The sequence below is a fragment of the Lepidochelys kempii genome, chromosome 5 (genome assembly GCF_965140285.1).
Source record: "Lepidochelys kempii isolate rLepKem1 chromosome 5, rLepKem1.hap1, whole genome shotgun sequence".
In the NCBI taxonomy this organism is placed as follows: Eukaryota; Metazoa; Chordata; order Testudines; family Cheloniidae; genus Lepidochelys; species Lepidochelys kempii.
The window spans coordinates 59560017-59632105 of NC_136384.1; positions in this window are offsets into that span (position 1 = coordinate 59560017).

A 72089-nucleotide genomic window follows, 5' to 3' on the forward strand; every position below is an offset into this window, starting at 1 on the left:
AATATATATTTTAAATCTCTATGTTACTTATGTTCTTACCTCACCCACTTTGTACTCTAATCTAGCCATGGAGCAAAGGTACTTGAGTTCAGTTTGTGTCAGTCTCAGTAGGAAACCCCTTAAAACTTATTTGACAGGTCCTCATCAGGGAATGTAGAAGACAAAGTGTAGTTTATAATATGCTGCCAGAAAAAAAAAATCACCTATTCGTTCCAGGTAGAAGTGCAGTGCTGAATGAACAGTTCCATTTTTACCTGGAGATTTCAGTTTCTGTTTGATCTTTTGTTGGCACTTTACTGAGTAACTTCAAGCAGTTTGGAATCTATTTCAGCATGAACCAAGCTACAGATCATGTGTACACAGTGAATGATGGTAATTACAGTGACGGGTCTAGGACAGTATTTATTTCTCACTAATAGACAGCACCTGACAGTCTTTGTATATCAAGTTGTTATTAAAATCCTGTGTCTGGATGCTAAGCTGACTTATTTTATAACTAATCTTCTTTTACAACTAATCATGAACTATGTATAAAGTTTGGTAAGTAAATTCATCTAATTTGACAAGGGACATATTAAAATGAAAGAATTTGTGTCATAAAATATACTGTTGCAGCTTGTTTTTGTGATTGTCAAATGTAATTTTATTAATATGTTGCTGTAAACATCTTTTCAGTAACTTTAATCTTGTACTGAGACTGGATTTGCATGAAAAAACATAATTTTATTACTTCTAAATGTATTTTGTGAGGATATTTCTTTTAAATCTTCTTGGAAACATCATGCCACATTGAGAATAAGGGCATACAGAAATAATCACAAATGACTGTCATTCAGATCATGTCACCAGTCTAACCTAAGCAAGCATATCTTCCTCCTCCTCCTGATAAGACTAGAGCCCAAGTTGAGTTGGAAGTGGGATCTGGGGAAGAAAGCCACATGGTTTCCTCCATGGAGCAATTCTTCATGAAGTGGTTTATTATTTTCCCACTTGCGTTTCTGACAAATTTAAAATAGAAAGTTGATTTTCTTAAGTACAGTGCTTGACATAGTATGACTCATGACAAAGTCTCACAGCTGCCATATGTCCTTGCTAAAACTATGAGATCTGAATTTCATTATTGCAAAAGCCAGATAACTTTAGTTGACCCCTAACACTGGGTTTTATCTAACTGACAATAGGCAAGAACAAGAGAGAGGGAGAGAGAGTGGCTCAGGCTTACAAATAGGCTACACCAACATGAAAATTGCTAAGCGCACTTAACTCAAATTTATAACAATGAGGGTGCTCAATATGTGCAAGAGCTCCTCAGCAGCTCCCAAGATCAAACTCCATATGAGGAAAGGGGAGAGTTTTGAGGTGGAATTTCATGTTCTTTGTGTGCCTAGATACTGCCCTTTTACTTCAGACGTTGCTTCCCTTCGTTCTAAACCCAGAACTCTTTACATGTTTTTATTTATAGATTCATATATGGCATACCAATGCCGTCTTTTCCCATGCTCTGATATCAACCATTGAAATTAAACGGCCCAATCCTATATCCCTTAGGGTATGTCTACACTATGAAATTAGGTCTAATTTATAGAAGTCGGGTTTTTAGAAATCGTTTTTTATATATTCGAGTGTGTGTGTCCCCACAGAAAATGCTCTAAGTACATTAAGTGCATTAACTCGGCGGAGTGCTTCCACAGTACCGAAGCTAGAGTCGACTTCCGGAGCGTTGCACTGTGGGTAGCTATCCCACAGTTCCCGCAGTCTCCACGGCCCATTGGAATTCTGGGTTGAGATCCCAATGCCTGATGGGGCTAAAACATTGTCGCGGGTGGTTCTGGGTACATATCGTCAGGCCCCCGTTCCCTCCCTCCCTCCGTGAAAGCAAGGGCAGACAATTGTTTCGCGCCTTTTTTCCTGAGTTACCTGTGCAGACGCCATACCACGGCAACCATGGAGCCCGCTCAGCTCACTGTCACCGTATGACTCCTGGGTGCTGGCAGACGCGGTACTGCATTGCTACACAGCAACAGCAACCCATTGCCTTGTGGCAGCAGACGGTGCAATAGGACTGGTAGCCGTCATCGTCATGTCCGAGGTGCTCCTAGTCGCCTGTGTGAGGTCGATCAGGAGCGTATGGGCAGACATGAGCGCAGGGACTAAATTTGGAGTGACTTGATCAGGTCATTCTCTTTAGTCCTGCAGTCAGTCCTATTGAACCATCTTATGGTGAGCAGTCAGGTGATATGGATTGCTAGCAGTCCTATTGCATCATCTTCTGCCGGGCAGGCAAGAGATGAGGATGGCTAGCAGTTCTATTGTTCCATCTTCTGGCGAGCAGCCATGAGATGTGGATGGCATGCAGTCCTTCTGCACCATCTGCTGCCAGCCAAAGAAGTAAAAGATAGATGGAGTGTATCAAAACAAGAAATAGAGCAGATTTGTTTTGTACTCATTTGCAAACCACCACCCCACCCCACCCCACCACCCGGCTAGGGGACTCATTCCTCTAGGTGACATTGCAGTCACTCACAGAGAAGGTGCAGTGAGGTAAATCTAGCCATGTATCAATCAGAGGCCAGACTAACCTCCTTGTTCCAATAAGAACAATAACTTAGGTGCACCATATCTTATTGGAACCCTCCGTGAAGTCCTGCTTGAAATACTCCTTGATGTAAAGCCACCCCCTTTGTTGATTTTAACTCCCTGTAAGCCAACCCTGTAAGCTGTGTCGTCAGTCGCCCCTCCTTGCATCAGAGCAACGGCAAACAATTGTGCATCTGAGTTGAGAGTGCTGTCCAGAGCAGTCACAATGGAGCACTCTGGGATAGCTCCCGGAGGCCAACACCGTCGAATTGTGTCCACAGTACCCCAAATTCGACCTGGCAAGGCCTATTTAAGCGCTAATCCACTTGTCAGGGGTGGAGTAAGGAAATCGATTTTAAGAGCCCTTTAAGTCGAAATAAAGGGCTTCATCGTGTGGACGGGTCCAAGTTTACATCGATTTAACGCTGCTAAATTCGATCTAAAGTCCTAGTGTAGACCAGGGCTTATTCACAGTAGTTCTTACTCACACAATCAACCTAAGATTTCAATGAGAACATTTGCCTAAGGACTGTTTACATGAGTGAGTGTTGCAGGATCTAGAGCACCATCAGCCAGTGTGCATGTTTGTTTACAGTTTATTCATTTTCTTACCCTTGGATACAGTCTATTTGTCCCTAGGTACATTCATGCAGATACATGAGTGGTGAACATGTTTACCATGCGTTAGAGTACTTAGCCTGTGAAAGCATTATTGATATGTTCGTCAAAAAACCCTTCTTTGGGCCTCTGTTTCGAGCTTCTAAAATCACAAACTGTAAAAGTTTAAACAGTTCTCAAACATATCCACTCATCCTTAATTTGGAATCCTCTAGAAAGCAACGAGGATGGGGGCTTCTTAATGCAAGAAGTGTAAATAGCATTGAGGGGTCAGAGAGAATTTGGGTGCCTCAGCTCAGACTATATTAATTCACTCCATTCAATAAAATATTTCAGGTAATGGAAATAAAATGGATCATTTTAAAATACATCACTCCATTTAAAGAGATGCATTTTTAAAATATGGTAACACGTTATAGTCTTATGAGAGTGCTGACTGTTAAAGCAAAATCACAAACTGACATATGTACTCTACAATAGTATTTCACTATAAAAGCATGGACCCCTGCTGGCATATGTAATTTAATGTGTAGCATGCCTCTCCTAATTCAATCAGGTCTCTACATCCCTTCTTTTATATTCCAATTGGATTCCATGTGCTAAAGCCATCAAGATTTTCAGGATGAAATGAATGCTTGTATTAATCCAGCAATTTCCATTTAAAACACAGCATCGATTTGATTAATAAGGTTTGATGCTGAATAATTATATGGCAAATATGTAGGATATAGGAAAATCACAGATGTGACCACCAACAAAAGCCTTGTGGGAGAAGAGGGTCAAAGGGAAGCAATGGCCATGACTGAGGTGATGAATTCTTTGGCTTTTCTCTTATGCAATTAACAAGCAGTGCTTCTATTAATTTGCCACCCCAAGAGTCTTCACTGGTCAGATGTGTCAGGGTCATGGGTCACAGGGGCAGAGCAGGGGTCAGCATCACAGCAGCACTGAAACGAAATGGGAAAATGAAAGAAATCCAAATTAAATAGTAGAATATACATTCAGCAGTATGTAGGAGGAAAAGTATCTTGTTAACGTTAAGAATGCTCTTTTAGAATAATAAAAATGTTCCCTGCACATTTAATTCAAAGTAATCAATCTGAGGTGCAGCGCTTGAGCATCCAATAAAAGAAAATCAATGTGGTCTCTTCAAGGGAAGACAAACAATGCTAGCTTTTACTAAAGGGATTATAGGTTAACATTTATTCAGTGTATTGTAATCTGATGTCAAGTGGTATAAAATCAAGCCAACAATCCATTACCACCAGTTATAGGCGAGGTGCTGATCTCATGCAAATTGACTTTCCATAGAACTTATGAAATCATTTCTGTGTTCTAGCTATGAAACATTTTTCTACTTCAATAAATAGTGTTTCATACTTATATTAAGAAATATCAAAAAGACAAATATTTGTCATTTCAAAGCACAGTTTAACTTTCCTCTTGCTCTCCTTGTGCTTCGTATCATTAATTAATCAAATGGAATGTGTGTTGTTTTAACGTTGTAACAAGGAAAAATAGCATTAATTCAAGAACCAACATAATGCAATAGTTCTGTCTCTCTTCAAATTTGTCCTGCCTACCTCCCAGGAACATTATTAATTTTTAAAGTGTTAAATATAATAAACTGAAAAGAAATGCCATTTTAAAAATCCCTATGCCATTTAGGAAGAATCATAACAATTGATAATAAAATGCAATAGAAAGAAAAAGAAAGTCAATGCAAATGTTCAACATTAATTGAATCCACTGCCAATGAAAAGCTTGATCCTGCTTCCCAACAAAATCAATGGGGAATTTTGTCATTGACATTGGTGGGAGCAGAATCAGGCACTTTAATGAACTATGCTAAAAAGGAGCAAAGGTTTTAAATGATAGAACATAAAAAAGGATTTGTATTAATCAAAGAATTTTTTTCTGGGTGCTGATTCATAGCAATATAGGTATTTCTAACGTGTAGCCTAAAAACACAGAGATAGATACATTTGTCCCGTTGACCACTTGTTTACTAATAGCTATTTATTCTGATCAGCTGGAGGGGGGAAAAGATATGGGGCTCTTCTGAAATATCCAAAGAAGTTAATGATCTCAAGTTTAACATCATGAAAAAGCTAGAGGAATTCTCAGTGTTAGCATTATTTTTGAAACAGCCTGGTTTCTTGTTAGGGTTGGGTCACTTTTATGTTTGAGGGAAAACATTACCACATGTTTGAAAATACTGCTGATATTTTGCAGATTGTAATACACTGCAGCCCTCTGCTACTTCAAAACATTTCAGCATTCTGTGGTGGTAGGAAGGGAAATTGAACTTGACACTATTTTTATGATAAAAGCTTAGTTTAGTTTTACCACCCTGAATACAACAGAACATTTTAATTGTGAAGGGTTTTTGTTTGTTTGTTTGTTTTCATTTTGGCAGTTGTGTATTTTACCTCTGGTCCTTAAAGGAAACCTAAACACAGATAGTCTCAGTGCAGTATACAGGAAAAATATCTATTGCGGAGCCCAAACTTTCATTCTGCATGCACCCAAAGCTTCTGATTAAGTCAGTGGGAGCTTTGATTGTGTAAGGAACTGAGGGTGGGAGACAAAATGATCCAGTGGAAAGGGGACTGGTGAGCAATCGGGAGACTTGAGTTCTGTTCCTGGCTCTCCTTATGACCAGCTCACATTATATGGTGCTGGGCAAGTCAGTTCCCCTCTGTTTCTCTCTGTAAAATTGGATAACTAAGCTTATTCTCCTTTGCAATGTGCTTTGAGATCTCTGGATGAAAAAGTCTATATTAGTGGCAATATTATAAGAACAAGCCCTGTACTGGAAATAAATTTTAGAAGTGTGCCTGTACCTCAAAAATTATTTACTGGTTAGGGAGAAAGCAACTGGATCCAGGATTTTGGCTTGGCCCATAGTAGAAATTGGAGATGACCACAAAGTTTGGATACAGATATAAATCCTGAATCTGGAAGTTTTCTTCAGGCCTCTCCCTGTTTAAGTGTATTTTTTTCCTCCTTCTTTACTTTTTATAATGGACAGGTCTGCTTTCAGACCAATGGATTTTTTTAAGTGCAGGACTTTTTCAACACTTTCTAGCAACCAAAGCACTATTGCAAGAGTGAATGCTTCGTGCCAAAGTAATGATCTCCCCAATTCAACAGTCACTTTTGTGATGCCATCAGCATTGCTGCTGAAGCTGCCCTGCATTTAAAAGGCTAATGTTTATAATTTAAAATTAAAATGTCTAACCTATTTTTAAAATCCTCTGAAATATAGGGTTTATATTTTTTGTCTCTTCCAAAGAGAATTTCAGGCTTTACGTTTTTTTACATTTTTATTTGCAAAAGATTATCTTGCTATATAAGTCCAAAACACAGGAAATAAGCTTTCAAATGGAAAGACCGTGATACACAAATGACTGGAATGGTAATGGTAAAAAAAAAAAAAAAAAAAAAAGTGAAGCTGAAAATAACACTCTCTATTTTACAGAGTTTCTATATGCCTCATGCTAGGCTTTAAACAAAAAATAGGAAACATTTTAGCATATATAAGAAGGAAATTGTAGAAAAGTATATGGCACTGAAAGACATTTTTGATGGTTTTGCATTTTTGCGCAGCGAGGGCCATAAAAGGTTGCCAGTCAGGTATTGTAAAACTCCAGTTAATAGTGGGTTTTAAATAGATATAACCAGTTAAAGGTGATTGAATATCAAGGGTTGAGTAGTGCTTATTATACCTGCTGTTGTGAGACTTCTATTCATTATTGTAACAAAATGAAACAACATTGCTGGTGTACGGGACATGGTTGTAGTATTGATTGGGTTTCTCAAAAGTCTTCTCTTAGGATGCAGAGTGCAGTCAAACATGCACAAACATCATTCAGTTCCCCTGATTCTGTCATGTGTTCCGTGTACCTCAAACTAAAGCAGCCTTAAGATACAGAAAAATGCCTCTTTAGTTGCAGAGAGACAGGGCTCTAAGCCTGACTCAAGGGGGTTATGCAGATGTGGTGACCTTTCTTCCAGAGACCAGATTTTACACTCAAATTGCCATTAAAGCTCTATTTTCCCTAGAGGTCCACAGTCAACTTGTGTGTTTTCTCCATTAGGGTTAAAAGTCAGTGTGGCACCATGCCCACACTGCATACTAAATTGAATGAAACATAAATAAACTGTAGAATGGTTTTCCATCCAAGAGAAATTGAATCATTTTTAACATAAGCCATTTCCTAGTGTGATAGACAAAATGTGTATCTAGGATAATGTATAATCTTCTGCTACTTACACACCCAGGGTCAATATACAGGAAATGCTGCACTTTTCTCTTTCTAAATTAACTATAAAATACAGCCTTAGCAATAGCAATAACTATCTGCACACTTTAATAGTAATTTACCCTCTAAAATGCATAAATTAGTTGTATTATCTGTTCCTTTGGGGTAAATTGCATCCCTGTCTCCCAGCCTCCCAAGAGAGCTGAAGTAAGCAGGGTTTGTGTGGGGAACCTTCCTTCATACAGTGCCTGGAGTTGGTAGACTCCAACCCTCTAAACCTTTGATCAGGGTGCAAAGCAGCTCTGTGTTCCTTCCACAGCCCCTTCTCCAAACCCTGGACTGAAATAAGGACCTAGATCCTTGCATATCCACTGTGCAGGAGTGTGTAGACACAGGGGCTGAAATTCTGGCCCCACTAACTTCAATACGAGTTTGGCAGTTGACTTCAATGGAGGCAGGATTTCACCCTGGATCTTTCGAATCATTGACTCACTGGCCAAACCACGGCTCTTCCTCCTTACCTTCCTGACCCATCATATGTACATGCCCAAATATAGACACAACTTCATCCTCCAACTGCCCTATATGAAACTGTTGCAGAGATCTAATCCACTACACACAGGAGTTGCAGAATTCTTATCCCATCACTCAGTAAAACCAGTCATACTCACTCTGCCATATTCACAGTCCTATGCTGCTGGGTTGATCTCATGTGTTCTGCAGAAGTGGTATTGTACAAACCTAGTTGTAGAAGCATGTGTATATGCAGAAAGCTATATCTTGTTTCACAAGGACTCAAGTCCTTGAGAAGTTTCTATTACTATTATGGGTATGTCTACAGTGCAATATAAGCCCAGGATTAGTAGGACTCGAGTTAGTGTCGACCCAGGGTTTGTTAACCTCGGGCTTGAGCATCTACACTTATTAGTAATGTCAGGTTAGGAATTGTTGAAACCTGGGTCCCAGCCTTGGGCTCCAGCATCTATATTATGCAGGCCTCAGTCCAACCACTGATATTCCACACTTCCTAGCACTCTCCAAAATGTGGCTGTTCTAACCCTTTATTCATGGTGCAGTGTGGAAAAATTTTATTGTTCACCAAACTTGACTGTCCAGAGGACAAAGAACATCAGCTCACAGCATTGTAGGATACTTTTGGCAGACCCCCAGAGCATGAGTCTAGTGGGTCTGTGTCTACAGTACAAAACAATGGGGCTTGAAGCCTAGATCCTTGCTTGACTCAGACTTGGACCCTCCACCTCCATGGGTTCCAGGGACGCAGTGTCTGAGCCCTGGGTTAGTGCAATTTGTGTGTAAACAAAGGAGGGGGAGGGTGGGGGGATGTAGGCTTGTGCCTGAGTTCAAACCCTGGGCTTGCAGTGTAGACATACCCTATGTAAGCACAACAGGAACAAGCAATGCATCATATTTCAAATGCAGCATTTAAGAAAAAGTTTCACATAATTCAGATAATGGAGTTTGCAGAAGATTTAACACCCTATTTATGTATCTATAGGTAAACTCATATTGCTATAGATATGTGGGGACATACTAGAATATTGTGAACTCTTTTTAAATCAGAAACAGTTTATTAAATCAGAAACAAAAAAGAAGTTGATTCACAATCGTACAGTGAGTTCCCAATATTCTAAGCATAGGACATTGTAGGTACTTCTCAGAAATACAGCTGCCAGCAGCAGTAGATTGACAGGTATTTTAATCAAAAATATTAATTTCAAATGCATGTGACAGTTTTCTCTTGAGGAGAGGGGTTTCTTATCATGTAAACCTTCAGAACATGGCTGCAAGCAAACTGAATTCAGCTTCTTTTTGAAGGACATCTGTCATAAAAGACAAAAATTAGTTTAGTAGTCTGATTTTTTGTCACGGGTTGTATAGTAGCTGGGCACTTAATTGAAAACCAGATTAAAGTTTTTTTTAAAAAATTGCTTCATTACAGGGCACCATGGTTGCTGGATAACAAGACTGGGAAAAACATGGAACTCTAACTGGAATTAGTATTGTAAAGGAAAAATCATATATATTCTCAGTTGGCACTTGAGTTAAAGTATTAACTCCAACTTCTTTATTAACCTGTGTTACAAACTGCTATTTGATATAAGGCTGTATGATCTTAGCTCAAAGCTAAATTAAACTCCATTCTAATTTTCCTTGTAGCACTTGAAATGTTTGGATCTCAAGGAAGGTGTTATACAGAAAAGATTGTGAAGTTGGATTCCCCAAATAAACTCTATGGGGCAGCACAAAAGAGAAAAACTAACAACATCCAGCTCAAGTTTAATCCAAGTTGTTCCTGGACTACTTTATGTCAAAAATAGAAAAGATCTTTTAAAATACAAAATATAAAATATTTGACTATAACCAAATCCCAAGAAATGTGTGTTGAACTTAGCTCGTTTTTCCAAATTACCTTTAAACTGTTTCATACCAACATTTCCCAATGGACTGTAGAAACTATGGACCAACCTTCCCTCCTTGGGAAAAGCCTGAATAAATTTGCTTTGCCCTGACCTTCTCCCACAAAAGCCACATCAGCCGTGCTACTCTGAAGCTTGCTGTAGACTTTGAAGTTGCTGAACTGCCCCATCAGAAAATTGTTAGCCCTTGGATCCACATAGGCAGAGGTATATTGTCTATAATTCTATTTACCCCTTTTATTAGTCTCTAAGGTGCCACAAGTACTCCTTTTCTATTTACCCCTTGGTCCTCCTTACCTTCAACCTCACTGATTTACTTTGTAAAGTTGAATTATCACATTTGTGGACCTAGGAGGATTGTTTTCCTTTTTCTGCATTATACAATATAGCTCAGTGAACTTTCTCTATAGCCCATTGCCAAAGACCAAATTCATCTTGGTGAAACACCATTAATTTCAAGGGATCTGCTGGCTATTGAGCTCTCTTAAATATCTGGCCCATTCTGTCCAATTCTTCTATCAATGGTGGGGGGTGCAGCAGTTGTTTGGTTTCCTCTCTATCTCACTCTGCCACAAAAGGAACAGGAAGATGCATGAGATCAGCCAAAACCACAGATGTCTTTAGAGCTGCATGCATGACCCACAGAACTCAGAACATCCTTGGAAACCTAGCACCTACACACTGTTCCCTGGACACCCGCCTTCTCCATACATAAACTTTCTGTGGCAGAGCAGGTCCACCAGAGCTATGTTGCCATTGCCTCCTCAAACCACATTCCCCTTCCTTGGCCCCACGGAATTTTCCAGGTGCACAAGGAGATGATACTAAAATTGTCATATTAAAAAGGCACTAAGATGTTATTTAAAGTCAAAGTGGATCGTTAGTCTTAACTGTGACATTATTTGTGCTTGTCAATTTGTTTCAAAATCCTAAAGTCTTCAGATGTAGGAGTGCTTTTTAAATGTAATTCATGCATGTTGCATATGAGTTTGTTTGTTTGTTCAAAAAGAAAATCCTTCATGGAACATTTTAAAATTAGTATTTATTTACCTGGCAAAAAATGATGGAGACAGAGCAATGGACTCATGCTCTAGGGGTCTGCCAAAAGTATCCTACAATGCCATAGGCTGACTTTCTTTGTCCTCTGGACAGTCAAGTTTGGTCAACAATAAAGTCATGTGTCTTCCAAGTAAAAGTTCTTTACTAGAAAGACCCTTTACAGCTTCCACAAAATATATTATTTACTTGATGGACTGTGGAAAAGTTCCAAAGAGCATATTCTGGCCTACCAGGTAGTTATTGTAAATATTATGATGCATTTCATTTACCTAACAGACCAGAACTTAAGAGGTCAATTGGCTCAATGCTAACTGGCAGATTGTCCCCTCAAATGCTGTGGCGGTGGAGACAAAAGCCCATCTAAGAGTCCAGTTTATACTTAAAGTGCACTGTTTTTCCTATGTAGGTTCAACTGAGAGAGCAAAACTGAGGATAGACTTTTACAATATCCTCACTTGTGAACACTGGGAATATTTGTCAATTTGTTTTTCCAAAGTTAATAGAAAAAATATATAGAGAATAGGAGGGGAAACATTAATTCAGTATCATGGATGAGATTTGAAAATCCTCAAAGGGAAGACAATTCCAGCAACCATAACTCAACTCTCTTGCATACCCATAATCCCAGGACATCACAGGACAAAACTGATATAGGTGGAAAGAAGTGGCGGCACTACCTCTCCTAACTCCGCCCAGACATGATGGATGCTACCCTCGGTATTCACCTTCCTTTGGCAGTAAAACTAATCAAAGAAAAATGTTAGTTCACACTAAAGGAAACATTCCAGCTACTCCCAACTAGATTGCCCAACCACCACCAATAAAATTAGAGAAACACTACTTCACCATCAAGTTTGTTATGAGGCTATGGCATCTCAACTACTTCTACACCTTGTAGATGTGTTCATGCACGGCAGAGTGACTTACTGGGATCTGATTGGTTTTCTGTTCAAAACCAATGATTGTCAGGATTCAGGCCAAATCGCTAGCTGGTCAGCCATCAAAACATAGCACCACCTTGTGGTGCTTGACTTGCCCAGCCATTTTTGCGGCTATGGCACTAATGAAGATTATTTAATTCAGTGAGTAAAAAGCAAAATCTTAACATGAAAATTGAATAATCTTTGGGTGATAGAGCTTAACATTTAAATATTATTAAAAGCAATCATTATTGACTCGGTATATCATAATTGCTCAGTCTGAGCACTTTCAGTTTAGCATGTAAATTCCTGTTTAGTTTAATATTGATCTGATATATAATATTGGATGTTGTTATGTCAATATAAATAGCTATATTAAAAATGAGTGCTCATGCTTTGTGATGATCTTTGAATGCTTAATAAATCAGCAATTTTAAAATGTAAAAGAAAGATCATGGTACAAGAGGATGTAAAACATGACATAGGATAACTCTGACATTTTGCTTTTAATAGGTTTTTTAATTTGTAACATGTAAAAAATACAAGAGGTTTTTGTGGGGGGGGGGGCAGTTGTAACATAAAAACCAGCCAACCTGATGTTTTAAAAATATTATAAAATAATAATAAAATTGCTCCTTTGTGTGCTTGACCCGCTATGGCAAGTTTCCACCGTACATTTTCATAGCTGAGTTATAAACCTATGAGAAATAGGGGCTTATAATTTACAGAGGTACAAGTACACTCTGTGTATGCCATTGTATTCAATGTAGGTAGCATGAAAGAAAAAATACAGCTGATAAGACATGCTATCTTTTTAACCCCTACCAGAAGATAACAAGGGATGAAGAGGCTGAGTTAAACAACACTTCATGGCTGTGTTATAATTAAGCAATTGTAAGCAGTAATAAATGTGCTTGTAGATGAAACAACACCTTTAACCCACCTAAGAACAGCTCAGAAAATAGAATGACATCACATGTACCTGGAGCATATTATATCTGTTACTGCTGTGAAGCTTTTTTAGGACTAGTTGGTTCATTTTGGCAACCTTAAATCCATAAGAAATACCAGTTTTATTATACCTTTTACAAACATTAGACTTCAGCTATCAGAGCTTTGAAAGCTTATTTATAACTGTCCCACCTACAGCCACTAACCCTCATTCCTCACTTTGGACGTAATTAAACTTCACCAGATCCCCATTAACCTGTTCCTTTGATCTCTGCTGTGATGATATGCAAAGCCATTCTATAAGGCCTCATCTCTTGCTATTGGTTAGGATTTCTGATAACTGTACACAGAGTTCTGAAGAAGAAAAACCTATTGAAGATTTTCTCAAGCTATGGACAAATCCAGCTCAAAAGACCAATTTAAAAAAATTCACGTATCAAGTGAAGTGTCTTCATTAGGGTCTAAGGCCTCAAAGAAAATACCAGTTCAGGGAAATTCTGAAGGTCTGTGGCTGACCTTTCTTTGGTTTTAATCACTGAAACTCCCGACAGCTTAATAAGTTGAAGGTGCTGGATCACAGTCTAACTTAATAAGGCCCACAGCAGAGCCTTGGTCACCTCTGATTGCTCCCATAAGTCTTAGCACATCTGGTACTCTGTCCTTGGGTGAGAAATGTTTTCCATAACTTTCCTCATACTCACTACCCTGCATATAAATTGTTTTTATTAAACCACAAATGATACAGCACTGTATATTTGTGTGAGCTTTTGCAGTTTTCAGCCTTCATCCTACTGAGAGAGATGGTTGTTTTCTCCAAAATAGAATTAAACATGGTTTGTCACAAGAATCTTCTTTGCTTTCCCCCCTCCCACTACTTGTTTTGCTGTGAATCACATGGGTCAGCCTAACCTTCAGCTATGACACAAGATTAAAGAACTAAAGAATGCAACAAGTCTGGTAGGGATGATCTGCAATGTATCGTACTTGTTCTTTTAAAATATATATAAAGGGACTAGGTAAGGAAATGGGCAGGAAGAGCATAGCATTTTAAAAAAAACAAGCAAAAACTAAGTATGACCAATGGAAGTGGTATTTTTTGTGTATGTGGCTACTGTATGAAAAGAAGTAGATGTTAACATACACACAGATAGAGTGGTTGTTAATTAAAAGTCCACATTTCAGAATGTTTACCCCATATTGTTTTTTTTAAGATTTTTTTTCTCCTATTCTCAATGTAGGAGAAACTGCAGTACCTCAGAAACTATTGTTTTGTAAGCAGTGACATTTTAATAGCAGCAACTTTATGATTGTGTGTGTGTGTGTGTGCACATACATCTATGTCTCTGTGTGCAATGCATATTTATAATATATATGTATTGATAAATGTGGGAAGTGTGTATATGTATAGATAGGTAATTTGTGACAATAGGATAACAAACATTTTTGAGAAAAATAAAAAGTCTCAGCCAGCTCCAGTGATTCTAAAAAATTTAATTGAATCCAATCTCCCAGGGTTTTTTCTTGTTGTTTTTGTATTTTTTATTTTATTCTAATCTATATAGGTTCTTATACTGCACTTATTACCAAGGTAACTAAGCACCTTCCATTAATGCATTAAGCAATGTGACTAACATCTTATTATGGGTTCTGTTCTCTCTCATCCTCTGTCTAGGGATGAACCTGTGTGTGTGTGCTCTGTGTTTTGTTTTGTTAGGTTTAAGATTCAGATGGTGCTGTTTTTTAAATGTATGTTCTGCTCTGTGTTTATGTCAAAGAAGGCGAGGTCAAGGAGGTGCGCCTTGCATTTGGAGCAGAAGATGATGAGGTTTGTGATGGTACATAATTCCTGTTGGAGCTGCACCTGAGAAAGCTTTGTCTTCTTCACAGGCAAGCTTTACCAGTTGTCTTGTGGGTTTCCAAACTGGCAAGCAAAAAGCATATCCGCTTGGAGGAATGGTCATTTAATAACATTTTCTAACACTGTGAATTTAAATTCTTTATTCCAGCTGTGTGCTACAACACTAGCCTTCACCAACTGGATGTGAAATAATAGTCTTGGAGGTGTGTGGGTCTAATTAGATCAATTATAAGGAAGCCTGGGGCAGCTGAATAGCTTTTGCAAGGACTGTTCCAAACCCCACACCTTTACTTTGCAGTTCATATTGCTTCTGAGAGGCTAGAACTCCTTAACAAGTTGATGGCACAAATCATGGACAAATTATTTATCTGAGACTGGTCAAAAAAAGTTTGATGAATTAAATATAGAGATCATGAAATCATGTATCTGTGAACAGTTTAGTTGTAAAGAAAGGCATAAATTATTCACAGTGGCCAATTCAACCAGCGGGGTTGTATGTGTTGTTATTTATTGTTTGAATTACAATAACACCTAGAATTCTCAATAAGGACCAGACCCAAATGGTGCTAAGTCATATTCAAACACTGCATAAAAGGACACTCTCTGTCCCAAAAAGTTTGAAGAGCCTTTGTGTAAACTGAGGTTGATACCAGAGACGTCTGCTAATTGAGGCCTAAATGCTGCAAGAATTTAGGCACACTCTTAACTTTAAATACGGAGAATAGTGCCATTGACTTAGATTTAGAGGGTAAAATCCTGGTTCCATTTAAGTCAATGGCAAAACTTCAATTGATATCAGTAGGGTCAGGATTCCAACCACAGTATGTAATGTTAAATATGTGCATAAGTCTTAGCAGTATCAGCCCATCCTTCTTGCTCCAGGCCACAGCCCAGCATGTCCTCTATGCTAGGGTTTGCAAAGGGCTCCTCGGAGGGCACCCTGTCTTCTTCAGTGCTCGTGCTGAGGGAATCCTCCCATCGTCACATCCAGGGCTTTCAGGGCCCATTTATGCCACTTCAGCTCTTTTAGGTGGCCAAAAGGGGCCAGAGAAGAGATGAAGATATCACCTGGGAATTTTGCTCTTCTGAGAACAAGTTTTTGAACTTCATCCTGGTTTGCTGTTCCCTGACCTACTCCCCTAAACTGGCCAATTGATGCTCAGCCACCACTACCCCCCACAATTGCTTTAGCAGGATCCTCTTTCTTTCGTGTACACTGCAATCTTTTCTTTTTTGTAACATGCTGCATTTAGTGGGAAGGGTAACAGACAGTTACTATCAGACTGAGAAAAGCATTCCACTGGTTTCAAGGTCTCAGAGATCTTTTTGCTGGGTCCAGGCATAAGACAATTACAGGTAAACCCTGCTTTGGCTGACACAGCAGTTCTTACAAGGAAAAATAATCCCATCCTTTTGTGATATTGGACATTATTCTGCCTGATATAAGCCTTCTATGAGATTTTCTTCTTGCCAGTTCAATGTTACTAATAACCTCGACATTATCATTTTCCATATAGGTTTTTTTCTTTACTCTAAAACATGATCAAGCTGAAAGCCCAATAAATAAAATTAATAATTATAAACCAAACAATGAAGTTATCTTCCAAAAAGGTTATTCTCAGACCTGCTTTTCAATTTTATTAATGCCTGTCACCAGCAGAAAATTCAAATCTCCAGAGAAAAGCGTTTGAATTTTATATCAACAATAAAAGTGTTTAATATCAACAGCAACAAATGACTCAGTTTGGTTTGACTGAATATTTTCCTGTGCCAGTATCACAGAAGTGGCATAACAGCCTTGTGCCCTTGTATCTTATTCAGCAACAGATTCATAGGGATGAAAAAGGAAAGGATGTTTTTTGTGGTTAAGGTGGTAGATTAGAACTCAGAAATCATGGGTTCAGTTCCTCACACTTCTTGTATGACTTTGGACAACTCATTTAATTTCCTGGGCCTAGATCCTCAATGGGAGTTAGGTGCCTTTGGAGTCTGAGGTTCTGGTCCTTTGTTCTTTAATATCTGTTCTGTAAAATGGGGATAATACTTCCTTTCTGCCACTTTTTCTGTCTTGTTTACTTAGGGCTTGTCTAAATAGTGGGTTAATGCACACTATGGGGGTATGATTTCTAAAGCACACTAACATGCTGCTCATTAATTCTTCCATGTAGACCCTGCTAGTGTGCACTGAAAGTTCCCTAGAGTACACTTTAAAACACTGTTGTTGTGACCCTTTAATGCACGCCAGCAGGGTCTATATAGATCAGTTAACGGGCAGCTTGTTAGTGCACTTTAGAAATGTCACCTTCATAATGTGCATTACCCCAATATGTAGCAAGACCACTGATGTCAATTCCTCAGAGCAGGGACTGTTTCATACACTGTGTATGTACACCACCTACTACACTTTAAGGGTATGTCTACATGGCAACTAGACACCCATGGCTGGCCCGTGCCAGCTGACTTGGAGTCGCAGGGCTTGTTTCATTGCTGTGTAGACTTCTGGGCTCAGCCCAAGCCTGGAAGTCTACACAGCAATGAAACATCCCTACAGCCTGAACCGAAGTTGGTTGGCACGGGCCAGCCATGGGTGTCTAGTTGCTGTGAGGACATACCCTAAGTACTCCTGACTACAAATAGTAGCAGTAATAAAAAATAACTGGTTCTGCTAAAATGAAAACCAATCTGAACCTCTACCTAATATGATTTGAAAATGTTTTAATAATTTTATTTAATTAATTTCCTTTTCACTTGTACCCACTTATAGCTTGTTGTTTCTGGCCAGGATGGGAAGCAAAATTGCCAAAATAGCATAGGAAAGGCCATCCTCATGATATTTTGAAACCATCCAGAAGTACCAGAAATCTCAAATATCTGGCCTCACATGATTTCCACCTCAATTGTGCAGAATTGTAGATATGAAATTAAGCATTAACGCTTATGGGTGCTTACCCAGTCCAAACCTCTTGAGGGTCATCCATCAAGATAAATTAACCAGATCACCAATGCCTTTTTTTTTAAGAAAAAAGGATTTTATTCTGATGATAATTGTTTATGTGGCACTAAACCATAGGGAAGACTTGAAAGCAGCAGAGAGCTCATGCTAATCACCTCTCTGGATTCTGTATACTGCACTGTTTAATCCAGCAAAACCTTTAACTCACATCCTCCCCCTTCTTTCCCATATTAGCAGCTGCACGCTGAATGTGTTTTAGTCAGGGGAGTTAGGCTGGAGGATCTCCTCTGTGCAGCTGCAGATATAAGGTGGGTTTTAGTGGCTGGACTACAAAGCTGGGGGTGGGGGAAGCTGTTTAAAAAAATATCACCTGGCTTCTTGCCAGGTGAGAACTTTCCTCCTTTTGTTGGAAGGTTCAAGGTTCTTTTTCTTTTTGTTCTTCTGGGTTTAATAAAACCATTTGTACCCCTTACACTTCCTCTCCCCCGGATGGTCTACATGGCTGCTGATTGAGGTCAGCTGCAAGAGACATAATGTCTTGAGTACAGTATAACAGCCTTGATTCTGGTGTTAAGGTTACAGGACTCAGGAGGCTCGAGACATTATTGTTCTTGTGGCTGACTGACCTCAGCCGTGAGAGCCCACCTAGTGAAGGCATTAGAGAAATTCCTTGCCCGTGCTTTGTGAGCAGAAGCAGTTTTGCTTTTAGGAGGGAGGATCTACCTTGGTAGCCAGGATGTTGCTGTTAAACATGAGAAGCCTAACTGACCTTCAGTGTTTATCAGGGGTTTTACAAATGTTGGCCCCATAGTCATGTGGAGGCTTGAAGGTGCAATGGATCTTCTGTGACCAAGCAGCCATGCTCTGAAATTATTACTGTCTGGGGCCCATCGATAGGTGAAGTGGACCAGAAACGTTAGAGAAACTTAAACAGCTGATTTTCCCCCCAAAGCAATCAGTTTGGCTTTGAATACAGTTATTGAGTCCTAGCCTGTTGTTGATACTGCTCTTGCATTTCCCTTTATTTTTGCTCTCAAAATGGGGACATTTTGCAAATCTAATTAACCATTCACAAATCCTTTGTGCACTATTATTGAGTGAGAGCCAGATTGGGTAACAAAAATCCTATCCTCCCTTGTGTGGCTTCATTGGACATGATCCCAAATGCACAGCAATAAGTGGAACCTGACCTGCACTCTCACTGCTCTCCTTCCCACACACTTTGGCAACAACCTGAAGCAGTTGGGCTGGACAGGACTTGGTAGATGCAGTGATGGACGAGAACGCCACCACAGCCAAGGCAGAGGACTTAGGGCGCTAATATTCAATCTTACACAGCTTGACATCATCAAACTGAGTTGAGAAAAGCCACTACATCATGTAAAGACGTTGATATTGTGTTGTGATGTTTTCTGCATGTCATTGTGGTTGTTAAAAGAAAAGGAGTGCCACAAATACACCTTTTCTTTTTGCGAATACAGACTAACACGGCTGCTACTCTGAAACCTGTCATTGTGGTTGTTGTAGATTGTACCAGCTTCTGCTGGTGAGAGAGACAAGCTTCTGATTCGGCAATACGTATCTTCCTAAACTCGAAAGCTTATCTCTCTCACTGTCACAGTATAGCTGGTCTCTGTGGATAGACTGAAGCCAGTGCCCCTGGACTGGAGCCGGTGAACCTAAAGAGAGCTGGGCTATACCTGGGTCTTCTAGGAGACAGCTGGAGGGAGGACAGACTGAGACTGGCTGAGCTCTAGGGAGCAACACTACACAGGAGTGGAGCTAACTTCTGTGGTGGGTCCCTGGAGCAAGGGGGCCAGGGGCTTAAGGAAGCAACCCTCTGGCTCCAGCCCCAAGAGGGGAGCAGAGCTGATGGAGGTGGGGAAGCTGCCAGCAGCTGGAGTGCGAACAATGGGAGGGGTGGCCCTGAAACCTGGGGACCAGGTATTGAGTTAAGACTGTGTTTCTGTGTTCTGTTTGTTTCTTAACCTTTGTTACAAAGGAATAAACCACCTTGACTAAGCTTGGGCAGAGCAGTGCATGCCCGGAGCTGGGGAGCAGCAGTGGCCCCCAGTGATGCTCACCAACAGAAGCTGGTCTAAAAAAAGATATTACCTCATCCACCTTGTGTCTCTAATATCCTGGGACTAACACAGCTACAACAACACCGCATACCATTATGTTGTTGGAACACATCATCACATTATTTAGTCAACACTGTGGCACGAACATTCCAACACAGGATCACAACTTTAAGCCATGATTATTTTGTGTGTCTGTGTTCAATACCCTTTTTCCTGTCTGGCTTCTCCCACATTTATGGGGTGTAGGGTTGTTTTTTTTTTCCACTCTCACCACACTCCTGGCTATTAAAAGGGAAGGTAGAGCTTTCCCTCTTTCCACCCTCCAGCCCTCTGCAATTCCAGGGTGAGAGAGGAATTCTCTCTTTGCCTTCCCTCCATCCTTCTGACAGCTTGAAAGCAGAGAGAGGGGTTCCCATTTCTCAGTATACTGTCATTGTTCCCTGTGCAGCCTCTCATGTTTTGAGCAGCATGTGAATGCTCTTGTGATTTGTGCAATGCCTGATGCCAGCTGAAAAGGAGAGGCACTCCAACCAAAGCAGCAGCCTCTGAGACCTGCATGAGGTACCCCAAAGAACTGTGTGTGTCAATTTACCATATTGAACGGCAACCAGCAAATCATCACAATTCTTTTTCTGGATGATGCATATTCTGGTTAACAGGGTTGTAATATGATCACATATGAGAGATGAAACTAGCGATGCCAGAGTTGTTAACTCATGCATCTCACAGGACCCTTGTATGGATTTTATGTTGCTTGTTGCTAATGATTACTCTCTCAGATCTTTCTTGTATGCAGCAGCTGCTTCCTTTTGTGCCTGTAAGTGCAGGAAGATGTGTGTATTGCCAAATCAAAAGTATCCACATTATTGAAAAGCACCTTTCAGTTTACATGTAATTAGAGGACTAGCCTAGTCCCCTTGTTAACATTCTTCATTGTTAGGATAGTAAAGTTATGAAATGTTTTCAAGTAGGAACTGCAGATTTAAATGTTTTATAAAGCCTATGATTTAACTGAAGTATTAACCTTGGTGTTGGACTAGTTCAGTGGTTTTCCCTCCTGGTTCCAGTAAGCCAGGAAATCCAACACATGATAAATATACATTCCTCTGAGGTCATTATTGCTCAGATGCTGATCTGGCTGCTGCTTGGCTGATGACTCCAGATATATCAAATCCTGATATTTAAAAAGCAATGCTGCTGATTTAAAAGAGATCCTTTTGACATAGTTTTTAGGATTCAGGGTCCTTGGAAATTCAGACTATTAAATAGTATATCCTAGATCAGCTTCATCTGGTGGTTTGTACTGTATACTGTGGGGGACCAAGAATTGCATTTAGTAGTGTGCAATGTTTTGGTCCAAATTTGGCACTTTTTCCTTAAAAATCATTACAAGGAATATTGGCACCAATTTGAATTTCTTCCTGAGTATGTGTGGAATAACCATCAGAAACCCCTCAAGATTTTCAGCTGGGATTTTCAAAGGAACCGAAGGCACTTAACTCCAATAGGCTCCTTTGAAAATTCCAGCGTTCATCCTCATGATGATTCGAGTGCAAGCGTGTAGCATTTCTGTATCTGCCAACTCACACATGTATGTCTGGTAAGAAAAGAGATAAAGTTACTGGACTTTTCTGCTGCCCCTGCTGGGTGTATCCTAAAGAGAACATGAGACTTCCAAAAGGATTTTGTTCTGAGCATCCTTCCTGCAGACATTCACTTTTCAGGAAAGGAATTGCCTGTAGCTGCCTTCTATATAGACCTCCACAAGACCTGAGTAAGTCAATATTATTTTATTAATGTGTGTATTTGTAATTGCTTTGGGGGGATACTATTCTCCCCGGAACACTTTGCCACTCAATAATCTATGCTCGCCTCTCATTAAATGTTGTCATATACTTTTAGTATTTACGGAAAGTACTGACAATCATTCAGGGCCATTTTGTGCAGGGAGCTACAGATAAGAGGGATGCTGGGCTGTAAACAGAGGCAGAGAAGATAATTAAACTAAGAGAGGGAATATACTCACTCATTGTAACTGATGTTGTTGTAAGGTTCCCATTGGGTTTGTATCCTAATGCAAACCAATGGAGTTCTCATCTAGAGTCATTTAGTTGTTCTCTTTCCCTCTCATTCACCATGTGATTGTTGTCCTCCACCACTGTCCTTGAGTGACCTTCCTCTTCTTCTCTCTTGACCCCAAACCTTGATTCACACACATTCCCTTCACAAAGACTATTCCTGATTCACACCACTAATCAGATCCCATAGACCCTACTACTATCTTTTTTTTCCTTCCTTCATTGACAGCATTTTCCTTCTGTAATTTAGGATGGGGGCTCAGCAGGTCTAAATCCTTCTCTCTTGTACCTCCAGAAGGGGACTAATAATTTGTGATGCATGTGCTGGAGTGCCCGTAGAGTGCTGAGCCTGCCTGCTAAGAAGCTCCAGAGCACCTATTTCCTACTCTGTGGCTCGTTGACTGAGGTAAACAGTGCACTCTGTGGCCCAATGTACCAACAATTTTGCACTGAGTTGTCCAGTGGAGCCAAGAAGAAAGGCTACCAGACATGTTGGATTCCCATAAATGGATAGCTGTAGTAGCACAAAAATTGGAATATCAATATGCGCTTCTTTACAGAGCCCTAATATGTTTTGCATTTAAAGGAGTTTAGATAATGGGCTCTTTGAACTTCATGCTGGGAGAGGAGCAGAAGATGTCTACATTGGGAGCAGCCATTTTATTTAATTGGGTTTCACAAAGCAGAGGGGAAAAACAGCTTCCCATTAAATTGTGGGCAAATCAATGGCTTAGAACCCAAAGAACCCTATGCTAAACTGAACTGTGGTTTGGTTTTGGTACCAAAATAGGTAAAAAGAGAACTACCTGCAAAGAGTGACTCCCCTACTACCAACTCCCATGCACATTGGGACCATAAGGAGATTAGCAAAATAGGTACTGATATTTGGTAGACAGTCCTAACTCTGTGTGGTAGGACTTCTTGGACATGGAGCCTTCATCATTTGCTTATATGGCTGTTTTTTCTTTTCTAAACAAGAGTGTGCTCTGTAAACAAACTGACAAAACTGGGGTTGGATTTGTGTGATTGTGTTTGTATATGTAGCGGTAGCCTGAATTGCATAGGGGGCCAAAGAGAGTAAAACAGGTTTACATAATCATCACAAGGGAGGATAACAGTCCAATATTACATCTATACTAGAATTAAACACACTTCTAGCAAGTACAAACAAATCATATCATTCATATTTGTATTGTCTTCTGTGTCCCATGTTTCATGACTTTGATATTTAGCTCGTGAATGACAAGGTTTTTCAGGTCATGAGGTCTGTAGCAGAGCAATTTGTTTGGTCAGCAGGCCTGGTGATTTGGGCCTCTGACCTCAGTCTCTATTTCAGTTCATTATGTCTTTTGCTCTCTGGATGAGGTCCCTGCTAGACTGGCTTCTTAGCTTATAATCCCTTGCCCTGCCATATTTAGGGCCAGGAGCTTTGGCTCAGGGGTGGGTATGGGGACTTAGGCCCTCCTGTTTTACAGGTCCCAGCCCAGGGCCCTGAAAGTGTAATGTTGTGGGATGGCCTGGGTTCAGCCCCTGCTCACATTCCCCTGGGCCGCTTCCTACCACACTCTGTGTCTCAGTTTGGGACGTGGCCACAACTGAGTTACAGTCCTTAACTCAAACCCCACAGTCTAGGGCTGATGCCTGTAATCGTTGGGTGCCCTTGCCCCAGATTCTACCTTTCCCTAGGGTAGTGTCATGGGGGGCAGGGCTCACAACGAGACTCCTTCAGTAAAAGTTTCTTCTGCTGCTGCTACAGAGTGGCCTTCCTCCAGAAAATGGCTTCTCTATTTTCTCTCCCCACCACCCTCCAGGACTTATACTGGTCCTTTTCCCAGGAACGTGCTGAGTAGTGCCCGAGGGACAGGGCCTTCCGGGCCTTGAACTTGTCCAGCCCTTACTTTGCCTTGACCTTAGGGTGGGGTCTATATATCACATCACAGGGCTGTCTGTCAGTTACACAAGTGTAATTTCATTGACTCCCTGATTAACACTGGTTTAAGTGAGAGGAAAAATAGGCTGCTTCTATTTAACGTGAGGAGTCATTTTGAAATAGGGCATTCTAAGAGCATGATGAAGAAGGAGACATGAAACTGGGAAGAGGAAAGAAGGATGGAGAGAAAAGAGAGGGCACAAAGGAAGAGGTGAGAGGAGGAAATTGTAAACAAAAATATCGTGCAATAGACAATGGAAAAAATGACAACTTTTTAAAAATTAAGGCTATTACAGCATCTTGGATTTGTGGTGAAATCACAGTCCACTTGTACCTTGTTCATGTAATTTATGATGTCATCATTAAACCCCTTGATGGCATTATATCCATGTAATTCACAGTTGCATGGCATTCTTTTCTATATACTGTACAATAACTCAATGTGTAGCTATTGGTTACAGAGACACACTCACACACAAATGTGTCTAGATATGTGTGTTCTGAGTCTGTAGTTTGCAAAGAAATGAAGCATTTTAGATGTGGTCAGTTGTGTGAGTAAAAGATAAAAACCCAGAGTTGGAAGAGACAGGAGCTGAGAATCAAACTTCCGTATGCTATTCGTTAAGTACCAGCTTTGTCCTGAAGCATTATCTAGCAGCAAGATGCATGATACAGAAAACATACTGACCATAACTATTTTTAATGGTATAATTATGTAAGTATTGAAGGACAAAATACTTGTAGGGTTAGCCAGGAGTCATTCTTGATGGGAAATATGTGAGATCACACAGAGATTAAGGAGGAAATATATTCAATTCATCCAAATATTGCAATAATAGGATTAGAAAATAATAGGATTATAAACACTAAACCTTTGGGGATAATTTCTACTGTTGAGGAGATCTGTAGCTGGATCTCTCGATTGTCTGCCGATCTCTGCATGCAAGCAGGATTGTAGGAATCATTTGGAATCCTTCCTGACTTTCAACATGGATCTCAGTGTGTCAGCATCCATTTGAGAGGATTTTCTGGAATGGTCATACAACTTAAACACATAGTTAGTGTTTATCCAACAGGTCACTACCATATCTGAGTGTGTGTGTTTTGTTGTTGCTGCCACACACAGAACAAATGAGTTAGAAAATAATTTGTAATTAAAGAGAATAGGTAAAAGCTATTACTAACATCTCTGTGCACAAAGACCAAGGACATTTTGATAAGAATGGCCATACTGGGTCAGACCAAAGGTCCATATAGCCCAGCATCCTGTCTTCTGACAGTGACCAATTGCAGGGACTTCAGAAGGAATGAACAGAACAGGTAATCAACGAGTGATCCATCCCCTGTTGCCCATTCCCAGCTTCTGGAAAACAAAGGCTAGGGACACCATCCCTGCCCATCTTGGCTAATAGCCGTTGATGGACCTATCCTCCATGAAATTATCTAGTTCTTTTTTTGAACCTTATTATAGTATTGGCCTTCACAACATCCTCTGGGAAAGAGTTCCACAGGTTGACTGTGTATGGTGTGAAGAAATACATTCTTTTCTTTGCTTAAACCTGCTGCCTATTAATTTCATTAGGTGACCCCTTGTTCTTGTGTTATGAGAAGGAGTAAATAACACTTCCTTATTTACTTTCTTCAGACCAGTCATGATTTTTACAGATCTCTATCATATCCCGCTGTAGTCGTCTCTTTTCCAAGCTGACAATACAAACAAGTATTTCACAGTAATTATTAGCTATCCTTTATTAGCTAATCAGAGAATGGATGTGGTTCTCCACTACCTTGCACCTTGTGCAGTCATTGACATTTCATATTCATAGATTAGAGGGCCAAAGGGGACCATTGGAATCATCTAGTCTGAGTTTTTGTATAACACAGGCCATAGGACCTCCCTGAATTGTTTCCTGTTTGAACAGTAACATATTTTTAGAAAAACATCCAATCTGGATTTTAAAATGGCCAGTGATGCAGAACCCACCATGCCCCTTAGTAACTTGTTGGCCAATGGTTAATTACTCTGACTGATAATAATATGCATGCTATTTCATCTGAGTTTGTCTAGCTACAACTTCCAGACATTGTGCAAAGTGAGGGCAAAACTCTACTTTTCAAAAATGGTAGTGTGTTACATCCACTATGCACAAGGGTAAATAACTAGTTGCAAGGCAGTCGAGAATTGGGTCTAGTGTTTTTCAAAAAAGGCCAAAGATTATATCATTTCTGTCCAGGACCACTGTCACTAGTGAAAAGATTCCCTGTGCTGGCAGATTCCTAAACGGGGCACAAAAGAAGCATAGTGCGGGCTAGGATCTGATCCTTGGTATTGAATTTCAGTGTGCGCCAATTTGCCATACTTAGACATTTACACCTGTTTTGGACCAATTTCACACAGAAGTGTAGCTTACACCATTTCAAATCTCTGTTGAATCTGCCCCATGGACTTCACTCACTTATTCCGGGCTGTATTTGAGAACTTCCACTTGAACTGGGATGCTGACATTATGTTATTATATGTGTGAAGATGTCCATCTATATCTTTACTGGTGAGCAACTGACTTTACACCAGTCATTCCTCCTAACATGGAGAAAAAGTACATATGAACTGGCACTTATTTAAATTAGTGTCAGGACAGAAACTCTGACTTGTATTTGTACATGTTTCACACTAAAAATATCCCATTGGGGAATCAGTTGGCCAAAAGGCAGAAAAGTGCAGACACACCATATGGATTGTGGGAGAATTTTTTGGTGTTCAGTATATGTTTATCCCCTAAGATACTTCAGCTAAGCTGCTTATCTGAAACCTTCTCCCTGCATTTTTATGGTTCAGTTTGGTCTTTAATTATGACCTGATCCTACAGTCCTCTTATATGCAAAATTCTCAATGAATTCAGTAGGATGTAAGTTGAGTTTGGACTCTGGGATTTATTTGAGAGATGATAGGGCTCTCTAATAAATGGATTGCAATTTTTCTCAATATAGTCAAGGGATTCCAGTGGTTGTAAAGCAGTACCTAGGTTAGTAAATGTATTGATTGTGATTTATTTGTTTTAGTGATATAGCTGCTGCAATGCATCTTTGCAGATAGGTTTTACTTAAAATTGTTTTCTGAAGCATTTTTTCACTTCCTTTATTAGCTAATTCCTCATGGTGATCGTTAAAAGTTCCATAGTTTCTTTCAATAAGGACCTTGAAGAATAGTCATTTGGAATTCCACACTGAGAAAGTTCCACCCAGCAAGCAGAAAGAGCAAAGGTGCAAGGCAACATGATGTCCACATGCACACACTAACAGTTCCCCCATCTCCATTTTAATTTCTGCCTCTGCATGGTGCTAGTGTGGACCACAATAATGTTTTCCAAAACATATTTGGAGCTGTCAACGTTCCTTCCCCACTCTGAACTCTAGGGTACAGATGTGGGGACCTGCATGAAAAACCCCCTAAGCTTATTTTTACCAACTTAGGTTAAAACTTCCCCAAGGTACAAACTAGTTTACCTTTTGTCCCTGGACTTTCTTGCTGCCACCACCAAGCGTCTAACAAATATAACAGGGAAAGAGCCTACTTGGAAACGTCTTACCCCCAAAATCCCCCCAAGCCCTACACCCCCTTTCCTGGGGAAGGCTTGATAAAAATCCTCACCAATTTGAATAGGTGAACACAGACCCAAACTCTTGGATCTTAAGAACAATGAAAAAAGCAATCAGGTTCTTAAAAGAAGAATTTTATTGAAAGAAAAAGTAAAAGAATCACCTCTGTAAAATCAGGATGTTAAATACCTTACAGGGTAATCAGATTCAAAACATAGATAATCCCTCTAGGCTAAACCTTAAGTTACAAAAAGACACAAAAACAGGAATATATGTTCCATTCAGCACAACTTATTTTATCAGCCATTTAAATAAAACAGAATCTAACGCATCTCTAACTAGATTATTTACTGACTTTTTACAGGAGTTCTGACCTGCATTCCTGCTCTGGTCCCGGCAAAAGCAACACAGACAGAAAGAACCCTTTGTTTCCCCCAACCCCCCTCCAGCTTTGAAAGTATCTTGTCTCCTGATTGGTCATTTTGGTCAGGTGCCAGCAAGGTTGTCTTCGCTTCTTAACCCTTTACAGGTGAAAGGGTTTTTCCTCTGGCCAGGAGGGATTTAAAGGTGTTTACCCTTCCCTTTATATTTATGACAGGAGCCAGGCCCAAATGCAGAAAAGCGAAAGACAAAGCTCACTGAATTTATGAAATTGTGCATTTTAGTGCAAGTGATGGAAACTTCAGAAAACACCAAGTGCTTATCTAAAAATATTGTATTGTTACACTCAAATCTTCATTACAAGTCACACCTTGTTGGGCAGAAACTGGTCCTATATGTGGTAACATGCAGACAAACATGTGGCAAGGTTGGGCCCAGCCTTGTACAGGTCTTGCAAGGGAGAGAAGGTGCATAGTGCCGCCGCACCACCAAGTGTGCAGGGCCCAGGAACAGCAAAGAATGTCAGGGCTTTGCAAACTTGGCACCCGCAGCACAAATAGCTTTTCCAAAGAGGACTTGCACATAGCAGACTGACCAGTGGGAGGCAGCACACAATATGCTGTACTAGAACTGTGTGGCAGAGAGGCTATGCTCCAGGAAGCAAGTGTGCCTACTTCATGTGCAGTGGTCTTGGAGCATCTGCTGAGGGGAGAGTCTCCTCAACAGTGCACACCCTGAAGGAACTGCAGCATTTCAGGAACAATGACTACAGTGCCAGTGGCTTTTGAAAACTGTACATTATTGCTCAGTATAACAATGGGTTGTCTACAGGTTGACATGGTTTTATGGTTTCATATTTTAAAAGAGGGTGCCAGTAAGATGAAAAAATACCAAAACTATAAAACTGGAGAGTTATCCATTCTGGTAATAGCTATACACTTGGATCTTATATCCACAGTTTGATTGTACATCAGTTTTGATGTGTCTGTTTCTTCAAAGGAAGGGTACTGATCTTGATGAATAGCTAAGAGGTAAGATCATTCTTAAAGTTGTGAGTGATTAATAATGATCCTGCATAGTTGTTGGGTTTTTTTCTCCAGGAATGGAAATAAAATATATCATTCACATTAAGGGCAGGAGTTTGGCAGAATGATTCATAATACATTGGAAAGCATAAGAAGCCAAAGTTAGGGACTTCCCAAAGGTGTCAAGTAAAGTTATTTATAATTTGTACATATAAATATTTAAAGAGTGTATGCATGTATGGATATTCCTTCTAAGAGATTGGTAGAAATTATTTATTTGTCCAAAATTAGAGGAAGCAAGAGCTGCTTTGCCTGGCAACCCACGTCACAGAGGATGAGTGAGTAAAGTTTAAATAAACCACTGCCCTTAAATTGGAGGATCCCAAGGGCCATACAAGTAAGGACTAGCATAATAAAAAGGTTGGTATGTACTAATTCCCAATACAATATAATCTTATTAAATTATTAACTGGTTAATGCACCAAAGCTAGAAAATGCAACTACAGCAATGCTGAAAATGCTTTAAAAATGTCAATTTCCAATGTTAAAAATAAAGGCTCTACATGGAGGAAAAAATGTTTTCATGTCAAGTCATGTCAAGTCATGTTCCTTTTTTGTCCTCTTGACCAGCTGTCTGTTGTTGGGCTACAGATTATTTTCTTTATCCACAAGAGATGCTGAAAATTAGTATCCCCCATTTGTGTGATGCAGTGATTCACATCGTGATCCGCAGACCTCCCCTGCTGCCTAAGACAATAGAAATCAGGAATAGCACCTGAGCAAAGGATTTGCTCTCTGAGAATGACGTACTGACTGCACTTCAGCACTCCTAATGGCAGATAGCTGATGTACCATTAACAATGGCAGAAGATGACTCTGCATTTCTTCTCAGGTGGAGAAGATAAACAGTAGCAGTGATAAATGGAGACAGTAGTGATGGCCATGCTTAAGTGTCTTAGGGTGGGTTCCTCAAGAAGAAATGAACAGAAGACATATATCTTCCTAATTTTTAGCTATGGGTGACTTTAGGTAGGTACACTTATCTAAAGAAGAAAAGGAAAGGGCACTGGGCATGCATGTAAAGTCCAATGAATGGATAGTTTTCATACATTGTACTTTGGAGGGTATTTTATGCTAGCATAAATATCCAGTATTTTGTTAACTTTGTTAACATAGTAAATATTATGGAGGCACTGGTTTCAGCTCCATATTTAAAGCTGAATTGAATTTTAGGTATATAAATATTTGTTAGGAACAGATTGATGGCCAGATTGTGGCATTTAGCCAATAGCACAGTGCAGAGCCACAAAGTCCCATGGGGCTCATGGAAATCCTGGGTACAAATAAAATTAGCCCTCCACTGACAAAGACCATGGGGAAAGACAGTAATGATACCAGTGCCAGCTCTCACTCAAAGTGAATTCCCCTTGTGGTGGAGGTATCCAGGTATATTTATCTGCTTAAACCAGCTTGAATGAATTTGGCCCATTGTATTACCTAGTGTCTTCATCTATATATGAGTATTCAACTCACCAATCAATCTGCCAAGTATTGACCATCTAGAACAGCATCATTAGTTGTCATTTTGAGAAGAAGGGTGTTAATATAGTAGGGACGAGCACAGACTGAGTGATTGGAAGTTATATAAAGGTGACTCACTATTTCTTACTCATCCCAAGAATTTTAAAAGTGGTGGAGATCTTTGTTACTGTATGCTTCTAACTGGGTATAAGGGATTCCAATAGTTCAAGCATCCAATACAAAGACAAAAAATAGATAAAGAAGATGGGTGTACAGGTGCAGAATAAAAAAGCAACCTTCCTTGTTTTTGTTCATTTCCAGAACTGTACTTTACCTTTTTTTAAAGTTCTGAAATTTTTACTTAACCTTATATAGTATATAAGGTTCTATATATTTTCAAAGCTCTATACTTCAGTGATCTGGTCAGAGACAGAAAATACAGGAACTAAAATACTTTAGGGAAAGGTTGTTCTCTGGTGTTTCATGCCTAATAAGAAGCAGAAATTTTGAGAAAGGATCTTGTTCTCTCAGGATACCTAATCACATTTCCCCCCATACTTAAGAGCTTCAGATAAGTTCCCCAATTCTAGATTTCCTAATGCACCCCGTCATCAAGGTGTCTATCCTTCTGATTTTCATTTGGTCTCTGCTTCTCTATACTATACATCAATGAGCACCATTGTTAGTGCTAAACAAATACGTATTATATCTAGGAATCAAATCTAGACACTAGACCTTCTGAAATTTACTCATCACTGTATTTCATACTCAACATAGTTCCTTTTCTACATTGTTGTTGCCAGTTAGAATGAAAGGAAGGTAAAGTTAAAACTCTGATTATGCAAGTATTGTTATAGTCTCCCATTGTGAAAGCTGAATCTAATGTGTATATTTTTAAAACATCCATTTTTAATAACATGGAATTTATCCCCTGGAGCTAGGAACAATTATTTTTTTCACTTCATTCCCTACCCACATAGATACACACAACCCTCCCACCCTTTTTTTTTTTTTTAATCTGTTCACTCTCCAGCAAGGTAACTAGGATGAGGAAACCATACTAAACAAATGGGAGGTTTAGAAAACAGGAATTTTGTGGAATTTATTAGATTTAGATTCACAATGTAAGTCATGGATTTTAAGTTCAAATGGTGTAGAGAACATTTATGAAATGGGTCACAAATTCTTCCAGAAAAAGTGGCAACACTGTCTGACAATTAACTGCAAAATATTTTCAAGGCAAATGGGAGAGTGCAATATCTTAAGGGACAACATTTATTCCACTTCAAAAGGAGATAAAATAAATGTTTATAATGTAGGCTTCATTAACCATCTTTCTTTTCAAGACATTATTAAGGGAACCATGTTTACAAAGGGCGAAGCTGATGAGAAGCAGAAGAAAATTAAGAAATTCTAGGTGAGTCAGTATAAACAGTCAGCTGGATTCTTTCAAAAATTTACAGAGGGGTCAAATAAATAGATACAATGTTTAAAATTGGGCTTCATTTAATGAAAGTTCCTTGTTATAAGTACTAGACACCCAGAGATGACACAAAGCTCTTCAGACAAGAATTGAAATCTGAATAGTAGCTATGTATTTAGAAGTTAGAATTGTAAACCAGCAGGGAATCAGAGCAGTATTTCATATGACTTACTTAGCATCCCAACGAGGGAAGCTTTTGTGACTGTGAGCTGATGTTAAATTGAAAAGAAAGGAATTTGAAATTTATTTCAAGTATTAATTATATATATAATTGTCATTCTTCTAGAAAGGAAACAAGCTTGAAGTAACATAATTCATCTGAAAGCAAACACACTGTGAAGTAGTATATCGCCATGGCTATTTACAGAGAAGCATCAAATAAGACCTAAGGAATTTTCTTTGTCATTTCACAAGTGCCCTATCCATCTTTATTTAACCTTTGACGCAGAATTTAAAATGCAGAAAAAACGCCTTTTAAAAATGATAAATCCTTAATGGAAGATTGGGACACTCCTTGAGAAATACTTCACATGATCTGGCAAGAGTCAGCACCATTCATTTCTGCTTAATAGTCGGTAGGGAGAACAGTGCTAACATATCACTAGCATATCACAAAGACCCACTAAAAGGGAATGGGCTTTTTCTCACAGGTTCAAGTTTTACACGGTCTCGTACTGGAACAGAAGATTTCACCCATAATATTGCAAGGCAAGAAATAATCCATCCATCCCTCCCTCTTTGGACTCTCTAATGTTGTCCTTAAAAATAAGACAATCATCTGTATGCTACTCGTCGTCGGGCAGGTCCTTGAAAGACAATTATTTTATATGTTCTTGCAGGTTCTTTATTGAAACAAAGGACACCACAGGTTTCAGGATAGATGACAGCCAAGATACATAAACTTTATTGTTATTATTGCCCATTTGATGAGACAGTGTCCCAAATGGCTGTCTATTGGCCATTCAAATGGAAAACAGAAGCCTGTTTATCATCTGGCTAATTATACTGGAATATGAAATAAGACTCCCAAGAGGGAAACTCCCTCCCATTTCTGTTTCTTACCCAAAACATAAGCTACTTATGAACTGAGCACTTTCCAATGCTCCGTTGTTTATCACAGAGAACCATATCTGACTGTCGACCTCTGGTTTCTGAATGGCTCTCTAGTTGTCAGATGCGTAATCACAGTAGAAGAGGAAAGAAGTTTCCTGATATTTTCAAACTTCCTTTTATCTTTATTCCTCACCTCAGGAATGAGATAGTAACCAAAAGCAAGTGCTGTAGAAATATTTCTAAAAAGAAATCTGATGGAAGCAGAATTGCAGGATTGGATTGTTCAGGATATTGACAATAGGACATAGTTTCTTTCACCTCTAGGCTGCTGTTTCAATTCCAGTCTGGATCATACTGACTGAAAGCTGCTACAATCTCATTGCTGTGTAGTAGCCACTGTGAAATGAGTTTGATAGTCTCAGTCCACTCCTAAAGGACAAATATTGACATAAAACCTCCAGCACTACAATTGTTAGTCATTTCAGTATTGAGGCCAAGGATACTGTGCTGTGAAAAAAAAGGAGGACTTAGATCCCCAGAGATCTCCAGGAATGTCTGACTTGCAATTGTTACCATCACTAAATTTACATTGAAATTGAAAATACTAATTACAATAAAATAATAATAAATAATCTGGTCAAGATATTCATTTCTGGTTGATGCCATAATCTGAATTTTCCAAATTTTAGCATTGGTCAGATTTTTACCAAAAATCAGGGTTGTTCAGATTTGGCTTTAAGATGTGGGCCTGTTTATAACCCCTATGCCATCTGTGAATTGTTCCTGTGCAGCTCAACTTTATTTCTCTACATATTAATTTTAAGATGGAGGAGAGGAGAGGAGGATGCCTGCGTTCCAAACTCCTGTAGTTTGCTGCATTGCCAATGTGTTTTTTCATTTCTGTCCTTTGTCATTTTTCCATTAGTGTCTTCTCTTTGCCCATGTGGAAGAGCCATTCATTCATTTCTATAATCTTTTTTTTCTGTTTGTCTATTTATGGACAACAGAAAATGGAGGATTTCTAAATTCTGGCCACCAAAAAGGGCTAGAACCATTGTCCTCCTTTGTGAATATTGTAGTGCTCATTAAACACTATATTTCAAGTTCCAGCTAGCCTGCCTTACCATTACCAGAAAGGAAAAAGAACTTTTATATTTAGTGATAAACATATGACAAAAATGTACAACAGACCACTCCTAGCAGGAAACCTCGTGTCTTAATAGACCACCTCAAAGCATCACCATATTAATTAGAAAATCTACTCTGTTAGGCAGCCAGTTTTGAATGCTTCTTTAATACAGGTTTCACTGTGCCTAATTTGCTTGTAGTTAAGTTTTATGGAGTTTTACAAACTGTCACAGAATGACATGAGCTATTCTAGCTGAATTGCAATGCCAAACATAGATGAGATCATTGTACTGGTGAGCTAGGGAGGGGAATAGGTAAAAAGTTGTCCAGAGACAGCCAATATTAAGGCAAGAGGTTGCCCACTAAAAAGGGTCTCTTGTACAGATTTCAATGTGTGTTCCAAAAAAAAAAAAATTATTATTATTGAGGTATTTAATATTTCTTGTTAAATCTAAATAACATGGATCATTAAACCTCATGCTAAAAATGGTCAATTTCTAGAACTCAGCTCTCATGTATTTGATGTCTGCAAATTACATCATAGACAAACAATCCTGCTAATTTACTAGACCTGTATTTTTAGTAGTGAATGAAATTGGGGCCTCTTTGTATTAGGTGGTTAGTAAAGGACTAGAACTGGGAATTGAACCCCGGTATCCTGAATTCCAGTCTAATGCCGTCACCCGTCTTCCTCTTCCACGGTCACTCTGCTAATAGTTGTGTGTATTTCTTGCACAATCAAAGAAACTGGGAATATTATATGGCTATTGCTCTTTTCTATGATAGCCCTTCTAAATTTGTATTTCTATCTGTATCTGTGGCTTGTTGTACATTTTCTACCCTTAAGATAAATAGGTTTTATCACCTAGGCCTTTAAATGATGGAATGTAAAAGTTCTCTACTCTCATGCCTCGTATGTCAACCAAAATGAAACAGTATGAAGGAGTTGCTTCTCTTCTCAAATGCAGCCTGCAGTGCTGCATCTTCCCCAGCTCCACCTGTCTTTCTCCCTTCTTTGAATCCATACAGGAACTGGTGCTCACGGTATTTCAGTTTTTATCAGGGATCCATCTCAGGCTATACATTGAACAGCCCCTGTGGGGCACTGAAAGTTTCCGACTCCCTCTGAAGTCAGGGAAAGGTGAGGGCACTCAACACTTTCTGGGCCAAAAGGAAACTATTCATAACAAATCTGTGTCCAGAGAATAGTTTTCTCCCTCTGTCAGCCAAAAATATTTAACAAGGAGTGTCTTATCATTTTGCCCTTGGGTTTTCCAGTAGCCACTGTCAAGCTGTCTGGAGTGACTCAAAAGTGTGTGTTCCAACCTCAGGGAAGACTGCTAAGAAGCAAGGCACCCCAAACTGGTTGTGAGTTCTGTACTTAGATTACAACAACCACGTATAAAGTGTGAATTCCTCAGAAATTACAACAGTCTTAACATGAAGTCACATACAGTCCCCTTGGGTACTCTGATCTATCTTCCCACTCAAAGGTAAGCTTTCTTTTGTGATAGGTGGTCCCTTACACCAAAAATTACAACAATATTTAGGTTATTCCCTGTCCCAAAGGATCAGTCACTTACCCCAGGTCAATTTCACCTTAGATTTCAGACCAAAGAAGATTGTAGCCAATCCTATAATAAATTATCTAAATTTTTATTAATTAAGAAAAATAAATGAGCTATTTACAAGGTTAAACAGGTAAACATACACACATGAGTTAGTCTTAGTTCCAAAGATGGTTGAAGCTTCTATAAGAAGCAAACTCTATATGTCCTTCAGGGCTAATCCAGGCTAAGAACTGGGGATTCCTTGCTTATGCTTAGATATCTTTGCCCTCAAAAGTCCAAGCAGCATAGAGAGCCAGTTTCTTCCTGTCAGATTTTTATTTCCTTCCCCCAGAGTTCATGCTAATGGGATCAGTTCTAGAGGGTGTGTGGGGAGCAATCAACAAAGTCTTTTGTCCTCTGATGTTCCATAATGGTTTGTCTGGAGTCTGTGGCCTTCTTTAGATGGGCAGAAGATAACACCTCTTGTGTCAAACCAGTATTTCACACTTGTTAATGCTTCTTTATGGATTGTGGAGGTTTACAGTTTTAGAGCAAACACTTTAATATTACCTTTCAGAGTAGCAGCCATGTTTGTCTGTATTTGCAAAAAGAAAAGGAGTACTTGTGGCACCTTAGAGATGAACAAATTTATTTGAGCATAAGCTTTCGTGAGCTACAGCTCACTTCATCGGATGCACTGAATTTTTTCCACTGAATGTATCCGATGAAGTGAGCTGTAGCTCACAAAAGGTGTCACAAGTACTCTTTTTCTTTTTAATATTACCTTATAACTAGGGCCCTTCATTTTCGGTTTTTGTTGTATTTAATTTTTCAGTGTTTATTACTACTACAACAGTAATACCGGGTGAAAATTGATGGAAAAAACTATTACTAATTTTTCTGAGTAAATATCTGGGTTTATTTTGGGACTGAAGGACAAAGGGAAAATATTCAGTAGATTAGCGCTTTGATTAATGGAATTCAATGTGGTTTGCTGCAGAACTAAAACAGAACTCAAAACACAATGCCACCTCTGAGTTCAGGAAAACTCTGTATCTCTAATCCCCAATAAAACTTTTCATCTGAATAAACAATTTACTGTTGTAGACTTAGAACTATTAGCCTATAAATATTTGCATTTAATATTTGGGCCACACCATTTGCAGTGCATACACTCAACGTCATCCTTTTAGCCTTTTTTCTCCTGTTTCTCCTGGCCAGGCCTCTGCATAGGAGCCGGAGAGAGGACATGCTGCTGCTTCTGGGAGCTGCTTGAGGTAAGCGCTGCCCAGAGCCTGCACCTCTGACCCAGCGCCCAGCCCTTATCCCCCTCCCACCCTCCCAATTCCTCGGTCCCATCCTGGAGCACCCTTCTGCACCACAAACCCCTCATCTCCAGCCCCACCCCAGAGCCTGCGACCAACCCCCTGCCCCAGCCCTGATCCCCCACCTGCCCTCCAACCCCTCAGTTCCAGCCCAGAGCACCCTCCTGTCCCTCAAACCTCTCATCCCCAGCCCCACCCCAGAGCCTGTACCCTCAGCCAGAGCCCTCACCCCCCGCATGCCCCAACACTCTGCCCCAGTCCGGTGAAAATGAGCTAGTGAGGATGGGGAGAACAAGCAACAGAGGGACGGGGGATGGAGTGAGCAGGGGATGGGCCTTGGGGAAGGGGCAGGGCAGGGTGGGGCCCTGGAGGGGAGGGGCAGGGGGCAGGGCAAGGGTGTTCAGTTTTGTGCAAGTAGAAAGTTAGCAACCTTACCGCTGGCGGACCAGGTCAGGGAGAGCCACATGGGCAACTGGCGGGAGCCTGGGTCCCTCCACCTGCCCTGGGTGGAGGAGCTGGGGAACAGGGACATGAGTGGGGGCTGCTTTTGGCGCCCCCCACCCCTCACGGAGGTCAGACTCCCCGATCCCATTACGGCTTCCAGCTTGTTTAGGGTGGGGCCTTGGGGGAAGAGGAGGGGCAAGGGAGGGATCTCCACTTTTGGAAAGGCTCTGAAGCCCTTGGTTGCCTCTATAATCTTTTGCATTACTGCAATTCTGAAGTGAGCACTCAAAAGCTTCTCACAAATTACTAGGCCCACCTAGTAATGTAATATGGCACATTCACAAATATCTTCCAAAGTTTTTAAATATGGGGCTTTTATTATGTGTACAGTATTGGTAAATGCCTGTATAATCTTAGAAGTCGGAACCACACCACATTGTTCAAATGCAGATTTGTACTTCCCCATAATCGGGGAACTGGTTTTGACTGAAGGTTTTGTCCATTACTTTGTCCATTATTTACCTCCTATTCTGACAATGCTGTCCCTTCACAAAGCTAATGACAGTTTACCCAAAAATGTAAATGTCGTGGTCTAAAACCCTATCTGCACACATTCCTTGTTTTTAGGTTTTTAAAGGTTTCATGTAACTGGAGCTTATAAAAATCATCTCTGTCAGCTGCAGAAACGTCTTTTCCGAGTAGCTGGAAAAAAATGAAATGGACAAATTAACTTTCTCCTGTTTTTCTTGTTGCATTCACTTACACTCCCTCCCTGATTTCTTCATTCTTCTCTAAACATTCATAATGTACAGTAACACCTGCTGGGGCAGTTACAGAAGTTTGAGCTTTCTGATAATATTTAAAGTGATATAGATCAGTGTCTCAACCCCTTTCACTGCTCACCCTTAAGTTATATCCTGTCTCTAAAAGATAACCACACTCCAGAGCAGTCTTCATGCCTAGTGTGGCAAGATCTAGAAACTTGGTCCTGTTTGCAGTTATGAACCTTAACAAACTGACAGGCCTGAGAATAGAATCATTGTCTCTCTAGTACAGATGGTCAACAGGCTTAAGTGAGATAGTGCTTTGAGCATGGGCCAGATCTACTTTAATTACTAAATAACCTAGCATTCCAGGTTTGCAATCTCTCTGCTCAGATTCTTACTGCTAGTATATAAAATGTAGTTAAATGTCTGCCAACTTAAAATGAAATACTTAAATAACCCTATTAGCTTTTTGAACCTTGCTCAGGAAAACCTGAACATTATTTATATGGATTTATAGAGACGTAGAAGCCTGAAGTAATGTTTCAGCACTAACAAATGTTGGTAGAAGTGATTTAAAAACAAGCTGATCATGCATTAGAACAACAAAGAGCCAAAGGATTAAGGCAGTCAGCGAAGATGAGAGTGTGGGCAAATCTGCAGGGGGAAAAAAAGAGTTTGAGAGGAGCTCCTAAAGAAGTTAAACACACAGAAATGTTAAAAGATGTATCCTGGTGGGTTTTTTTTGAACCAACAGGTAGATTACAATATCAAGAATGTGTAATTGTTCTCAGCTTTAAATATATCTGATCTCTTCACTTAGGAAAAAGAAAATGAAGGGGAAATAGTTTTCCGACCCCTATGACTTTGACAGCATCATTTAGCACTGTTATCCATAGAAAAGCATTTAATGAGTTGAATTGGGAACATTTCTCAGAAAAAAATATACTACACACAGGTGGAAACCCACGTGGACCGGTTTAATTATCTCTACCGCAATGAACTGGTTGGTGTTTAAGTGTTCATAAAAAACTTGTGAGATATTTCCTTGTTATGTACTCACACTTTTTTTTTTTCCAAGTTGAGCAATGCCAAGAAATGATAACTCAGAGTCTGGGAATTGTGCTGACAGTCAGTTGTCATTCATTATCCTTTATTCTGACAACGTCACGCGTTCAGCCATGGATTCATGAGTTTTTTCCTTTCTCTTTATTTTTAAAGGGGTTGGGGGATGGGGGAGTATATCAGAGGATTCAAACCTGAATAGACTTTTGTTTTGCTCTTTCTTTTGCCTCCTGACTGTGTCAAATGCAGTGTCTCTCATGCAGTTTCACTCTTTAGAGAGCCTTGACTGGGCTGGCTAGTTAGTATTCAGAAACGAGCCAAAGAGGATAAAATTCTCTCTGGCTTGCTGAGACTGCAAATAAGCAATTAGACTAAAAGCTGTGTATTGGCAAAAGAAGACTTTTGCAGCTTTTCTGGTTGACTGGGACCTGCCAATATATTTTAAAACTTTTTAGAATTGCATAAGAGAGAGAAATATCCAGACATTACAAAGGACATATGATGGTTAATACACTTGTACAGTATTTGCAGGAAGACAGCTCAGCTGTGTGCTGTACTCTGTGAACTGTAGGATTTGCAGTTTAATCTGGTTTACTTATTGTAATGAGAAACAAATGAGGGAAGTTAGCAATGGAAATGGAAAATTCATCTTTTCCTGAAATGTAATTGAGATGTTTCAGAGAGAGGCATTCGTGTTAATATTATAGATTACCATTCCTATTTAATTCCTTGCTTCACATCAACTCCCTCTTCCTCAGCCCATTTTCCATTGCATCATATTCAATCGTCTCATCACCACACTCAGATCTCTGTCCCTCCCTACTTATTGATTCGTGTCTCTGATTGCATCACTCTCTGGTTTGCTAGTATTGCTACCCTTGACTTTCCTGCTTCTCTAGCTCGCACCTTCATGCCTTCTTCCATGCTTACCCTTCCACATAGAACAGATCAGCAAAGCTGCTACAATTTTTGTTCTTGTGGTGTCTTTTGTGCAAGCATTTGCTGACTTGGTGGGGCCAGAGGTTATGAGTACATAGCCCACTCTAGGGACATGGCCTTTGTCTCCAGCCCTTTACAGCTCATTAGGCCTCACAAACCTTCAGTTCTCCCACTGCTTTGTGTTATTGCTTTTAGTGGGAGACTTGCCTCCACCCTGCTGCTCCCTTTGTTCTGTTGGTCCTCTGTGTTGTTCATATACCTCATTTCACCTAACTATCCGACATCAGGCCAGCTGATGGCTGAAGCTCTTTCTCAGTCCTCCTGGTCCTGGCCCCATATGTCAAGGTGTACCAGCTATTTGCTGCTACTCCTCAGATGTCTTCAGTTTCATCTCCACAACTGTCCTGAGTCTGTAGCTACTTTATATAACCTGTGTTGCACTGCAGCTTGCATTGTTGCCTTTTGCCATTGCTTTATGTGGTCATTTGATGTTGAACCTAGCCCTTCTGTGGACTCAGATCCTCTGTTGTAGTGGGCTGTCTGCTTAGCTTGATGTTGTATTAACTGCTTCTGTCCATCATTTCTCTGCTGGGCTAACGCAGACTATCCCTCTTGATTCTCAGGCCCATCAGTCTGTATGCAGGGTGTGATGCTGTCTAACCAGGTTACCAGCTCTGCGACGCAGACAGATCAGCTCAGATCAGAGCTTACAGAAATCGAGAGAGATGCTGATTGTGTTGCTCTCATCTTTCTGTATCCTGTACCTAATTAGCCTTAGACTGAAATGTGTGTTAATATATATATGTGAATTTACTTGATGTGTAAAATTGCATGAAATCTAATGAAGAATTGTTTCTGGCTATCACATTGTGTTTACATTATATTTCCACATTGGAGACTGGAGCCTTGGAGATGTAAATGAAGGAACACGTTGACTTCAAAGTGTGGGTCATTGTGTGTTCAACAATGGGGAATCTACAGACCCAGGCTGTGCTGAAAACACTTTTCAGACTGTTTTCAACTATAAGAAGGAACCTTGGGAGCGATTCTGCGTCTCTGGTTTATTTGGAAGCTATCGGGGGTATTCCAGGTACAAGATGGAGGTCTTATAAAGCCATTTTGGGCAACCCTGATAGACCTATGGGAAACTAGAAGATACCACATAACTATTATCATATGAAGTTACAAACTCTTACAAACTGTTACAAACTGTTAGGTAGTTTACTTGCTTTAAGCCCTCAATAACTCTCATTCCTTTTTGTTAGCTAATAAATCTTTAGTGAGTTTACTAAAAGATTGGCTAACAGCATTATTATTGGCATGGGATCCAGAGTATCCACTGACCTGGCATGAGTGACCAACCTTTTGGGGTTGGAAGAACCTAATGTGAAGTGATTTTTAGTTTTAATAACTTTTTATCACAAAGTCCGGCTTGTCTGAGTGGCAAGTGCTGGAGTGGCAAGTGCTGGAGATCCTAAGAGGAGCATCTGTGGCTCCATGGTAAAGCTAATATAGTACTCCAGGAGTGCATGCTTCTTACTTGTTTGGTAAGATCTAATTATAGAATATGCCACCAATTTGGGATGTCTACCCTGTTTTCTGACAGTCTGTCCTAAGATTGGCACTCTCAGTTGTGAGCCACTTACCAGCACCATGACACAGGGCTACTATCTCATCCCTGGGCACTTGTATTGGAATGGTCCAACACTGCCAGATAAGGATCCCTTCCTGTCTGATTTCCCTTTGTCATCAGTCTCTTGGCTGTTTTTACTACGACTCTACCTATCCATTGCATCATAGGTAGCCGGAGGAAGACATCTTGTGCTAAAATTCTCATTTAGCGCTGAATAGTTTTAATTCTGTTGCAGTGCCAAATGGCAGACACACTGTGCTCAGATTGTCTGGAGATTTGTCCGGTATGCCATACCCAACAAAATGAGCCTTTAGTTTCCTGATTTCAGTTCTTGCCTGATTATCCTCCTGATTATCCTGGAAGCTGGAGCAGTAACCTACTGTGCCCAGGCAGTCCCTGTCCTTAAAAGTGAACAGATCTGTTCTGACCTTTTCCCGGGGTCGGGTTGGGATTTCATGAGGCATAAAGTCTCCTTGTGTTGTTGATCACTATAATCCTTGCACGCCTCACACTTTTCTATGTATGATCTCAATGACATTCTTGTCTCGCTGGTAGATACTCTTCCTGGCTTATTTCAGGGATGTCTCCATCCCAAAGTGTAAAGCCGATACCTCTGTCTTGATATCAATTTTTAATCTCTTGGGACTAGTGGTTTGTCCCTGTAACAGGGTGGCTTGTCCATGTGCTGGAGAGCATGGGGCTAAGCTAGCCCTGGTTACAAGATGAGCCCCACATGAAAGGAATCAGGTGATTCAAATATAAAAGGCAGTAGGAAACTTCAGGGAAGGTTGTGGGGCTAAGAGAGGAGTTGAGCCTGCCAGGGGCAGGAAGGCTGGCAGTAAATTGGAAAAGATGAGAAGACTGCAGCAATGAATGTAGATGCCGCAGGGAGTAGTAAGAAGGTTCCTGCAGGGCCCTGAGTCAGCAGAGGAAGGTACCAACTGAGAAGGCCTATGGATAAAGAGACAAACTCCAGGCAAGAAGTCCTGGGAACCAACAAAACAGATAGACATTCAGGGAGGAGGGGCTGTGCCCAGTTGAAACTGGGATGAAGATTGTGCGAGTTTGTGTTTGATTTTAAAAGAGGGTGTTATTTTGGACTACTGGGAGAAGGATACTGAACTGAGGTTGTGGCCCAGAGGACCAGCGTGTACCCAGAGGACTAAATAAATGGGACCCCTTGTGGGGATTGTTTGAAGTACCTGTGGACTGGAGTTCTTAAAGGGTCCTGAAGAGTGGGGGAGAAAAAGTAAGTAGTCACTGTGCTATAGTCCCTTTTAAATAGAATCCCATTTTGCACCCACAGCTCATCCTTCCCTTGGTAGTAGGGGGTAACATCCAGTGGCACTTGCTTCTTGCCATCTGGCCAATCCTGGAATATGAATTATTTTACTGCCTGAAGCCGCCATCCTGCTCGGTGCTTTATTAGATTCCCTGGAGCCTCCCATCACAGATGAGAAGGTATTGTAGCATGTTGATAAACCCTGTCTCCTGTTCCACAGAGCCATCTGTGTCGTACTGTGGAAGGCATACCCTACTCAGTGTATCTGCCACCAGTAGTGACTTTCTTGAGCAGTAACTTATCCTCACATCATAGTGCTGGAGTTCAATAACATGCATTGTGTTCTCTTGGGTGCACTCCTCAGTGGCTTCTTCATGCTGCTTTTTGATCGCTTCTGATCAGACTCCATGTCTACTTGTGCCCAAAGGTGAACTGATGAAATTGTTCCATTCCAAAGAGCACAACCCATAGCTCCTTTTTATCTGACCATATCTCCTTTCTGTGTTTGTCAGAGCTCTACTAGAAAATGTTGTAGAGTGCTGACTTTGCATCAGTCTTGCTCCTAGGCCTCATTCTGAGGCATCACTGTAGCTCTAGTTGATTGTGACAGGGTCGGGCCAGATGGCTACAGGAGAGTGATAGAAGGCAGATATATTAGCCCCAGGTTAAGTAGGTCCCTTTCCCCTGGATAAGGTAATAGGGAAGGCTCCAGAACAATCAGGAACTTTCTGGAAACAATTAAGGCAGACAGGCTTATTAGAACACCTGCAGCCAATCAAGAAGCTGATAGAATCAATTAAGGCAGGCTAATCAGGGCACCTGGGTTTAAAAAGGAGCTCACTTCAGTTTGAGGTGTACATGTGAGGAGCTGGGAGCAAGAGGCACTAGGAGCTGAGAGTGGGAAGGCGTACTACTGGAGGACTGAGGAGTACAAGCATTATCAGACACCAGGAGGAAGGTCCTGTGGTGAGGATCAAAAAGGTGTTGGGAGGAGGCCATGGGGAAGTAGCCCAGAGAGTTGTAGCTGTCGCACACCTGTTCCAGGAGGCACTCTAGACAGCTGCAATTCACAGGGCCCTGGGCTGGAACCCAGAGTAGGGGGCGGGCCTGGGTTCCTCCCAAACCTTCCAACTCCTGATCAGACACAGGAGGAGTTTACGAAAACGGCCAAACTGAGGGCTGCTGTGAATTTCCGAGGCGAGCAAATCCACCAATAAGTGCAATACCCACCAAGGTAGAGGAGGAACTTAGTCAAGCTGATCCACAGGGTTTTTCAGTACTTTAGAAAAAGTTTCTAGTTTCTGATTTTCTTTACTTTTTCAAATGCCTGTTACTGACCACTCCCTTGCTGCATCACTGTGTGTTAACTGTCTCAAAGGCTCACTGGCTTAGATATGTGTGTGCAGAATCTGGAAAGATAGCTGGCCATCCCTATACTTCACCGAACTCCATTCACATCCTTTGGTCTGTGCATTTCCTCTGTTTCTCAGTGTCTGTCCTGAGTCCCATGGAAATCAAGTAATGCCCAAGGTAAGGGACCTCAATGCTCCTCATCTTCAGGGAGTTTGCATTCAGCCTAATATTCTGCTCCCAGCACCTGTTTAGGAATAGTCACAGCTTGGTATCACAGCCCTAGATTGAGTCTTCCTTATCTCCTTCTCCTATAATAAGAATGTCATCAGCTACAATCTTGATCTCCTGGAGTCTTTCTACTGCTAGTTCGGTTTACATTGGAACACCTGTGGGACTGCACTGATGTCCATAAGCATTCATACCCAGTGGTACCTGCCAAAATGTGTGGTAAATGTGGTCAAGTGTTGGATGGCTCATTTAGTTCAGTATGTCAGAACGTATTCTTAATATCACAAACAGTGAACACATTTGCCCTACATTGTTCCAACAGTATGTCCTCAATCGTTGGTAATGGACAATGATGTCTTTTCAGTGCTCTGTTAAGTGGTTTGTGATCAATGCAGAACCTAAATTTATCTGATGGTTTTCTCACCTCTACTAGGCTGCTAATCCACTCTATGATAGTTTCAACAGGTGTAATAACACCTCTTCTTTGCAGGATTGCCCATTCCTTCTTCAGTAACTCCACCGGTGCTGATAGAACTCCATGTTTTGGTAGTCTCCTGGGCTGTACATGTGGGTGGGGGGAGGTCTCTTTTGTTCAGTTTGCCCCCTGAGTGTACATCTGCTTGAAATATATCCTTATCTTCTGTTAAAGTGCTATGCAGGACCCACAGCAACTGTTCTCCTTCCTCTCCCAGGTTGAGGATATTCTGGTGGTGTACTGCAATCAGATCCACTGCCCTGCTGCACAGTAATGGGTGGTACTCCTTTGTGTCAACATTCCTGTATGTCAAGTGATAAGTCTCCTGGTTTGTGTGTTTCTTATCAACAGCCTGTATTTGCTCAGTGGCCTCAGAATGGTTTTATTGTACATCACCAGCGCTTGGTCACCTTTTTCCACTCTAATATTGCAGTTTATTAGTGTTGCTGGGATTACACTACAGGTGGTTCCACAATCCAACTGGTACTGAATTTGTCACTGATCTAAGAAATATAGTAGTAAATATGGCAGTTGAATCAGCAGTTGCCTTGTTCTGCATTACATGTGTATTGAGAGTCTTTGAATCTGCTAAAGTCAAAGTGTAGATATCCTCATCTTCATTGGAAGTCTCTACATCTTCAGTCACTGAATATACTGCTGCTTTTCATTTCCTTTTACTCTCTGTCACAGGGTCTGCACAGGTTTCCTCCTTGTCTCCCCTGTGCTTAGGGGAGTCCACACGCCTTCTTCTGGTGTTTCACCCTTGTGCTTTTATTTATAGTGCTACAGTGTAGTCCCCTTTATCCCCCAACAGATGTCCCAATTTTATAGGAACAGTCTCGATTTTTGGGTATTTTTCTTATATAGGCTCCTATTACCCCCATCCCGCATCCCGATTTTTCACACTTGCAGTCTGGTCACCCTAGCTGTATAATTCAGTGGTCCTCATATACGGAGACGTATGCCAACACTGGTGCTCAGGTTTCTGTGACTGATATATAGTGCCTCCCCTACCTACTTGATGTAACTCCTACTGAAGTCAATGGCAGTTTGAGTGGGCCTTTAGTTATGCTGAGCTCTGGTTTATTGTCAATATCCACCTCTCCTGCAGTTGTGCAAGCTCTAATTTGCAGTGGACCCAAACTCCTGATCTGCAGTCACCAAAGCTGCATTCCTGCTGAAAATGTGCACCATTGAATCAAAGATCTTGGACTGGTAAATAAGTACAGGTGGAGGTGTGGGGAAGTAAAGGGAAAAGACTTATCTAATGCATTTGCACTTACATGCTCAAAGTAAGGCTAGAGATAGGATCTCTTTTACTACTGAAATTCTCCTGGACTAATAGCCTACACCTAACAGAAAAACGGTTAATCATTACAATTTCAGTGCTGGAAACAATTTACCTTCAGTTGATAAACACCAACAAAACAGATGCTAAAATGAATAATTCTTTTGCTGTGATACATTTGATGCCACATTATATGTTACAAAAAGAAAAGGAGTACTTGTGGCACCTTAGAAACTAACCAATTTATTTGAGCATAAGCTTTCGTGAGCTACAGCTCACTTCATCGGATGCATACTGTGGAAAGTATAGAAGATCTTTTTATACACACAAAGCATGAAAAAATGGGTGTGTACCATTATAAAAGGTTTTCTCTCCACCCACCCCACTCTCCTGCTGGTAATAGCTTTTAAAGAAAAAACAACAACGAGCGTAAGAAAACATTTATATAAGAGTTGTATGAAAAATAGCTAATCAGATATAAGGAGAATCCCAATACATGTACATATGTTTTAGGGCAGTAGGAAGATTTTGTAAAACCTCTGATAAAAAAGAACTAATAATGTTGCCTTGGAATGTTATCTATAGCTAGGGATATAATTATGTTCCCTGTAACTGTTAATTTTGAAGGTTTGTACATATAGAAATTATGTCCATGTGTACCATATTCCATTAGAAAAATCCAATATGAATGTAAAATCTACCCACCCACTTTTTCCTTCTGCTTATATAAACCAGCATACCTACCACAGATCTTCTGTGCCTATACCTGCTTCAGATTTCAGTCTGATGAGTAAATCACATCTTTCTCCCCCCACTCCCCATCTGATTGATGAGACTGGATTTATTGGGGGTTTTTTTGAGAGAGAGAGAGAGACATTAAGTGTGAAAGGTCAAGATTTACAGAATCTACAGTAATTGTACCACCCCATCTGTTGTGTTTATAATATGCTTCTGTGCCTACAAAATATTTTATATTTTCAAAGAAGCTACTTCCAAATATCCATTAACCCATAAAATATATATTCCACTATGATATATTTTCTAAACATATTTTAAAATACAGATTTTTCAAAATAATATAAAGTCAACAGAATTGCAATTGCTACTCTTTTGCTTTAGATATTCATGCATGCTTACGTTTCTGTGTGTGCAGAAAACTAAGACGTACTGCACATTATTTGCCATTGAGGCCCTGATCTTGCATTGTAATCTCTGTGAATGGACTTCTATGGCCATGCAGAGTACCAGTGAAGTCAATGGGATTTCACACAGGTGAGTACTGTGCCTGTGAAAATCACAGTTTAAAATTAGACCATGTATTGGAACCATTTTTGTATTATATATAAAAATAATAGCAATATAAACATTAGTATGAATACTATTTTATACATATATTAGGGATTTATATATATTTTATAAATCTATAGTTACAAACGTCTGTACATAGACACACACAAATAGATGTATACATAGTATTCCATAGAGAAAAATCAAACATATGATACCGAAAACTATTTTAATCATAAAAATGTTTTATTAGTACTAGGAAGAATTTAAAAGTTTTCAGCTGAATAAACTATCGTGTTTATTCTTAGAGGTTTTTTTTAAATGTAACATCTAGCTGAAAATTGTCATGAAAATTGTCCCCTGATCAACCAACCACTCTGACACTCTGAAATTCCGATTTGCAATTAAAAAAAGGAAAAAAAGAAAAGAAAAAAAAAAGTTAGGCGACAGTTCAGAGTGCCTCAGCTGCCACTGCAGTCACAGTGATTCTTCCTAGCAAAAGGTAATACTGTATACATAAAAATGTAAAATATAACCTATTTCCCCTTGTTTCCCCCCCCCCCCCAGACGTTCTTGTTAAACCCTGGATTTGTGCTGGAAATGGCCCTTGATTATCATACACATTGTAAGGAGAGTGATCACTTTAGATAAGCTATTACCAACAGGATAGTGGGTTTGTGTGTGGGGGGGGGGGGAGATGTGATTTACTCGTCAGACTGAAATCTGAAGCATGTATAGGCACAGAAGATCTGTGGTAGGTATGCTGGTTTATATAAGCAGAAGGAAAAAGTGGGTGGGTAGATTTTACATTCATATTGGATTTTTCTAATGGAATATGGTACACGTGGATATAATTTCTATATGTACAAACCTTCAGAATTAACAGTTACAGGGAACATAATTATATCCCTAGCTATAGATAACATTCCAAGGCAATATTATTAGTTCTTTTTTATCAGAGGTTTTACAAAATCTTCCTACTGCCCTAAAACGTATGTACATGTATTGGGATTCTCCTTGTATCTGATTAGATATTTTTCATATAACTCTTATATAAATGTTATCTTACGCTCGTTGTTGTTTTTTTCTTTAAAAGCAATATTACCTACATTTTTCTCAGTCCCATATGGTGGTAAGAAATCCATGTAGTCAACAGTGAAAGTAAATGTCTTTTTCTTCTCTTTATGAGGGGATACAACAGTAGGCGATGAAGTATTTAAGCCATTTCAAAGTCATGTAAACTATCCCAAATATGCACTGGGAGGAAGAAGAGGCAGCAATTCATTATTTTCTGCAATGAAATGACATGCAAGAGAACATTTTAAAGAATCCAGTGAATTCATTTTCATTGTGCATTGAATATCAGTGGTTCCATACCATGAACGTTTTGTCTATTTAATATATAATGAATTTTTTGGTAAACAACAGATTTTTTTTTCAGTCAAAAGGCAAACAGGTTTATGGGAATCTGTCTTTGGGCTGTCTTTTTCCGATAATAAACTGTAGTAGATTACTGGCATTTTTGATGGACTTTTTTTTAACCCGAATAGCTCTTAAAAAATAGCTCTTGGAGTAAGTTCAGAGATGAGAGCAACCAGGGTGGTGTGCATCTGCTATAGACCACCAGACCAGGAGGATGAGGTAGACAAGGCTTTCTTTGGACGACTAACAGAAGTTTCCAGATCACAGGACCTGGTTCTCATGGGGGACTTCAATCTCCCTGACATCTGCTGAGAGAGCAATACAGTGGTGCACAGACAATCCAGGAAGTTTTTGGAGAGTGTTGGGGACAACTTCCTGGTACAAGTGCTGGAGGAACCAATTGGGGCCGTGCTCCTCTTGACCTGCTGCTCACAATCAGGGAAGAATTGGTAGGGGAAGTAGAAGTGGGTGACAACCTGGGCAGCAGTGACCATGAGATGGTCGAGTTCAGGATCCTGACAAAAGGAAGAAAAGAGAGCAACAGACCCTAGACTTCAGAAAAGCAGACTTTGACTCCCTCAGAGAACTGATGGGCAGGATGCCCTGGGAAGCTAATATGAGGGGGAAAGGAGTTCAGGAGAGCTGGCTGTATTTTAAAGAAGCCTTATTGAGGATGCAGGGACAAACCATCCTGATGTGCCGAAAGAATAGCAAATATGGCAGGCGACCAGTTTGGCTTAACAGAAAAATCTTTGGTGAGTTTAAACACAAAAAGGAAGCTTACAAGAAGTGGAAACTTGGAGAGATGACTAGAGATGAGTATAAAAAATGTTGCTCGAGCATGCAGGGGTGTAATCAGAAAGGCCAAAGCACAATTGGAGTTGCACCTAGCAAGGGATGTGAAGGGTAACAAGAAGGGTTTCTACAGGTATGTAAGCAACAAGAAGAAGGTCAGGGAAAGTGTGGGACCCTTACAGAATGGGGGAGGCAACATAGTGAAAGATGATGTGGAAAAAGCTGAAGTATATAAAAATAAATATAAATAATAATAATAATATCTGTCATAAATATAAAAGGAAGGGTAAACCCCTTTGAAATCCCTCCTGGCCAGGGGAAAGCTCCTCTCACCTTTAAAGGGTTAAGAAGCTAAAGGTAACCTCGCTGGCACCTGACCAAAATGACCAATGAGGAGACAAGATACTTTCAAAAGCTGGGAGGAGGGAGAGAAACAAAGGGTCTGTGTGTCTGTCTGTATGCTGGTTTCTGCCGGGGATAGACCAGGAATGGAGTCTTAGAACTTCTAGTAAGTAATCTAGCTAGGTATGTGTTAGATTATGATTTCTTTAAATGGCTGAGAAAAGAATTGTGCTGAATAGAATAACTATTTCTGTCTGTGTATCTTTTTTGTAACTTAAGGTTTTGCCTAGAGGGGTTCTCTATGTTTTTGAATCTAATTACCCTGTAAGATATCTACCAGCCTGATTTTACAGGGGGGATTTCTTTATTTCTATTTACTTCTATTTTTATTAAAAGTCTTCTTGTAAGAAAACTGAATGCTTTTTCATTGTTCTCAGATCCAAGGATTTGGGTCTGTGGTCACCTATGCAAATTGGTGAGGCTTTTTATCCAACATTTCCCAGGAAAGGGGGGGTGCAAGTGTTGGGAGGATTGTTCATTGTTCTTAAGATCCAAGGGTCTGGGTCTGAAGTCACCTAGGCAAATTGGTGAGGCTTTTTACCAAACCTTGTCCAGGAAGTGGGGTGCAAGGTTTTGGGAAGTATTTTTGGGGGAAAGACGTGTCCAAACAGCTCTTCCCCAGTAACCAATATTAGTTTGGTGGTGGTAGCGGCCAATCCAAGGACGACGGGTGGAATATTTTGTACCTTGGGGAAGTTTTGACCTAAGCTGATAAAGATAAGCTTAGGAGATTTTTCATGCAGGTCCCCACGTCTGTACCCTAGAGTTCAGAGTGGGGGAGGAACCTTGACAGCCTCAGTCTTCACAGACAAGGTCAGCTTCCAGACTGCTTCTCTGGGCAGCAGTATGGGGAGGAGGTGAGCAGCCCTCAGTGGTGAAAGAACAGGTTAAGGACTATTTAGAAAAGCTGGACATGCACAAGCCCATGGGTCCGGATCTAATGCATCTGAGGGTGCTGAGGGAGTTGGCTGATGTGATTGCAGAGCCATTGGCCATTATCTTTGAAAACTAGTGGCAATTGGGGGAGATCCTGGATGATTGGAAAAAGGCAAATATAGTGTCCATATTTTAAAAAGGGAAGAAGGAGAATCTAGGGAACTACAGACCAGTCAGCCTCACCTCAGTCCCTGGAAAAATCATGCAGCAGGTCCTCAAGGAATCCATTTCGAAGCACTTGGAGAAGAGGAAGGTGAACAGAGACAGTCAATATCGATTCACCAAGGGCAAGTCATGGATGACCAACCTGATTGCCTTGTATGATGAAATAACTGGCTCTGTAGATATGGGGAAAGCGGTGGACGTAATATACCTTGACTTTAGCAAAGCTTTTGATATGGTCTCCCACAGTATTCTTGCCAGAAAATTTAAAAAGTATGGATTGGATGAATGGACTATAAGGTGGAGAGAAAGGTGGCTAGATCGTCAGGCTGAACGGATAGTGAGCAACGGCTCGATGTTTAGTTGGCAGCCTTTTAAAGCGCAGTGCCCCAGGGGTCTGTCCTGGGGCTGGTTTTGTTCAATATCTTCATTAATGATCTGGATGATGGGATGGATTGCACCCTCAGCAAGTTTGCAGATGTCACTAATTTTGGGGGAGACATAGATATGCTGGAGGGTAGGGATAGGTTCCAGAGTGACCTTAGACAAATTGGAGGATTGGGCCAAAAGAAATCTGATGAAGTTCAACAAGGACAAGTGCAGACTCTTGCACTGAGGACAGAAGAATCCCATACACTGTTACAGGCTGGGGACCAACTGGCTAAGCAGCAGTTCTGCAGAAAAGGACCTGGGGATTACAGTGGACGAGAAGCTAGATATGAGTCAACAGTGTGCCCTTGTTGTCAAGAAGGCTAACGACATATTGGGCTGTATTAGTAGGACCATTGCCAACAGATCGAGGGAAGTGATTTTTCGCCTCTATTCGGCACTGGTGAGGCCACATCTGGAGTATTGCATCCAGCTTTGGGACCCCCACTACAGAAAGGATCTGGACAAATTGGAGAGACTCCAGCGGAAGGCAACGAAAATGATTAGGGGGCTGGGCACATGACTTACGAGGAGAGGCTGAGGGAACTGGGATTGTTTAGTCTGCGGAAGAGAAGAATGAGGGGAGATTTGATAGCTGCTTTCAACTACCTGAAAGGGGGTTCCAAAGAGGATGGATCTAGACTGTTCTCAGTAGTAGCAGATGACAGAATGAGGAGTAATGGTCTCAAGTTGCAGTGGGGGAGGTTTAGGTTGGATATTAGGGAAAACTTTTTCACTATGAGGGTGGTGAAAAACTGAAATGCGTTACCTAGGGAGGAGGTGGAATCTCCTTCCTTAGAAGTTTTTAAGGTCAGGCTTGACAAAGCCCTGGCGGGGATGATTTAGTTGGGGATTGGTCCTGCTTTGAGCAGGGGGTTGGACTAGATGACCTCCTGAGGTCCCTTCCAACCCTGATACTCTATGATTCTATGATACCTGAAGGGGGATTCTATGATACCTGAAGGGGGGTTCCAAAGAGGATGGAGCTAGGCTGTTCTCAGTGGTGGCAGATGACAAAACAAGAAGCAATGGTCTCAAGTTGCAGTGGGGGAGATCTAGGTTTGATATTAGGAAAACTATTTCAATAGGAGGGTGGTGAAACAGTGGAATGGGTTACCTAGGGAGGTAGTAGAATCTCCATCCTTAGAGGTTTTTAAGACCCGGCTTGACAAAGCCCTGGCTGGGATGATTTAGTTGCGGTTGGTCCTGCTTTGAGCAGGGAGTTGGACTAGATGGCCTCCTGAGGTCTCTTTCAACCGTAATCTTCTATGATTCTAAACTCCCATTGGAAGTTAGAACTATTGATATAATTCCTGCTAAATGGACAGTGAAAGTAGTTTGTCGGCACCCTGTAAAGACAGGTTGTGCCACTCTTACTCAGATGGAGTAGTATTTGAGGTCCCATGCAGCAAGATACTTAAGCACATGAATATTTCCATTTACTTCAGTGGGATTATACATGTGTTTAAAATTATGCCCATGTGTAAGTACCTTGATGATTTGGGGCCTAAACTACTACTCCATTTATAGAAGAGAGACACAACCAGGCCTATATGCACTGGGAATGGACTACACTATTTCCAAGATCAGTGCAAACTTCATTTGAAGTGAGACCTATCCAAAATAGTGGAGCTATAAAAGAATTAGAAACCAATACAATAGACTGGAGGCAATACCATTTATACAGTTGTCTCCCAGTGTATATTATAGTTCAAGACCATGGCAAATGTAATATCTTGCTGTTGCCAGATAATCTATCACCTTGGAATATATTTTTAAAGCAGTATTGCTTATCATAGCACAGTACAAGATTCTTTCTTTTTTTATGTGGTCTATCCATGATGTTTTGCCAGTCACAGCAATGCTGACACACACAGGAAATGACAGATAGCATTAGTGTAATAAAAGAGTTAAATCAAGACCAAAGCACAGATGTATTTCTAGTTGTTTTGAAAGCACTGACCTCAGCACCTCCACAGGATTTTATGAACGTTTTAAAATATTTGGAGGCACTCCCTTATATAAAAAAGCTGACTTGTCATCAGATGGGTTTGAGATGCCTTTATCAAGAGCTAGTTTCATGCTTGTTTGTGAAAGACCATTTTTTAGGCCCTCATCCGTGTGAGCTGAGAGGTTATGGGGTGTCAGGAGTCTGGGCTCAGACCAAGCCTGAGATGCAAAAATGTGCAAAAAATGATAAATGGCTAGAGAGCCAGAAACCAAAAATCAGGTTTGCAGTAATGGACAATCTTTTAAACAGCCCTTCTGTCCTAAACCTCAAGGTCAGCTTGTATACAGACCTGCTGTACTCTATGGGAAATGGTCACTACCTGCAAACATTTCAATATTAAGTTTACGTTATAAAGAGGAGTTTGAAGAATTATGTTCAGATTCTAACACAAGAATCTTCACCCTCTGCTAATGATTTAATGGCTTTTGTTTACTTCATCTATTCATATGATTTCAAACGCATACTAGGTGCCTCATAGATTGGTAAAAGGTTCCAGTGTCTACCCACAATCTAAAGTCCTGACCGTACATTCAGCTATCTGTGGGTGGGCCCCTGCATCCATGTAGGGTCAGGGCCTAAGTACAGCATTTGAATGGATCAGTGCGTACACTATCCAAATGAAGCATAAACCAAAAGCCAGTGTCATTTTTTGTCTCAGAGTGAATTATAATTCACTAAGGTTTGTTAATGCTTAGGAGGGATTGATATTTTCTTTGGTTTCAGCGGAGCAGCCGTGTTAGTCTGTATTCGCAAAAAGAACAGGAGTACTTGGGGCACCTTAGAGACTAACCAATTTATTTGAGCATGAGCTTTCGTGAGCTACAGCTCACTTCATCGGATGGAAAAACACTTGTTGTTGTTTACAGAAGTGGTCCTTTCCATATGGGATCATGATCAGCCCCAAAAGAATCAGATAGCTGGAACTACAGTGTCAGTTCTATTGCATGATTTACATTCTCGACAGCTGTTTATGTCAACGCAGCAGAGTGAAGTGGATACCGGTTTTTTTTCACATCAAGCACTAAAAATAGATAAATAACTGACAACATGCCACACTAGGACCATTTTCAGTCCAAAAGCAACTATGCAGAGGACTGTTCAATTAGGCTCTGTAGTTACTTTTAATGAGGGCTGTTATGGAATAATTGGAAACATATGTTACCCATACACCCTCAAAGTGTCTACAGGAGTAGTGTTCTTTTTCCACTGATTAAGACTGATACTCCCGGAATACTATTTATGTGATACTGAGTGCAACCTTGATTTCTATCCCAAATTAGTTGTTCTTAAGGGACTATCTGTAATATACATTTGACCCAATACCTTTTTCCTTTACTATGTAATTTCAGTATGTTTGGTTAGTCCTGATTAGTAGTTGCCCTCTTTCACCAACTATAGCCTGAATTCATTGATAACTTCTCCTTAAAAGTTTGAAACCCCCCCCCCAAGTGTCAGGAATATTAATGTGCCAACACTGTCATATCTATTTCAGCTCATACATATGCAATGTCTTTGTTTTCAAAGATTTATGTGAGACTTTGCTGAAGTGAGGTATTCTACCATTTTAGATAATAGCATGCCAAAGTGATGTTATCTGGCACATTCAGCACTCACTCAAGCAAACAGGAAGGAGCATCCATTCCTTCATATCTTGAACACATAGAAACCGTTATTTATCCTTATTTGATAAGGAAATCTTTCAGGGGGAAATCGTGTATTTTTAGAAGAAGATTATGGTCATCCTGTGGATTATCTTTTAATTAAGAATGGATGATTTGTGCCCACCCTGCTGTAGCAAACGTCTTGCTGCTAATGAAGTTTAAACAGACTTATTTTATTTAATTACAGCTAATCACTAGGGTAAAATGTGGAATTGTCTTTGATCCACATGTCGAGTGGTAATCCTTGTGGCAGATAGCATCTCTTATTCCCTCAAATTCTTTTCAGTTTCTCCAGGAGGTCCCAGCTTAACTAAGGGTTAATTGAGATAGCTGGACTGGTGTGATTGATGTATTTTTTCAGAGAAGCTATCCTGCTTTTCCATGAACTACTCTCTCTCTTTCCCTCTCTCTCTGCAGTCACCTTCAGGCCGTGTAGTGTAGTAGATGCCAGCTTGTTTGACATAAGGGACCTGAGGGGGCCAAGGTCCTGCTGGATCAGTGAGAGAAAGAACAGAAACTGCTGGAGGGAGAGCAGAGGTTAGGAGAGGGCAGCAGAGACCAATGTAAAGCAGAAGAGGGCACTAGTAAACTGACCTATTTCAACCACAACTGATACATTCTGAACTGGTTATCAGTTGAGAACAGAAAAAAGTTGATTTTTTTATTTGGGACAACAATGTACTTTTTCCATGTTTGGAAAATGAATAACACCAATGATTTTTTTAATTAAAAAAAATTAGTCTCACAACCAATCACATCACAGAATCCTTTGCTTCTGGCTCTTCAAAATCTAGCAAATAAAATCTGATGAAGTAAAAAGCTGTTAGAAGAATTGGACACCAGATTCAAAGCTGAGTGACTTCAGATAATCTATTACCTCAAGAATGCATTTTGTACTCACATGGCCTACTTTAACAACTTGTCTTGCTTTCTAGATTTACAAGTTACTGTGTCTAGTGAACAGTGCAGGATGAGCTATCCTACCTGTTAACTGTTTGCCTCAAAGTTCTAAACTTTTTTCCAGCTTGCTAAAACCAGTACAAGACCTCACCCTTCAAATACTTACACACAAGTAATTTAAGTGGGATTGCTTTTGTGCATAAAGTTATTCAGGTGTGTAAAGTTACCAGGATGGATACATGTTTTCCGGACTGCAGCCCAAGTTTCTTTCTATATTGCACATTTCACAACAATTCTGGTTTTCATGGGCATTACTTTTATTTTTTTAATGTTTTTTGTGTTTCCCTTTCTGCACTGGATTGTATGCTTATATAGCCATTGTCTGAAAGTACTCAATGTTAATTCAAACATTGTGTTAAAAGAACATAGTTTACTCTGTTTTTTCAGTGTGGGATATCTTTTTTGTTTGTTTTGGTTGGTTTTTCTAAGATCAACTTAAAATGGAAGCATTTTATATCAGCCAATTTGGAACTATTAATAACTCTAATTAACTCAGTGAAAAACTTGTTTGCTTTTATTGACAGGAACTATTAACTCAAATTCTGCAGTCGAGGCACAAGAAATAAAATATCTTTTTGTATAAAATGTAAATAATTACAGTAGAATAGTTTGTTGTTAGGTTCCACAATAATGTGTTAAACATCTGCAGTTTTGTGTCTCTGTCGAGATGCATAGCTGTGCTGAAGTCACATCCTGATAACATCTGCATGTTAGTGATAGCTTTTGCTTTTTTCTTTATGGTCTGCTGATGAGAGATTCTTCAACCTTCTCTCAGTAATCAGAACCCCAGTTTAAAGTTTTGCTTGAGACAGCCTTAAGGTGGCTTGATTTACATTTACCAAACATCATAACATGAAAATACTTTAGGTGAATGTTTTAATCCTGGTGCTCTTTTGGTTCTTTTTTCTTTCATGTGACACTTGTTGCAGCTTTTTCCAATGCATGTGAACCTCAAAATAGATGTTCCATGAAATATATTTTGCTCCAAATTGTTTCAACTCCATGGTCGAGATAAAACCCCTTCTTTAAAAAAAGTTTTCAGCAAGAAATAGCACCTCTATTCCTGCTTGCTTGGAAACAACAGCTGCATTCTCATGAAAAGGCTAGCTTGTTAAACATCATGTAACACCGAATGTAGTGAATATTTTAAAGGTCAGGTATTGACAGCCTCTGAGCTGCTTATGTTTCCCTAATGACCCCAATTACATCCAAGCTGAGTAAGTAGTCAATAAACAATGGCATTAACATATGTAGAAAAAGTGTTTATTTTACATTTCCAAGACAATTGGCAATCTCCTGGTTGTCATACAAATGCAGAAGCTAGATCATAGGGTCCCTTTGATAAATGAGAAGAACAAGAGAATGGTTGTGGGTCTTAGAGACCTCAGGCCTGTCTGAGAAACTTCAGGTTGGCCATCTCACACTTGCACCCACAAAGTGGATTTATCACTGTGATTATGCTTAAGTAAAGAATCTAAGAGAAAAAGATAAATGTAAAAGATTAGTTGTACCGCCCCTTCTGCAATTCTCTGTAGAATCAGTTGTATATTTAGCAGGAATATATAAAGACCCTCATGGAACCAATCAACCCTTAAATTCAAAGGAAGCTATCATTTATTTATACGTTTTACAAGTTCTCAGTAATCTAGGGTAAATAAATCTTCCTTCTTACTTTTAACATTTTCTCTCACTGTATGAATAAACTTGCTAACCCTGTTTGGAATAGTATAGTAACTTTGCAATCCATTATTTGAAGCATGCATAGAACTGTCAAATAATAAATTAGGCACTCGGCGGCCCCATGCTGTACAATATGGAGACAGGAAAAAAGAGATTTATCAAAAGAAATTGTAAAATATTAACAAATGGGACAAAAGGTTTCAGATTCATTCAATTTCCTTTCCAAGCTGCAGGCCACAGCTTTAGTGTAGGTGCATTAGCCTGCCAGCTGCCTCACATTGCAACAATTATCACTGGCTGTTGAAGGAGCAGCTTGACTCCTCTCCCAGCTAGTAAGTAGAAATGGTCGGATAGCAGCCAACGAGGGAGATGAATGTAAACCAGATACGGATACAAATCAGAACAATCTGGCAAATAGACCAAAAAATGGAGCCTTTTATGAAGATTATTTTATGGTGCTTTGTTACCAGGGGATTGTGGAGGGGTCAGTTAATTTATTAATATTACTGTGTATGACAGTAGACTCTGCAGGCCCCAACAGAGATCAGGATGCAAGTGTGCTAAGCACTGTATGATACCCAATAGGACACAATCTCTACTCTAAAGAGTTTACAGTCTAAATAAAGTATGGGAGAAAGGGAGTATTCCAAACGAGGTCTTACCAGTGCCTAGTACAATGACATTAATACTTCTCTATCTCTCCTGGAAATGCCTGATACATCCTGGGAGGCATTTGCCTTTGTCACAGCCACATCTGATTGGTGGCTCATAGTCATCCTCTGATCAGCCAACACACCCAGGTCTCTCTCCTCCTCTGTTGTATCCAACTGATAAGCACCCAATTTGGAGCAGAAATTCTTATTATTAGACCTATATGCATGACCTTACACTTTGTCCTATTAAATTTCATCCAATTTTTGCTAATTCATTCTTCAAAGTTAAATTCTTCCTGTATAATTTTCTGATTCTCCACTGTATGTATGATGCCTCTCAACTTTGTATCGTTAACAAATGTCATGAGCACACTCCTACTTTTTGTGCCAACGCCATTAACAAAAGTATGAAATAATATGGGTCCCAAGACTGATTCTTGAAGAACTCCACTATTCACCTCCCTCCAGTATCATATATCTGCACATGGGACATGAACCCAAAAATGCAGAATGTTATCTTTGTTCCATTATGAACATTTATCTATTGTCCTAGCCTCTGCACCTTTTCCATCTCTCCATTTTCCCAGGCCAGTTAACACTTTAGCTGTCTATTCTGTGGTCATCAGAATGCCTCCGGCCTACCTCCTCAGTGCTTCAAATAGTTGGAGATTTCATGGCAGCCACAGTTGCTTCAGTGAGTTCCTCTACTCCAAATCATGGCTTTCTTTATAATTCTTCTGGCCACAAATGGAGACAATAGATATGATTGTGAGGAAAGACTGTCAGAAAAGGTAGAGCAACGGGAATTCCCATTCACTTTGGCTCCATGTCAATCAGGGTAAAGATCAAAAAGGTCCAATGGGTATAGAAGGAGGACTGAGTGGTGGCAGTGGAAATTCAAAGCTCTTTGTGTGATTCTGCGTAATATCCAGATTCAAAACCTACTTTTAACAGTGAAGAGGTTGCCATCTCTGAAATAGCTAAAGGCCATTCAATCAGTAATCTTTCCCCCTGTGTTTTATTATATAATTCATAGTTGTGAATTATTTGTTTTAAGGGTCGCTGCAGCAAAGAATAACAAAGTGCGTCATTTTCAAAATCACTTGTACCTACAAGTATAGCAACAGTCTTTCCTTTGAATTCAATGAACCCTCCTCATTTTGCTGATAGCGCTCCATATCTCTGTTGTCATTATTACTGTTACTTTGCAGTACTCTGGAGTAAATGGCACTTTATGGCAAGTATATTATACATTATAAAAGAAGAAATTCCTGCCCCAAAGAACTTACAGTCTAAAGGCAAGAATAGCTACAGTATAGGTAATAAACAAGGAGAAGTATGTGGACATCAGCATAAATGGGCTTTAGGGTAGTATCCAACAGGTCAGTTGTTTAAATTGAACTGAAGAAGAGGGAGGGAGGATGCTTACCAAATACTGCTTGGGGTGATGTTCCAGGCATAGGTGACAGCACAAAAGAAGAAACAAAGTTGGGAGTGGTCAAGAAGGTAGAGGGAGCAGGCAGAGAAAGACACTTGGGCCGGGGCTTGGCAAGAATAAGCTCAAAGTGTAAATGTGGTGAGTTTTGAAGGTGAAAATGAGACATCTGAAATTTGTGTGGAAGAAGAGGGGAAGCCAGATTTAAACACATGGAAACAGGGTCTGAGCAATAGGTGAAAATGAGACTAGCAGTAGTATTTTCAATGGACTTTCTTCTCTACACTCTGCTGTACTCTCCTCTTTCGCTATGTCTCCACTCTGTCCCATGACACCGTTCTCTACTCTGCTCTTTTTCTCTTTTTATATGGCAGCCTTCCCCACCCCCCCTTTCCTGTAGCGTGGCACAAGCAGACCAGGTGCCAGGTCATGCTAAGTTCCCCATGCCTCAGCTGAATACTGACAAATACAAATAGCTAGAATCAGTCTGGTTCACCTCTGTGTTAGTATTGTGAAATTATAATCAGTATAATCACAAGAATGTGTTTAGTGTTTAGTTTTTATGGAATGCTTGTAAATTGCTGCATGCACTAATCTCACCTATCACGTCTGTATCTAGAGTTGCCAGGCATCTGATTTTCTAACAGAGCCCATATCCCTTCCCTCATCCCAACCCCCTGCCCCAGCCTGGTGAAAATGAGCAATGGTAGGAGACAGTGAGCGACAGAGGGAGGGGGGATCGAGTGAACAGGGGTGGGGCCTCAGAGAAGGGACGGGACAGGGGGCAGGGCAAGGGTGTTCGGCTTTCTGCAGTCAGAAAGTTGGCAGCCCTATCTGTGTCTGTATAAGATATCTGAGCCTTTGTATTACAAGTCTCTGTAACTGTAAGTCACTAGACAAGAGAGAAACATTAACTAGTATGAAATGTTGGTCTCCAACCAAAGGTGTTTCTGTCCTGCCTAAGAGGGAAGCCCCATCAACACTAGACGAACTGTTGTGGAACATTAAACAGGACAAAAAATGTTTTGATTGCTCTCCCCAGCCCCAGCTTCCCCATGAGTCATGCAAGCAAATTCCTCCCATCAGCTGAGTTTGAAGCTCAGAATGCAAGGGGAAAGGGAATAAAAACCCCTAACAAGAAGGAACTGTACCTCTGTGCTGCTTGCAAGTTGAAGAGCAAGGTTTTCTAGACATGAGCAAGAGATCCCCAGGGCATAGCCTGGATTAGTTCTAACAGACATATAGAGCTTGCTTATTATAAAAACTTTTATTATCTTTTGAAACTTAAGATTGTAACTCATGTGTTTGTATGTGTTCACCTGCCTTAACCCTGTAAATAACACTCATTTCCTTTTCCTATTTAATAAATCTTCAGATAGTTTATTATAGGATTGGCTACAAGCATTGTCTTTGTGTGAGATCTAAAGTGTAATTGACCTGGGGTGAGTGACTGGTCCTTTGGGATGGGAAGTAACCTAAATATTGCTGTGATTCATGGTGTAAGGGACCATTTATCACAAAGGTAGGCTTACCTAGGCGGCAAGACAGATTGAAGTACCCAAGGGGACCGTGTGTGACTCCATGTTAAGGCTGTTATAGTGCCTGAGGAGTTTACACTTGACAATTGGTTGGTGAAATCTAAGTATAGAACTCGCAACCAATTTGGAGTTCGTGCCCTGCTTCTTAACAGTCTGCCCTGAGGTTGGTACTTAGGCTTTTGAGCCACTGCAGCACAGCTTGACAGATAGCACTGACTCCTTCAGAGATCCGCCTTTAAGATTTTTCCCTGCTTCCCAACTTGCTGCCCAATGCACTACCACTGCCTGTCAATGACACTATTTCATTATGCTATCCCCTCACCTAGCTTCTCTCCTGGCTCACAGTTATAATTGGAAGGGTATGACTGGCTGTCAGAGGGTTAACAAACTGTCACTCAAATTTTCTTTAAAGGAACAGTGCTTCTACTAGTCTTCAAACCCTCTACACGTCCATTTCCATTAAAATAATTTTAAACCTATAGTGTTCTAAAGGTTTAATTTTTACTCCTGTGTGTAGTTGAAATACATGTTTGAAGTTTTACTGTCACATAGAGGTTCTCTAATGCTTTCAATTTTCTATGGAATTATTAGAATCTACTCTAAAAGGCATTGTATGGAGCTCAGAGTAATGGTTCCATTTCACATCTGTGAACATGACTCTGGAGTTCCTTGTGTGCAGCTGCAATTTGTGAAAGTATAGTGGGAGGGGGCAGATTTAGCCATCACGTTGCCCATATGGCTGCCACAGGAGCACCGGGGTATGAAGGTCATGATCAAAGTCACGCTCTGCCGTGCCTTTGTTTGTAAAACTTCTTTGACTTAGAATACATGACCACGCAACTGCCGAGGTGCTGCAGCCCAGGTTGTCAGTGAAATACCAGTTTCATTAAGGCTTTTGAACCCTATCATGTTACACTTCAGAAGTAGTGACCAGCTTATTTAAAACAAAGAAGCTTTGACCTTTCTCCCCTTTTGAAACCAAAAACAGATGAAGCTAAAGTGACTCATTTCCGGCTTTAAACAAGCTCTAAGAAACATTTTTCCAAGTACAGTTTGTGGGCTTTTTCTTCTTTCTTTTTTTTCCTCTTTCCATTCTTCTTTTGCATAAATATCTCATTCCCTTTTTGTCAAGGTCAACATATTTATTACTTATATTCATGGTGTGGTTCTTTTTTTCTTTCTAGCTTTCTTTTCTTTTCCTTTCTTTTTATCTGCATTGTTTATAACCATGACCCTTGATCCTCCAAGTCTTAAAACAGCTTTGCTTTCAGCAGCTAAATCTGACAAGGTCAGCATTTTTCTGTTTATTCTGAGAATACTATTTACCCTCTGGGGTTTTTAAAAGCAATTCTGTAAAGCATCACTTGGAAAAAGTTTGCAACATTCACAGACACACAAGCTCAGTGTCCAACAAATACCAACTTTTAACTCTGACTGTGGAAGTCAGGACAATCAAAGTCAACTTTTTTTCTGCAAAGAAAAAGATGTCTGAACAATGTAACAACCTTTCCAAGAAAAGCTAACCTATTTCATTCCAAACACTTTGTCAACCTAATTGTAGTTAGTATAATCTATTTCAGCTGTGTCAAATTCACTTATAATGATATGGGACATACTATAGGATCAATTAGTTCCTAGAATATCTTTATTGTTGTGTGTACAGCTGTGGTGTTGTTTTTTCTTCAAAAAGATATGTGTATTGCAATGACTTTCAATCAAAATGGAAAACAATCCTGTTATCCTTAGAGTGTGCAAATGATTTCTTCCCAGTTCGAACCAGTGAGACAAAAGCAGAGTGTCACACACATTCTCTATGTGATATTAAAGTTCCACAAACCATTTAAACAACTTGGACCATCTCATGGGATCTGCAGAAGAAGGTAATCCCAAAAGAGCAGATCTCCCCTGTCTATATGAAACTGACACTTCTGTGACAGCATGTTTTTCCTCCCTTACCTCCTCTTTGCTTTGCTCAGATCCCCCTACCCTGGAACACCAAGGAGACAGAGCTCTGCTAAATTCAGGGGGGATGAGTGAGGATGGAATGAAGTGGAGCAGGGTAGCTGCCACTTTTTGAAGCATTGTCCCCCTGTAGAGCCTGAGGCTTTCCATACAGAAGTCAAGGTAGGAGATAATACAGCTTTGCAGCTCTCTCTGGATCTCCTCCCTGGTACTACTAAACCAGGGCAGTGGGGCTGAGCTATAAGTAGTACAGCTACTGTGCAGCAGCACCTGTCTCTTCAAAATGGTTACTATGTCCATTCCAAAAGTGTCTCCCCAAAATCTATGGATCTAAGTAGGATGTGGCCCCCAAAATCCATGGCCTCTCCATCCCTCCCTCCATAGGGAATGGTTTCAGGAAGATTCTTCAAGGTGAACCCTATGGAGTTTTACTCCACCCCTTCACCTTTGTTTCAGGTTTCCCCCTGGGAGGATGATCTGACCCATTGTCAGGGCTGAAATGTTCTGAGCACACTGTGCTCATCCATCCTTTATTTGCTGTTTGTGCTTGCTGCTAGGATATGAGATCAGTCACCTGTGTGAAGTTCTGCCCTGAATTTTTTGATGCTTGCTCTCAGCCTAGAGGCAAATTCTTCTGGAAAGTTTGGTAAGATTGTCTCTGGTTGATTTTTGACTTATCCAAGCATGAAACAAAAATATTTTTTTTATATTTTAAAGACACTTTTTCATATGCTCTTTTTTATAACTTGTATAAATCCCAGGCTGTCTTATTTAAGAAGTGATTGCTTTCCAGGAGGAATGCTTGCTTTGCTAAATTTGAAAAAGGGATTAGTGGGGGCGGGGCTGGGGGGAACTGAAGCTGTAAACAAGTTAGAACAGAATAGTGAGTACTGAGAATGCACCATTTTCCTGATTCAGTCTCAGCACAAACAGAGCCTGTATGTAACTGAGAGGCCCATGATGCAGAGAAATGAGAGGGTTGTGTGTCAGGAACTCCTGACTGTCAGTGCCTCACTGTGATAGCTTAGCAAATCAGTTCACCTCTCCGCCTCAGCTTCCACATCTGCAAGATGGGTATTACCTGCTGTACAGTAGTACTGTGACAAATAGCTAGCTGGTATTTAAATTGCTATAAAAGTGCATTTTGTTGCTATTGTTATCGTTAGTAATAGTGTCTCAGGGCAGGCCTATACTACAAACTTGAATTCGCGCAACTGCACCCATGCAGTTGCGTCACTGTAGCGCTTCTGGTTAAGACACTCTAAGCTGATGGGAGAGCCCTCTCCCACCAGCCTAATAACTCTACCTCTGCAAGAGGCAGTAGCTATGTCAGAGAGAAGCTTTCCCACTGATATAGTGCTGTCTACAAGGGGGGTGGTTTAAGGTCAGTTTAACAAAGTTGCTCAGGGGTGTGGATTTTTCACACCTCTGAGTGACATAGGTATACTGAAGTAAGTCTGTAGCATAGATCTAGCCTAAGTATCCATCCACACAGTTGGCTAACAATTCTATTGTAATCAGTGATCATGCAGTCAAAGAAATGCACATGGGGGAAATTCACTTCTCTGCAGAGGACCTGCACAGGCCTGTGACCCAGTTAAGTCCTATTTATATACTTTTTAAAGGACATAAGTTCCTTCTGCAAAGGCCTGAATTTCATCCCTAGTGGGCCAGAGTTTGAGAGATGTCCAAACACCTAACTGGCTTGATGTGTGCAGAAATAACCAATGCGCACATGCCAACAGGGTTTGAAAGGACAAATTAAGTTCACGATATGGTATTTGGGCAATTTTGGTGCAATATGGTCAGTTGTGCAATCATTTGTCTCATACACCTGAAGGACTTGAATTGAATTAAGGCTGTGCTGCATTTATTTCAGTGTGCAATTACCCACTACTTTTAAAGGAGGTTGAAAGAAACAACAAAAATCTTGTTAGTACAATGTTATGGTTTAGATTTAACAGGGACAAAAGTCAAAAAATTCAAAGTTATGTTTCTCACAGCACCCATAATTTGGTTTCATTGAGCATACTTGCACAGAACATTTATTTAGTCAGAAAAGTTATCACAACACACAGCAATAGAAAATAGATATACACCAGAGGGGTGTCTTACATTTCCTGTGGGAACCATAACTTTGATTTTGCTAACTTCTATGCGTGTAAAATCTCATGGGTAGTATTGCACTCACTACCTCCTTGTGACATTTCTTGGAATGAATATATTCTGTTGCTTTAACATTTTATATAAAAGCATGGTCTAGACATATACATGTACCAGTGGAATTAAATCATCAATAATCACTATCTAAAATGAATTACATTGCAAAAGCACAAGCTAATGATTTATCTTTTCTTCATGGGACCGATCTCTATCAGATTGATTTATGTAGCAGCCAATCATGTTTCAGTAAACTGCAGCATGCACATGCATCTTTAAGTGATGATAAGCTGTGACTGTCCATTTATTTGTACACTAAGATGGAAAAAAAGCCAGCCAAACAAAAATAACCCACCACACCAACGTAAGTACCATGCTACTCCAAAATACTTTAAGAAAAGCTCATGAATGTTATACCTTCCAGGTTAAATATGTGGAAAAATTAGTCTAGCCAAATGAAAACACAAACAAAAATATATAGTGGGAGGCAGTGTTACAATTTTTTCTTCATTTTTATGACACAACCTTATTTTCCCTTGCATGTTTACATTATTTGCTTTGATAGAAGCCATCTTTTTGTACTTTTACGTTATTTGCTTTGATAGTAGATGCTTTGGTTGGTTGCTGGAGTGATTGACAGCTTCCTGCTGTTCTGTTTAATTGCCTTTTCTGCTGTGCAAGATTCTGTGTTTAGAAGACACAGTTTCATAAATAAATCCTGTGTGTGTATGCTTGTGCGTGCACACTCGAGAATTGTAGAGGTTTAGTTTCTTTAAGTCGAGTCACTTATCATTCAGTTACAGCTGTCGCCATACTTATGTGTATTTTACTCCACTGTATGTTGTGTTGTATTCTGTATATTTTCTCAGCCTCTCTCTGCTCACTGTATTAAGGTGCAACATAGTACTTGTTTGGATTAAGACACTCTGTAGTGCCCCTTTCATTTCAAAGGCAGCATTGGAGAGAATTGAGACTCGTGGGTTTTTTACAGAGAAGAGTATGTTCAGAGTTCATCATTTGTTTTTGTTTTTTAATAAAAAGTAAGCAAAACATACACAGAGAAGAGAGAAAGTGATGTCTCAGTTACAATCACTTGAAGTCTTTGTTTTGTGTGCTTTGTCCTTTGGACTTGTTTTGAAGATTTTCTTCTCAGTTCTAATTAGATGAATTGTTTTATCTCTTGCATCAAACTAGAGGATCTGCTTTTCTTTTTACTGGCAAAGGAATTTTATTTTATTTTATTGATTTACAAGGGATCGGAAACAGCACAAACAGTGTTTATAGCATGGTTGATTGCAGCTTGAGTTCGAAAAGAGTTGCTGCAAACAACCAACTTGAGAACCTAATGCTTTGGTGGCATCCTTACATTATAAATAATCTGGCATAAAATTGAATTTAGTGTTTACTTTCTTGCCTGGAACTATGACTGTGTGTTCAGGGGGTAGCTTATTTTAGAAGTAGATTTATTGTGCTTTGATAAGATAAACCTAAAAAGTTTTAGGGGGTTTATGACACAATAGGCTTATGTTTGTGACACTGACACATGAAATATAATTTTTGCACTATAAATTGGGGCTCCACTAGCCTGTACTAGTTGATGGCAAGATGGAAGTCATAGAGTGGTGTTTTCATATTAGCGGGGTATGAAGAAAACACTTATGATCAGAGACTTATGGTCTGAGAATTCTTTAGGTGCTTAAGGCTTCCAGAGGATATTGTTTTCCTTTCACAATTTAGATTCCTTATCATTACCATTCAGCCGGATAGGTAGAAGCAGACTGTTTCTCTTTAAAATGTCAAAATAATCTGTTGTAATTGTCCTTTTTTATTTTTTTTTCCAATGGAGAAGATAAGTATAACAGGATAGGAGACTGTCAGGTAAAAATATCCTTCATCCAATCACATCAGCAAGATCTGAAAGAGCCTTGGGCAGTTTTCACTTAAAATCTGGTATTGCATTGGGGGCGGAAAATACACATGCTGCTGTGTGGGCGGGGGCAGTAGCATAGAGGATAAGATTGCATGCTGTTTAGTTACACAGAGTTGCATACAAGAGCCCTGCACGGGACTATTTTTTTTTATCCCACTCCCACCATAAAAGCCTTAGATTCCACAAATTCTGGAGGAGAAAGATTGCCCCTTTGTTACTATATTATCTATATATAAACGGAATTCAGACACAGTTTTTGCCAATAAAAGAAATCTTGCTTAAATCATGTAAAAAAAATACTTTAACACTTGTTATAAGAGACATCAAATTTCTTTCTATCCCTCTCTTAAATTTAAGTATTTAAACCTAAATAAAAACTTGCTTTCCACTGCTGAATTTCGAGAGATTTCATGTTTCCCCGCAAATTACCACAGTTTATTGTTTTTGCCCTTCCAATTTCATGCGCAACAAAGTACATTTTACCCACTCCCGCTATTATGGCAGTGAGACCTGCAGGAGTTCAGTCCCACTTCATGGCTCTACTTCATACTATGTTTCAGCTGTACTTGTTTTACCTCACTATGAAAGTACTTTGCTAAAGTAAATAGAGGGTGGAAAGGAATCTGGAGTAAATAGGCAAAAGAACCCGAGAAGAGAAAAAAATACAGCACGGCAGGCCCTGTGGCCTTTTCTCTAACATTTTAGTGTATTCCTTTGATATGCATGCATAAATATCAGATCATATTCATAGCATATTTTCCAACATGAATTGAAAATTATCTATTTCTTTTTTTATTATTCAAAATAATTTAATACATTCCAAGATAGATTTGTATCCTGAAAAGCAGCACATACCAATTAATCCTCACTTTGTTATAACGGATCAGAATGTATGAAAAATGCTGTCAGGTTTTGGGTGTTTTTCTATCCTCCTCCCCCAACCACTTTGCATACTGTAGAGACAAATGTCACATGAATTGGAAGCCAGTGGTGTTAGTAGAGTACAGACAGGATGTAATATAGGCCCCCGCATCACATTAGAAAAGAGGTAATTCACAGTTGCCTATTGGATCGTGAAATAAAAAAAAAGTAAGCCCAATTTTTTGCTTTGGATATATGCCGTGGAGTGAAAGCATTGCTTGCAATACAGGTGAGATTATCTATGCAAACTGTGCATTACCACCACAGACATTTTGTGCCATAAGATTAGTTGGTCTTCGACCTTTCAGTCTATATGGGTTTTTTGGACCACCTGATCCAAAGCCTACTGATGTCAGCTGAAGCACTCCCATTGATGTCACTGGGCTTTGGATCTGAAAAGACGGGTTTTTTCCCCCAGTGGAATAAAAAGAAGGGTTTTCACATGTCATTTCAATTTACCTCAAAGAGAAAAATATTTCACTTCATTAACACCATATATTTTAGCTTCCTTTTCCAATAACTCTGCTGTGTGTGCCATGCCCCTTTCTTATGGAGTGTAGGAGAAATGTTCCCATTTGATCCCCTGCACTAAGGATGAATAAGAAAATGGTGTAATATTACTTTTCATAATAATGTGCAGAGGGTTTGGATTTTCAAAGCTATTCATGGAATTTTTCCCCTCCCCCAGTGCTCATGCGGGTAATTTGCACATGATAGAGTTAAATTAAAAACTAGCCATCCGAATGGGATAAAAGACTGGCAAAACTTGGGCAACTATAAACTACACAGAAGTGACAGTTATAGTCCCCTTTTACATAAAAAATTTTAAACTATTTCCTGTTGTGTCCCATTTCTCAGTTGGAATGTATTACAAAGAACACAGCCAGATTAGGGATCTAAATTACTTTCTTTTTCTTTTCTTTTTTTAATGCCACATAAATATTATGATGAGCATGGAGTTTTACCAACGAATAAAATGATAAATTTGGCCTATTAGCATCTCAATTAAATAATTGAACTGAGTTAATTCAACACTATAGTTTAATATGCATACACTCCATGGGCAATGTCATTGGAAAGGAGAAAATTACTAACCTCTGAAACCATTAATGGCCATACTCCTTTAGCTGAATCCTTTTGTATGTAGAATATAAAAACAAGAGGCTAGTTCACATTATTTATTTTTGCTCCACATACAAAATTCTGACTCTGATAAGTCTGATGCTGGTGTAAATTGGGAGTAAATGCAATCATTGTTGTCTCATCAATGACAAGCCAATATTAGGTTCATATCTGGCCCCTTTACCATAGTATCTCAACTCCTCTCAATCTTCGATGTATTTATTCCCATACCACCCTTTGTGAGGTAAGAAAGTGCTATTACCCCCATTTTACAGATGGGGAACTGAGGTACAGAGGCTGAGGCCATGTCTACACTACAGGTGCTACAGCATCACAGTTATGATGCTGTAGTTATGCCACTGTAGCACCACAGTGTCTACCCTTCCTACAATGACAAAAAGGTTATTTCTATCACTGAAGGTAATCCACCTCCTTGAGCAGCAGTAGCTAGAGCAACAGAAGCATTCTTCCATCGATTTAGCTGATTCTACACCAAGGGTTAGGTCAGCATAGCTGCAGTGCTCAAACAGAGCTACATTGATCTAAATGTTAAGCGTGGACCAGGCTGAAGTGTCAGATTTTTACAGGTATTTAGGTGCCTAAAGATGCAGATGTGCGCTCAGCGAGAGTTTTCCAAGACCTAGGTGGCTAACTACCAAATATTTCAAGGTCACATATGAAGTGTGCGGTGAAGCAGGGAATCAAACCCAAGTCCCAAGCTAGCACTGTAACTACTAGAACCATCCCTCCTCTCAGTGTAAGGCCGGTGATAGGCCCTGAAAACCAGCAGAAAGATTAAGCCTTGTTATAGTTAAAATCTCTCTCCTAATCATTGTCTCTTCCACACACCCTTGCCTCACTCTTATTTCACATCTGGCAATACACAAGTGCCGTTCCTCCCTCTGCAATGATACACAACATTAACTATTGGCAATGCCAGTGCTTAAGTTGTGCCAGGGCTGAGCCCCAGCATGGCCTAGGGATGGCCATTCAGAGCCCCGGCACCTCCGCACTTGCTGCATCAGTTATGAAAGTAAAAAATTTGCTTGAGTCCCAGCACCTATTTGTTTGAGGCCCAGTACCTCCTTAATCACAAATAAAGCACTGGGTAATGCTGTGCTACAAACACCGTGTTTGGTTGGTTGTTTTTTTTTCATGGAAAAGTTTGAAACTTTTGAAAAATAGTTCTCCAAGCAAGATTTTTTTTAAAGCTTTCCTGCAAGACAGCTGTAATTTTTATTTACTACATTTCAGAAAACCATATTATTGTCACATCTTCTGCGCTTGATAAGTTAGTGTTCTCAATGAAATAAAGCAGTTAAGTGAAATTCACAAAACAGTTAAATGTGATTACGGCTCTTTTTAAAAGAACAAACATGTCAAGTGTCAAAAACATTGTAAGTCTGCTGTACTTCAATTTGAGTCAAAATAGACTGCTTAACATTTGTTCCTCTTCAGTGAATATCTGAAAAGAGAAAATGATACACCTGTTAAATTAACACATTTATTGTGCACCAAGGCTGTTCATTTGAACAGTAAATAAGTTAAAAACTTGAATCTCATGTAATCCACTATTCAGCCTGACTGACTGTAGAACCTCCCTAATCAAATACATCTACATGATATTGTAAGCTACATTACAGTACATTATTAGCTTGTAAAATGAAATTGCTGCAACATTATGTATTGTACATTTGAAGCAGTAACAAATTTACCAGTGATAGATGCACTAATGGATACGTTGTATTGCAATAAATATAAATTCAGAATAGCAATTGGAAAGCATTAACATTTTTGTATATGAGTTTCGGCATTTATGAGGCTGAGCTAGTGAGCAGCAAAAACAGAAGAAGTCATCTTGCTAGCTCCCACCTCATTCTGGATTGCCCTGGGCAAAAGAGTGGTGGCCTTTTCTTGCAATAGGACTCTTATGGGGGCTTGTGACTGTTACAGAAGTTCTTTGTGTATAGCTGTCATTCCATTCTCTAGAAGAAATTGCTCTGTAATTTGCGGCCTGCAGGTAACATGCAGAAGGTGCACACCAATATTTTTCTGAGGCCTTGCACACTCATTTTCCCACCTCTGAACCCTCTTTCCCATTTTTCTCCTGAGTTGCCGGATGCCGTCTTTACTTTTTCCTATGCTGTCCTCAGAACTGTTGATTTGTAACAAGCAAAACCACTTTAGAGGACAAATCAAAAGTGAAGTTAACAAGATGGTGTCCCTCACCTCTGTTTGCAGAAGCTGGGAATGGGTGACAGGGAATGGATCACTTGATGATTACCTGTTCTGTTCATTCCCTCTGGGGCACTTGGCATTGGCCACTGTCGGAAGAGACGGTATTGGGCTAGATGG